The following is a 72,089-nucleotide window of genomic DNA, read 5'->3' on the forward strand; positions in this document are numbered from 1 at the left end:
TAAGAGCATGGCAAGTGCTCTGCAAACAAATGTGGATAGGGAAATAACTTAAAACAACAAAAAAAAACAGAAAAATAAAACAATGTTCTTCATCTCTGAAGGACGAGGCCCATAAGGAGTAGGAGGGAGGTTGAGGTGGTGGTGGATGTGGCGGTGTCATAGGCGTGCGCACAGGGTGTGCCTGGTGTACCTGGGCACACCCTAATCACCTAGGGCACATAGCATTATTGCTCTGTTTGCCAGTGAGGAGATGGGAAAGATCTCCCTCGCACCTGCTCTGCTCTATTTCTCTTTGCCAGCAGGGAGAGTAATGTATCGGGGCCATGTACATGTAGGCAAACACATGCATGTGTATTTCAACTTTGGGGTGCACACCCTAATGCAATAGGCTGCGCACACCTATGGGCGGTGTAGGTGGAAGCGGCGGTGGAGGAGGACCAGGGCCGGATTAAGAGCATCATGGTCTTGGTGCTGAGGATTTTGAAGGGCCTTAAGGGCCGTGCCTTGGCATGCACCCAGAGGAGGAAGGGTGCAGCCATGCATGCCTAATTCAACATGGGATGCTGTCTCTGAAGCCCATAAACACATCCATGCATCGGCAACTGTCCCTCCTTGTCCGGCCTTCGCGCTGTGTGGGGAGGTTCTGAGGGTGCTGCCTGGGGAAGCGAGCATAGAAGCCAGACTTCTGTGTTTACAAGTGACAGAAGAGCGGTCACAGTGAATATGGCCAACCCGGGGCCTATATAAAAGGTAGGGGCCTGCATGGAGCTGCAGCTCCAATAGCCCCTACGTTAATCTGGCCCTGAGGAGGAGGACGAGGTAGCCAACACTGCTTCATTTCACAAATTTTAAATGAGGGTACACCCCAAAAGAGTGAGAAAGAGCAAACATGGAACAATGGCTGGGTAAGGTCGGTATCCATTGCTATTCTGCACAAGGTACGGAAAAGTCCCGTGGGATCCATGCCTGGTTCATTTTAATGAACGTGAGCTTGTCCACATTGTCTCTGGACAGGCGGCTGCGCTTGTCTGTTATAACACCCCCAGCCGTGCTAAATACCCGTTCAGATAATACACTGGCTGCAGGGCACGCCAGCACCTCCAAGGCGTAAAGGGCAAGCTCAGGCCATGTGCCCAATTTGGAGACCCAGAAGTTGAAGGGGGCAGACCCCTCATTCACTACATGTAGGCGTGTGCACACATACTGCTCCACCATGTTGGTAAAATGCTGCCTCCTGCTAAGACGTTCCATCTGAGCTGCTGGTGCTGCTGTTTGTTGTGGCGTGCTGACAAAGCTTTTCCACATTTCGGCCATGCTAACCCTGCCTTCTGAGGTGCTGGCGGTGCCCTGGTTGAGTTGGCGACCTCCTCCTCCTCCTCCTCTGCCTTGTGCTTCCACTGTGGCCCCGCTGTCAGATGGGAATGCCAGCAGCATCGCATCTACCAGCGTGCGCTTGTACTCGCGCATCTTGCGATCGCGCTCCAGTGAGTGAATTAAGGACGGTACGTTGTCCTTGTAACGGGGATCCAGCAGCGTGGCCACCCAGTAATCAGCACAAGTTAGAATGTGGGCAACTCGGCGGTCGTTGTGGAGACACTGCAGCATGTAATCGCTCATGTGTGCCAGGCTGCCCAGAGGCGACGAAAGGCTGTCCTCTGTGGGAGGTGTATCGTCCGTGTCCTCTGTATCCCCCCAGCCACGCACCAGTGATGGCCATGAGCTGGCCTGGGTGCCACCCTGCTGTGAACATGGTTCCATCTCCTCCTCCAGCTCCTCCTCCTCCTCCTCCTCCTCATCCTCCAGAACTGTGCCCCTGCTGGACAATTGTGTCCCTGGCGTTTGTGTGTGCAGGAACCCACCCTCGGAGCCCCTTGCGAATGACTGCCCTGAAAGCCTTTGAAATGTTACCTCTTCATCCTCCTCCTCCTCCTCCTCATCCTGTGCCACATCCTCTTCCATCATCGCCCGAATTGTTTTTTCAAGGAGGCATAGAAGTGGGATAGTTAACCGCTTGCCGACTGCTCACAGTATATTTACTGCGGCAGTCGGCCCCTCACAGGCAGAGTGACGTAGGTCTACGTCGCTCGCCTGTGAGGCTCTGGGGAGCGAGCGCGCGCCCGCGGAGGCGCGCTCCCGCTCCCGCGCGGTCACGGACCCCCCGCGCGTGTGACCAGCGGACCCGATGTCCGCCGGTCACTCGGCGATCGGCGGGGGAGAAGGAGAATGTCAGGCAGCTTGTGTAAACAAGCCACCTGTCATTCTCCTCGCTGTAAAAACACTGATCACTCGGATCTAGTATGTAGATCCGTTGATCAGTGTCCTTACAGCTAGAGCCACAGCCAATCACAGTAAGAATCACGCCCCTAGGGACACACACAGCCCCTCCCTCCCAAATAAAGTTAACCCCTTCACTACCAGTGTATTTTTACAGTAACAGTGCATATATATAGCACTGATTACTGTAGAAATGTCACTGGTAACCCCAAAAGTGTCAAAAATGTCAGTCAAGGGTCCGATCTGTCCGCCCCAATGTCGCAGTACCGCAAAAAAAATCGCAGATCGCCGCCATTACACGTTAAAAAAAAAACACCAAAAATGACAGAAATCTTTCCCTTTGTTAGTGAACGCAATAACTTTTGCGCAAACCAATCAAAATACGCTTTTTGCGATTTTTTTTACCAAACATAGGTAGCATAAAACAAATTGGCCGAAAATTTTAAAAAATTTTGATTTTTACATTTTTTTTTTGGGGAATTTCATATAAAAAAATGTGAAAAATATTGTTGTTTTTGCAAAATGTACGCTCTTTTTTTGTTTATAGCGCAAAAAGTAAAAATCGCACGGGTGATCAAATACCACCAAAAGAAAGCTCTGTTTGTGGGAAAAAAAGGACGCCAAATTTGTTTAGATACAGTGTCGCACGACCGCGCAATTGTCTGTTAAAGTCACGCAGTGCCGAATCGCAAAATACCCCCTGGTCGTTTAGCAGGAAAATCCTCCGGGGCTTAAGTGGTTAAGCTGAGAACGGCGTCATTGCCACTGGCCATGTTGGTGGAGTACTCAAAACAGCGCAACAAGGCACACAGGTCTCGCATGGAGGCCCAGTTATTGGTGGTGAAGTGGTGCTGTTCCGCAGAGCGACTCACGCGTGCGTGCTGCAGCTGAAACTCCACTATGGCCTGCTGCTGCTCGCACAGTCTTTCCAGCATGTGCAAGGTGGAGTTCCACCTTGTGGGCACGTCACATATGAGGCGGTGAGCGGGAAGGCCGAAGTTACGCTGCAGCGCTGCCAGGCGAGCAGCAGCAGGGTGAGAACGCCGAAAGTGCGCACAACCGGCCCGCACTTTCTGCAGCAGCTCTGACATATCGGGGTAGTTTTTAAGGAACCTCTGCACCACCAAATTCAGCACATGCGCCAGGCAAGGGATGTGCGTCAAACCGGCTAGGCCCAGAGCTGCTATGAGATTTCTCCCGTTATCGCACACCACCAGGCCGGGCTTGAGGCTCGCTGGCAGCAACCACTCATTTGTTTGCTGTTCCATGCTCCTCCACAACTCCTGCGCGGTGTGTGGTTTGTCCCCCAAACAGGCAAGTTGTAAAACTGCCTGCTGTCGTTTACCCCTGGCCGTGCTGAAGTTGGTGGTGAAGGTGTTACGCTGTCCGGATGAGGAGGCGGTAGAGGATGAGGAAGCGGAGTAGGAGGAGTTAGGAACAGGAGGCAAACGGAAGCGCCCTGCAATCCTCGGTGGTGGAAGGACATGCGCCAAATTGCTATCCGCCTCAGGCCCATCCGCCACTGCATTTACCCAGTGTGCCGTTAGGGAGATATAACGCCCCTGACCGAGCTTACTGGTCCACGTATCGGTAGTTAGGTGGACCTTGGCACAGATGGCGTTGCGCAGTGCACATCTGATTTTTTCCCCCACTTGGTTGTGTAGGGAAGGGATGGCTTGCCTGGAAAAGTAGTGGCGGCTGGGCACGACGTACTGTGGGACAGCCACCGACATAAGGTTTTTAAAACTGTGCGTCTCCACCAGACGGAATGACAGCATTTCAAAGGCCAATAATTTTGAAATGCTGGCATTCAGGGCCAGGGATCGCGGGTGGGTAGGGGGGTACTTCCTCTTCCTCTCAAGTGTTTGGGAGATGGAAATCTGAACGCTTCCACGGGACATTGTGGAGATGGTTGTTGGTGACCCAGGTGGTGGTGTTGCTGACAGATCGTCTGTTTGCGGGGTGGCAGGTGCCGGTATCACTACAGATGTGGCTGGAGCGGCCGAGACTGCAGCAGAAGAGGAAGCAGGATGAGCCAGAGACGTTTCTTGGTTTTGAAGGTGTGTACTCCACTGCAGCTCGTGCTTTGCACTTAGATGCCTGATCATGCAGGTTGTGCTCAGGTTGAGAAGGTTTATGCCTCGCTTCAAGCTCTGATTGCACAGGGTGCAAACCACTCGTGTCCTGTCATCAGCACATTTTCTAAAGAACTTCCACGCTAGAGAACTCCTTTGAGCTGACTTTGGTGCGCTCGTTCCCTTGCTGCGTTGGGCAGTAGCGGGCGTAGTGTCTAGGGCACGGCCGCTCCGCTTCTGCACCCTGCTCCCTCTTCTGCTGTGCTGGTGGCTCTGTGCGACCACCGCCTCTTCCTCCAAACTACTCAGGTCACCTGCATGACGTTCATTCCATGTGGGGTCGAGGACCTCATCGTCCTCCACATCATCTTCCACCCAGTCTTCACCCCTGCCCTCCTTGTCGGTCTCCACAATGCTGAACGCCGCAGCAGTTGGCACCTGCGTTTCGTCATCATCGGAGACGTGCTGCGATGATCCTTGCATGTACTCATCTTGAGAAATAAGTGGTTGGGCATCGCTGCACTCAATCTCTTCCACTTCTGGGGCAGGGCTAGGTGGATGGCCCTGGGAAACCCTGCTGACAGAGTCATCAAAAAGAAGAAGAGACTGCTGTATGGCTTGGGGCTCAGACTGCTTGCCTGATTTGCAAGGGGGTGAGGTGAAAGACGGTTGGACATCGGCTGCAGGTGCCAACTGTGACCTTTCTGCAGTAGACTGGGTGGGAGACAATGTGAAGGAACTGGAGGCACTGTCAGCAGCAAACCAATCTACTATCGCCTCCACTTGTTCTGGCCTCATCACTTCTAGGGAGGCGTATGATGCCCTACCAAATACTGATGCAGGTTCTGTCGCCTACTCACACTTGAGGAAGGTGTTTCACTTGTGCGTGTAGCTGGCACAGATCGACCACGTCCTCTCCTTGCAACAGGAGCTCTAGCAGCAGCACCACCACGACCCAGGCCACGGCCCCTATTTGATGCTCTCCTCATATTTCTGAAATTTAAGATCTTGCCCTAGAAAGGTCTTTATTGAATAGCGGAACAAAAGAACAACAGTATCGCACGGGTGTATCTCACAGTCAAATATGCAAACTATGCCGCAATTTAATGTTTTTTATACCAAAAGGGTGTGTATTGAATAGCGGAATAGGATAAAAAACTGTGTATCTCACACGTACAAACACAGACTAGGCCCGATTAAATTTTTTCCTACCCTAAAGGGAGGATGAGGAAGAGGAGTATGGAACAGGCAGCACCCTCAAATCTTCAGAAGTATGAGATGAACCCCAAAAACTTGGAAAGGTGGATCTCACACGTACCGACACAGACTATTCCGCAATTTAATTGAGCCCCAAAGGTTTTTATTGAATAGCGGAATAGGAAATATGATCAAAAAAAAGTGTATGTTTTTCACACGTACAGAAGCACGCTAGGCCCCAATTACTATTGTTTGTACACCTAAAAGGATGGATGAGGAAGAGGAGGAGGAGGAGTATAGAACAGGCAGCACCCTCAAAGCTTCAGAAGTATGAGATGAACCCCAAAAACGTGGAAAGGTGGATCTCACACGTACCGACACAGACTATTCCGCAATTTAATTGAGCCCCAAAGGTTTTTATTGAATAGCGGAATAGGAAATATGATCAAAAAAAAGTGTATGTTTTTCACACGTACAGAAGCACACTAGGCCCCAATTACTATTGTTTGTACACCTAAAAGGATGGATGAGGAGGAGGAGGAGGAGGAGTATAGAACAGGCAGCACCCTCAAAGCTTCAGAAGTATGAGATGAACCCCAAAAACTTGGAAAGGTGGATCTCACACGTACCGACACAGACTATTCCGCAATTTAATTGAGCCCCAAAGGTTTTTATAGAATAGCGGAATAGGAAATATGATCAAAAAAAAAGTGTATGTTTTTCACACGTACAGAAGCACACTAGGCCCCAATTACTATTGTTTGTACACCTAAAAGGATGGATGAGGAGGAGGAGTATAGAACAGGCAGCACCCTCAAAGCTTCAGAAGTATGAGATGAACCCCAAAAACTTGGAAAGGTGGATCTCACACGTACCGACACAGACTATTCCGCAATTTAATTGAGCCCCAAAGGTTTTTATAGAATAGCGGAAAAGGAAATATGATCAAAAAAAAGTGTATGTTTTTCACACGTACAGAAGCACACTAGGCCCCAATTACTATTGTTTGTACACCTAAAAGGATGGATGAGGAGGAGGAGGAGGAGGAGTATAGAACAGGCAGCACCCTCAAAGCTTCAGAAGTATGAGATTGTATTCACTGTACCCCACAAAGATTGTGTTCACTGTACCCCACAAAGGTTTTGTTCACTGCACCCCACAAAGATTGTGTTCACTGCACTCCAAAAGGATTGTCTTCACTGCACCCCACAAAGATTGTGTTCACTGTACCCCACAAAGGTTTTGTTCACTGCACCCCACAAAGATTGTGTTCACTGTACCCCACAAAGGTTTTGTTCACTGCACCCCACAAAGATTGTGTTCACTGTACCCCCCAAAGATTTTGTTCACTGCACCCCACAAGGATTGTCTTCACTGCACCCCACAAGGATTGTCTTCACTGCACCCCACAAAGATTGTGTTCACTGTACCCCACAAAGATTTTGTTCACTGCACTCCAAAAGGATTGTCTTCACTGCACCCCACAAAGATTGTGTTCACTGTACCCCACAAAGGTTTTGTTCACTGCACCCCACAAAGATTGTGTTCACTGTACCCCACAAAGGTTTTGTTCACTGCACCCCACAAAAATTGTGTTCACTGTACCCCCCAAAGATTTTGTTCACTGCACCCCACAAGGATTGTCTTCACTGCACCCCACAAGGATTGTCTTCACTGCACCTCACAAAGATTGTGTTCACTGTACCCCACAAAAGTTGTGTTCACTGCACCCCACAAAGGTTTTGTTCACTGCACCCCACAAAGATTGTGTTCACTGCACCCCACAAAGGTTTTGTTCACTGCACCCCACAAAGATTGTGTTCACTGTACCCCACAAAGATTGTGTTCACTGTACCCCACAAAGGTTTTGTTCACTGCACCCCACAAAGATTGTGTTCACTGTACCCCACAAAGGTTGTGTTCACTGCACCCCACAAAGGTTTTGTTCACTGCACCCCACAAAGATTGTGTTCACTGCACCCCACAAAGATTGTGTTCACTGTACCCCACAAAGGTTTTGTTCACTGCACCCCACAAAGATTGTGTTCACTGTACCCCACAAAGATTTTGTTCACTGCACTCCAAAAGGATTGTCTTCACTGCACCCCACAAAGATTGTGTTCACTGTACCCCACAAAGGTTTTGTTCACTGCACCCCACAAAGATTGTGTTCACTGTACCCCACAAAGGTTTTGTTCACTGCACCCCACAAAGATTGTGTTCACTGTACCCCACAAAGATTGTGTTCACTGTAGCCCACAAAGGTTTTGTTCACTGCACCCCACAAAGATTGTGTTCACTGTACCCCACAAAGGTTGTGTTCACTGCACCCCACAAAGGTTTTGTTCACTGCACCCCACAAAGGTTTTGTTCACTGTACCCCACAAAGGTTTTGTTCACTGCACCCCACAAAGATTTTGTTCACTGTACCCCACAAAGGTTTTGTTCACTTCACCCCACAAAGATTGTGTTCACTGTACCCCCCAAAGATTTTGTTCACTGCACCCCACAAGGATTGTCTTCACTGCACCCCACAAGGATTGTCTTCACTGCACCCCACAAAGATTGTGTTCACTGTACCCCACAAAGATTTTGTTCACTGCACCCCACAAAGATTGTGTTCACTGTACCACACAAAGATTTTGTTCACTGCACTCCAAAAGGATTGTCTTCACTGCACCCCACAAAGATTGTCTTCACTGTACCACATAAAGGTTTTGTTCACTGCACCCCACAAAGATTGTGTTCACTGTACCCCACAAAGGTTTTGTTCACTGCACCCCACAAAGATTGTGTTCACTGTACCCCACAAAGGTTGTGTTCACTGCACCCCACAAAGGTTTTGTTCACTGCACCCCACAAAGGTTTTGTTCACTGTACCCCACAAAGGTTTTGTTCACTGCACCCCACAAAGATTGTGTTCACTGTACCCCACAAAGGTTTTGTTCACTGCACCCCACAAAGATTGTGTTCACTGTACCCCCCAAAGATTTTGTTCACTGCACCCCACAAGGATTGTCTTCACTGCACCCCACAAAGATTGTGTTCACTGTACCCCACAAAGATTTTGTCCACTGCACCCCACAAAGATTGTGTTCACTGTACCCCACAAAGATTTTGTTCACTGCACTCCAAAAGGATTGTCTTCACTGCACCCCACAAAGATTGTCTTCACTGTACCCCATAAAGGTTTTGTTCACTGCACCCCACAAAGATTGTGTTCACTGTACCCCACAAAGGTTTTGTTCACTGCACCCCACAAAGATTGTGTTCACTGTACCCCACAAAGATTGTGTTCACTGTACCCCACAAAGGTTTTGTTCACTGCACCCCACAAGGATTGTCTTCACTGCACCCCACAAGGATTGTCTTCACTGCACCCCACAAAGATTGTGTTCACTGTACCCCACAAAGATTTTGTTCACTGCACCCCACAAAGATTGTGTTCACTGTACCCCACAAAGATTTTGTTCACTGCACTCCAAAAGGATTGTCTTCACTGCACCCCACAAAGATTGTGTTCACTGTACCCCACAAAGGTTTTGTTCACTGCACACCACAAAGATTGTGTTCACTGTACCCCACAAAGGTTTTGTTCACTGCACCCCACAAAGATTGTGTTCACTGTACCCCACAAAGGTTTTGTTCACTGCACCCCACAAAGATTGTGTTCACTGTACCCCACAAAGATTGTGTTCACTGTACCCCACAAAGGTTTTGTTCACTGCACCCCACAAAGATTGTGTTCACTGTACCCCACAAAGGTTGTGTTCACTGCACCCCACAAAGGTTTTTATCACTGCACCCCACAAAGATTGTGTTCACTGCACCCCACAAAGATTGTGTTCACTGTACCCCACAAAGGTTTTGTTCACTGCACCCCACAAAGATTGTGTTTACTGCACCCCACAAAGATTGTGTTCACTGTACCCCACAAAGGTTTTGTTCACTGCACCCCACAAAGATTGTGTTCACTGTACCCCCCAAAGATTTTGTTCACTGCACCCCACAAGGATTGTCTTCACTGCACCCCACAAAGATTGTGTTCACTGTACCCCACAAAGATTTTGTCCACTGCACCCCACAAAGATTGTGTTCACTGTACCCCACAAAGATTTTGTTCACTGCACTCCAAAAGGATTGTCTTCACTGCACCCCACAAAGATTGTCTTCACTGTACCCCATAAAGGTTTTGTTCACTGCACCCCACAAAGATTGTGTTCACTGTACCCCACAAAGGTTTTGTTCACTGCACCCCACAAAGATTGTGTTCACTGTACCCCACAAAGATTGTGTTCACTGTACCCCACAAAGGTTTTGTTCACTGCACCCCACAAGGATTGTCTTCACTGCACCCCACAAGGATTGTCTTCACTGCACCCCACAAAGATTGTGTTCACTGTACCCCACAAAGATTTTGTTCACTGCACCCCACAAAGATTGTGTTCACTGTACCCCACAAAGATTTTGTTCACTGCACTCCAAAAGGATTGTCTTCACTGCACCCCACAAAGATTGTGTTCACTGTACCCCACAAAGGTTTTGTTCACTGCACCCCACAAAGATTGTGTTCACTGTACCCCACAAAGGTTTTGTTCACTGCACCCCACAAAGATTGTGTTCACTGTACCCCACAAAGGTTTTGTTCACTGCACCCCACAAAGATTGTGTTCACTGTACCCCACAAAGATTGTGTTCACTGTACCCCACAAAGGTTTTGTTCACTGCACCCCACAAAGATTGTGTTCACTGTACCCCACAAAGGTTGTGTTCACTGCACCCCACAAAGGTTTTGTTCACTGCACCCCACAAAGGTTTTGTTCACTGTACCCCACAAAGGTTTTGTTCACTGCACCCCACAAAGATTGTGTTCACTGTACCCCACAAAGGTTGTGTTCACTGCACCCCACAAAGGTTTTGTTCACTGCACCCCACAAAGATTGTGTTCACTGCACCCCACAAAGATTGTGTTCACTGTACCCCACAAAGGTTTTGTTCACTGCACCCCACAAAGATTGTGTTCACTGTACCCCACAAAGATTGTGTTCACTGTACCCCACAAAGGTTTTGTTCACTGCACCCCACAAAGATTGTGTTCACTGTACCCCACAAAGGTTGTGTTCACTGCACCCCACAAAGGTTTTGTTCACTGCACCCCACAAAGATTGTGTTCACTGCACCCCACAAAGATTGTGTTCACTGTACCCCACAAAGGTTTTGTTCACTGCACCCCACAAAGATTGTGTTCACTGTACCCCACAAAGATTGTGTTCACTGCACTCCAAAAGGATTGTCTTCACTGCACCCCACAAAGATTGTGTTCACTGTACCCCACAAAGGTTTTGTTCACTGCACCCCACAAAGATTGTGTTCACTGTACCCCACAAAGGTTTTGTTCACTGCACCCCACAAAGATTGTGTTCACTGTACCCCCCAAAGATTTTGTTCACTGCACCCCACAAGGATTGTCTTCACTGCACCCCACAAAGATTGTGTTCACTGCACCCCACAAAGGTTTTGTTCACTGCACCCCACAAAGATTGTGTTCACTGTACCCCCCCAAAGATTTTGTTCACTGCACCCCACAAGGATTGTCTTCTCTGCACCCCACAAAGATTGTGTTCACTGTACCCCCCAAAGATTTTGTTCACTGCACCCCACAAGGATTGTCTTCACTGCACCCCACAAGGATTGTCTTCACTGCACCCCACAAAGATTGTGTTCACTGTACCACCACAAAGGTTTTGTTCACTGCACCCCACAAAGATTTTGTTCACTGCACTCCAAAAGGATTGTGTTCACTGCACCCCAAAAAGATTGTGTTCACTGCAGCCCACACACAGAAAAATGGATGTGGATCACTGACACCTGCCTATCTCCTATCCCACACCACACAGCAATATCGATTGTAGTTTGTAGAACACAGTTTACCTAAAATTCAGCAGACTCTGTCCCTAACAGGATTGAGAAGAGATCGTAGATCAGGAGAACTAAGTGCAGACCCCACCCCACACAGCAATATCGATTGTAGTTTGTAGAACACTCTGACCCTAAAATTCAGCAGCAGCCTCTCCCTAACAGGATTGAGAAGAGATCGTAGATCAGGATTGAGTGTAGACCCCACCCCCCACACAGCAATATCGATTGTAGTTTGCAGAAGACACTGACCCTATAATTCAGCAGACTCTATCCCTAAAATGCCTACAACTCACCCTGCCTAAACACTCCGACCTGTCCCTCAATTCTATCCGGACACAAATGGTTTTTTCCTGACTATCTTTCCCTAATCAGCAGCCAGCACGTTGATGTGTGCTCTGTCCCTGATCTAAGCAGCATAATGACGCCGCTGCGGCTGCCTCGAACTTATAAAGACTTGGTCACATGCTTCAGACGGCCAATCACAGCTACTGAGACATTTGCAGGCATGGCTGGGATGGCTTAAGGCACACCAGTTAAACGATTGTTAATTGGCTGTTGAAAGCCCGCCATGAAAAGAGCGCCAAAGCATGCAAAACCCGGAAATAAAACGACCGAACACGGATTTTTACCCGAATATACAGTAAAGTGTCCGTGTTCGTGTTCGGGTAACAAAAATCCAATTATTCGGTACGAACACGAATAATACAGTCCGTGTTCGCTCAACACTACTTATGACCCAAAAGTTTGTACAAAAAGGATACCCCCAAAAGCTAGTCAGGAAGGCCTTTGATCAGCAAATAATTTCTAGCTGCTCAGACAGACCTACAGCGTCACGCAAGATCACTAATGCTGTTAGGTTTGTCACGACTTTCAATGATCAGTTTATATCCATTGGCAAAATCGTACGCAAGCATTTCAATATTTTAAAATCAGACCAGAGACTAGCACCTCTCTTGCCCCCTGCACCACAGATTACTTTCCGCAGGGTGAGAACTGTTAAAAACATTCTCGCACCAAGTAAATTGAAACCACCACTGTTGGTCCCTGGTCGGACATCAGAAATTATTTTGGATGACAGGACAGGGGTGTTTCAGTGCAGAAAGAGGGGCTGTTTGATGTTCCAATACATCAAGCACGGACGGTCCACAATCCAGGAGTTTCAGATCAAACAATTAATTACATGCTCAACTGAGTATGTGGTTTATGTCTTGAAATGTCCTTGCAATTTATTGTATGTGGGGAGCGCAATAAGAACTATTCGAACACGGATTGGTGAACACCGTAGATTGATCAAAAAGGGTTGTGACAAACATAGTGTCCCCCGCCATTTCTTACAAGTGCATCAGAAGGACCTCAAGGGGTTAGAGGTCATGGTGATAGAAACTGTCCCCAAGGGTACTCTGACTGTTAATGAGAGGTTTTCTCTCCCATGTAAGAGAAACTGGATTTTTAAATTTGGGTCTTTGACTCCTGGCGGCTTAAACGAAGAACGTTAAGTGCATAACATTGTATAATTCAGAATGTACCGAGTTTTTGTTCTTTCTCAAGTATGTTTTTCTAATTTTTGTTCCATATATTTTTTTTTCTTTTTTGTATCTGTATAATTTGACAATTTTTTATGTATATATTTTTTGTTTTTTATTTTTTTATTTTTTTTATTTTATATTTATTTATTTTTGTATATTTGTTTGTTGTTTGTTTTATGCATTTTTGGCATCCAGCAATAGTCATATTTATTTATTTATTTATTTATTTATTTTGGTTATTATGTGCAATTGTTACTTTTAAATTTATTATGGATTCACGTTTATATTTTATGATTAGGATTTATAGTTTTTTTCTACATTGCTAAAGTCTTTTAAGTCTTTTAAATTTGTATTTCATTTTTACGCCTATTATGTAATGTACATATCCGGGTGGTGAGGGGTTAACAATTGTGTAGAGGCTCTGGGTGGCCCTCCCCTCGGTTTTAAAAGAATCCGTTGCCTGCCCTTCCGTGACTTTGACAAAGCACAACTGTGCAAAACATGTCGTCACAGCAACTGGTTTTTGTTTGTGTTCCAAGCTGGCCCTGACTTCCAGTTCATCACTTCCGGTTTTGACGTCTTCCAGTTTAGACGATTCCACTCCGCTTGGCTGGCCGGCACTTCTCAGCACCCCAGGTGATGACATCTAGCTAGGTCTCTCCCCACAACATCGTGGATTCCGGACCTCCTACCCAGCGGCTTTGCCAATTGTGCCCTCTTCACCACCAGCGGCTTCAGCCAGGACAGGTTATCGATTTGGAACTTCTTTTACACATTTCTTAATAAACATGATTTTCTTATATGGGCTGCTTTCCTAGTCTCTATGATATTAACTGTGGTTAGCGCTGCTTTCTCCCTCTTTTTTTGCTAAAATGAGGACCGGCACATGAGGAGATGACTCCATTCTTTAAGAGCTAAAATGATAGCTAGCAATTCTCTGTCCACAATTTCGTAATTTGCATTCCTTAGGAATAAATTTCTTAGAAAAGTAGCCATAAGGATGCATAGCACTCTCAGAGGTAGAATGTTGAGACAGAAGGGCGCCTAGTTTCAGGCACATGAATCTCAAGAATGAAAGGTAACGTAGGATCAGGATGTGCCAGCACAGGAGCTGAAATGAAGGCAGCCTTGAGAGACTCAAAGGCTTTAATGGAATCCAGAGACCAATTCTGTGGGTTGCCACCCTGCCTGGTCATATCAGTCAGGGGTTTGGCCAGAGAAGAGAAGTTACGAAAAAACTTCCGATAATATTTGCAGGAGCCAAGAAAACATTGTAGCGAATGTAAACCTATGGGTCGAGGCCACTGTAGAACTGCAGATAGTTTCTCTGAGTCCATCGAAAAACCATCAGTAGAAAAGACATAACCCAGAAATTTAACCACGATGGAACTCACACTTCTCCAACTGATAAATAAAGTGCATAAATTGCATAAATAATCCAAAACATCCAACTAAGCAAGAACAGAGTCCTTCAAAAGTCTTTGTTTATGTAGTGCCAGAGCAATACACAGTGCCTTTAATGCAGGGTCATTGGTGTCAGTTATAGGAACCACCGTACAATGTCACCACCACCAGCTCTGGCACTACATAAACAAAGACTTTTGAAGGACTCTGTTCTTGCTTAGTTGGATGTTTTTATGCAATTTTTGCACTTTATTTATTTGCACTTTATGAAAGGAGGGTAACACCATCCCCTCGCTACTGAAATTCTAAGAAAAATAATCTGTTTTTTTTGTGATGAATTTTAATTTATGTATAGTTGTCACTGAGGCTTTATCAACTGTGCGATGTGAAAATCACCTGCAAGACGCACACTGCTATACGACACAAAGTTGTCGCTAAATAAAGCAGATGTGTGTGACGCAGAGTAGCAAAGCCTTTTGCAGTGGACTTAAAGCCTCAGTGACAAGTTAACGCCTGTTCTTGTTGTAAGCGTTAAGTCCATTGCAAAAGGCGTCACACACATCTGCTTTATTAGGAGCAAAAGAAAGGCGCGGTTAAGCAAAAAAGTCATTTTTGAAGGTTTGGCATGCTATAATTCTGGTTCTGGACATGCTACAGAGCTGAAACTTCACAGGTACATTTTTTTGACCCCCCCAGACACTAAATCCAAAGAAATCTCATTTTTTTTTTCAATAATTTTTTCAATAATTGGCTCTCTATCAAAAACGACAATTTTTAAGAACTTTTATTGCCTGATTCATAGTCCCTGGGGCATGACCAAGAACCATAGGCACTTTTTAGGGGCATTTATTAGGTTTTAGGGCTTCAAAATTGTGTTTTTTGATTCCCGAAGTTCGGGTCCCATTGATTTCAATGGGGTTTGGGAATCCAAACCGAACTTTCGGGAAATTCGGGTGTTCTGGTCGAACCAAACTTTTCAAAAGTTTGATCATCCCTACCTGTCTATCGATGGATGACTCAGACCAAGAAAGGGTAACTTGAACTAGAGGCTTATCCTTCAGGATAACTGGGGATGCAAAGACGCCACCTAAGGTCTGCTGCCACGGTACGGAATTCAATGGCGTAATTGGGAACAGTTCTCATACTTTGATGAAAATGAGGCTCTTGGCGTCAGGTCCCCTGTGGGACCAAGTGACAGGGAGCGCACCACAGAGGTTGTGGACCCAATGGCTGACTGCTGAGGGTGGATGGCTCTGAGAAGCAGCCACGGTCCTGGACAGGGAGCTAGAGCATAAGATTCCCCAGGGCGCATGGTCTAAGAGCCAGCAGGTTTTCACTAGAGCCCCTGGTGGTGAGGATGTACTTGGCTGCAGCTGACTCCAGATTGCCACCCCCAGGGTCTCCCAGTTCACGATCACGGCTGGCTCCGGTGGATGGAGAGGAAGCAGCGGTCCAGGGCCACGAGGGAGAGTCGGGAGAACAAGTCAAACGTCTGCGCAACAAACAGACAGGGATGGTCAGGTGAACAAGCCAAAGTCGGTACATGGGAATCAGATGTAGAGCACACTGCAAGAATCACCCAGGGAAGCCTTCACACAATTGTTGCTCGGGCAAGACTGGCTTGCAGTGCACGAGTTAACATAGTGTTTCCTATTAGAGGCTAGGGTGGAGCCATGCTGAGAGATTACTTAAACACACAGGTGTAAGCTCGGTTCCTAAAGCTGATACACAGTCCAGAGAGGTAAGCAGATAGTCAGGGCATTAAATATTACTGCATATTCATTAAACTTTGCAGCAGAAGTGGAGCGAGTGGGAACGTCAAATAGTCTTTTAAAGAAAGCCATAAACTCAGGGTAACTCAAGACAATGGATTTTTGCATCTCCCATAAAGGGTTTGCCTAGGCCAATGCTCTATCAGAAAGCAAATACATAATGAAGCCTTCTTTGCTCCTGTCTGTGTGGAACGCCTGCGGCAGCATCTCTAAGTTTATCCCAACCTGGTTGAGAAACCCTCTGCATTGTACTGGATTGCCACAAAAGCGCTGAGAAAGCTGAGCAGAATCACACATACCTCTAACAGAGGTAATGTTTGAGGCAGGTGCCTGCACAGAGACTGGAGCAGCAGCAGGGATGGCCTGCAACATTGGTTGTACCAGAACAGTCACAGTGGGAGGATCCAGGTGAGCAGTACAAATCAGGAGCATCTCTAATGCTATGGTAAACTGATCCATGCGGTGATCCTGGTCATTCAATCTGGAAAAAATATTACCACTGGGTGGATTGCCTGCATCTTCTATAAAATATAAAATAGTATAGATCAGGAACGTAGTTAAACATAAGCCAGGGTTCGGAAGCCAAAACAAGGAATCAGACAAGCCAGTGATTAGGGAGCCATAAATCAGCATAGTCGGAAGTAGAAGGTCGGGATCAGGAACCAAAAGGGATGTCAGCCGGGCAAAGTTTTAACAGTAACACAGCAGAGAATATCTTGACCAGGCGAAGGCAGCAAAAGAATGAATAAGGCAGTTTAAATAGCTGTAAGGGGCTGGGTGAAGGCAGGACTGACAATCAGATAATGAGAACCAAGTGAGCCACTGAAGAAACAATGAGTGCTGACAATTATATGACAGCTGAGCAGCCAGAGCACAGCGAAAAGAGCTGCTGTGAGCCCAGCCCGGTCAACAATGCAATTTATTTAAATCACATGCTCCTTGGTCTACACAAGGCCTTCTGATTCTCTGAATATTTCTGAGCTGAATGAGTTCCTGGTCTCCACTTTGGTTGTTATTAGTAAGAACAGGAAATATCCTTCCTCTAATAAAACTTCTAAAAGTCCTACCTAACAGTTTGCATCCATCAGACAGTTTATAGGTGTAAGGTCTTCACTGAGTTGTCACTAATATGAAGAGGCTGAAAGCAAATTTCTCTCACACCACGTTTCCAACCAGTGTGTATTTGTCTGCATTTGTGTGCATGTGTTAGAGGGGACGTTTGTTTAGCTGCATGTCTGTTTGCACTGTAGATATGTGAGAACTCTGTACTAAAATCTTTCCAAGAGTTTCCCTGTAAGATTTGCTATTTAAAGAGCATATTTTGGCTCCTTTTACATCTCTCAATCTCTCCATTTGCTTGGGGTAATAAACTGCTGGTTTATTAAGAAAAACATTAATTTCCCTCAAGAAGGATCCAAACTTAGATGAAACAAATTGCGGTCCATTGTCAGAAATTATTTATTTGAGTTACCTTTCATGCTAAAGACTATGAAGAGAAATGTACTTACAGATGTTATATTTGAGAAAAATGCAATTTCTGACAACCTGCTGTAATAATCAGTTTTTATTATAGCAAATCAGCAGTCAGCAGGTGCCTCAGTGAAAAAAATATCTGCAATATCAAGTGTAAGCTTCTCCCAAGTAGAATCAGGAAATTGCCCTGGCTGGAGTGTGTGTGGAAGCGGATTTGTCATTACATGACAAGTAAGATTTAGTAAGATTTAATGGCAGTTAGTACTTGGGCACCAGTAAAGTTCATATGGGCTTTGCTTTGCTTTTACAAATCCTTGGTAACTCTAATGCTAAAGTTGAAAAAGGAGCCATCCCAAGGTCTCTGGTACTAGTAAGGGATGAGAGCCATGGATACTATAGCCATCAACTAAGAACAGTTTGTTCCTAATCCTGTAGTAAGGTCATACACCAGACCTCTATTTATTTTCTGAGTTTGGCTATTTGCTTTGTGGAGTATCCCATAATTGTACTTGTACTGGGGATGCAAGACAAGCTTGTTTGAACTCAGATTCTGTAATTATATCAGTAAATCAGGACCAGGACAAGGGGTGGTCAGGAGAGGCAGCTGCCCTGAGTGCAATGGTTTACTGTAGGGATGGGGCGACCTTTCTTCGGTTACAAGGCTAGCAACAGTAGTGACAGTGGAAGTGATTTTGACAAGCAAGTGGTCGATGCATGCAAGATCCCCTAAGCTTGAACATCATGACCGGGCCGGGGGGTCATGCAGAGCTGAGAGTTGTGGAAGAAGCTTGGGGTTCAGAGGTGAAAGATGGGGGTTGGCAAAGGTGAGAGCTGTGGATTTGGGTGAGCTTTAGATGGGGATGCAGAAGTGAAATGTGGAAGAAGTGAGAAATAAGCTATTGATGGGGATGCAAAGGGGAGCTGTGAACTGGGGTGTAAGCTGTGGATTGAGAGGTGCAGAGGCGAGATGTTGACAGGGGGTGCAAAGTGAAGTTATGGATGGGGGTGCAGAATTGAGCTGTGAGCAGGGGTTGCAGAGGTGAGCTGCGGACTAGGTTGCAGAGGTTAGCTGTGGTTGGGAGGTGCAAAGGTAAGCAAAGAGGTGTGCAGAGGTGAGCATTTGATGGTTAATTTTAAGGGGGGTTCTTGGGGGAAGGAGGATTTTTGTGTGTTGTGCACTCCTGAGTTCGGTACTTTGTGTATTACACATTCCTGGCCCTTGTGCCTTGTACAATGTGCAGTTCTGAGCTTCAACTTATTATCATTATTGAGCACTACTTTACTCCCCCCCCTCCCCACCCCCAAGAGTTGCCAGTCAGAGTGAGTTCCTGCACCAATTCTGTAAGAAAAAAAAAAAAAGCTCTGAGTAGAAGTTTAGCAGATTTCTTTTTCCAGCTTCCCATTTTCCTGAATTTTAAAGCACTGTACATCTTTTTGCAAGGATCACACAGCATAATTTTCAATGTGCTGTGTAGAATCAATACTTTTGTGGGCTGAGTTTGTTTTTCTACTAGTTGTTTTCTTATCATTTCATTTGTTAGAGCACCAAACTCTTTTATAGCTGCTTGCAATTAGGCTGTCCATGTTGCCAGAATTTATATCATTCTGTACCATGTTTACTTTAGGCACAAATAAGTTCTTTAATGCTGTGAGAGCTGTATCATAAGTGTCATCTGTTGCTGACAGGGTATAGAAAATACGCTGACTTTCTGTTCTCAGGCAATGAATAAGTAATGCGTGCTTTCTAGTAGTAGCTGAGTCCTCCTGATTATCAGCAAATATGTAATTCTCAAACATACAAATCAAAGCAATAAAAGATACTGGAGGCTCAACAGGGTGTAAAAAAAGGTGCAGTCTGCTGTGGAGATAGAACATACATCCTCATCACATCACATCACATCCTCATTTTTTTTGTGTCTTGCAGTCTGGGAAGCAGAGTAGTTAAGGTAGTGTTGTGTGTAGTGCTTTGGCATAGTTGTTTGCCAAAAATTACAAAAACATTTCCAGGGACACTTTTTTTTTAATGCTGTGTTCAGCAAGCCATTGTAGGTGTAGAATGTACTTTATTTAGGGGTGGGGCTTTCATAAAGGGGACATGGTTTACTCAGAGGTGTATTGTTAACTTATTATACAATTTAATTTTAAAATATTTTACATACAGGAATACTTATTATAATAAGGACAGAAACACAGGCAAGAAAGTGATGTTCATTAGTAAAATGATTGATGTATTTATTTAGCTAGTTACAACTTTATTTATTGTGCAGCCACCCAACAGCTCTTTTGAAGAATAAGGTGATATTAATAACACTGCAAGCCCAATGAGCATAAAATATAAAAAAATGGGAAGTGTGGTTTGAACGGGATCCAAGATGGCCACTTAAGACAAGAGCTCTTGCACACCGAGGATCCAATTTTGCCTGTTTGGGTGCCCTGCACTACAAACACCCATGGGTAAGGTGGGCCAGAGTGCCTCAGCACCATGGACACTGAGGGAGACTGTAACGCAGCTCAGCCATATTATCCCAGACCTGTTCCGAACTCAATGCTCTGACAGCCATAGGGCCTCACAGGTCTCAGCTCATCGCTGTTCTCCCCTCCCCTCTTCTTTCTCCATCTACCATCCTCTCATTCGCTAACCGCACTCACCCTCCTACCCCCTCCCTTTTTTCTCACCTCTACCTTTTTTTCCCTATCCCTTCTCTAAACTGATCCTCCTCTTTACCAGCTTCATGTGCTCTTGGAGACCCTCAATTCAGTCTATGTGACAGATACACGCGCTGCTCTCTGACTCTTTCCTCAGTTGTCCGCTCCCTGCAGCAGTTATGTTGAGTCATGCAGACAGGTAAGAAACCTAACTCCACCTAATAGCAAGGGTTTGAATATCCCGTAACAGAGAATGCAGGTCTTGTACACTCTTGCCAAACATAAAGCTCATTTTGTATTACTCCAAGAGACCCACTTCTGACCTGACTCAATTCCAAAACTCACCAACCACTTGTTTCCTTAGGTGGTTCACTCCACAAATCCTCAGTCCAAAAACAAAGCGGTAGCAATATTGGTTTCTAAACATGAGATGTTCCAGATGTCTGACTCCCTTGTAGACCCTAATGGTCGATATCTATTCATTAAAGGTTTAGTAGCTTCCAAAACAGATGTTTTTAGCCAATACTTATTGTCCAAATGAGCATCAAGTGTCCTTTTTTAGAACAGAGTGTGATCTTCTATCTTCCGTTCAAGAGGAAATTTTTTTTCTGGGCTGCGATTTCAACATCCCCTTAAACCACAGTACTAATACTGTTTCGGACACGTCCACATTACTATTTTGTGCCCTTCGTCAAATTAAATTGCAACTTTATAGCTTATCCCTTCATGACACTTGGTGCACCCTATTCCCAACTGACACAGACTATTCATTCTAATCTGCCCCACACCAAAAAATACTCCAGGATAGATTATTTCTTTCTCACCTAGGTCAATCTAGCATGTCTCATGCCATGATAGAACTGACGTTCTTTTTGGACTACCATCCCATTACGGTCACATTGACCTTTTCTGACTTGAACTATAAGATGAAAACCTGGTGGTTAAACCGCTCACTATTGAAAGACACTAAATTTGTCCACCAGCTGTTGTGCGGGCTTCAGACTTATTTTTGGGAAAACACCACCCTGGACGTCTCTCCTGTCTCTCCATGGAAAGCACATAAAAATATGATTTGTGGAGAATTCTTGTCACTGGCCGCAAAGTCTTAGGCCCCATTCACACTGTAGTGTCCGTTGGCAGACTCAGTTTTTCCCAGCGGGAGATCGATCCACCCGCTGAGCAGGCAGATGGCAGCTCTATCTCCGTGCTGTGTGTGTAGACAGAGCTGTCAGGTTCCCGCTGTTCTCTATGGGGGAATCGGATGAGAACGGACCATCTGTCCGTTCTCATCTGACCCCATCGATCCGATCCACTGGACGGATGGAAAATAGGGTTTCCAGCCATCCAGATTTGACGGATCGGATGTCAGCAGACATGTCTCTGCTGACATCCGATGCCCCATAGAGATGCATGGGGCATCCGTTCAGATCCGCCAAAAAAACGGACAGGCAGATCTGAACAGTCCGCCTGTGTGAAAGGGGCCTAAGAGGGAACACGACAAGACGATCAAACCCTTAACTGAAATAAATAAAACACCTGGAAACACTACACAAACACTCTCATGCACAAAACACCTTGCGGGATTTATTATATGCACTCCCTCTTGTTTAAGGAACTCAGTAAAAGTATACAGAGATGTTGTGTGCTTCACCAAAAAGTGTTCTATGAACATGGTAAACTTGAACATGGTAACAAAAGTGGTAGGCTTCTAGGACCTCTCTTACGATTCACCATATTTGTATTTATCAAACTCTTTTCTAGAAATGACAATCTGGGGTCAGGCTCAGAGACCAGTAGCTTTAGCAGTAGGGGGACTTACATGGACCAGCAGCATAGATATACAAGCAGGTCACCCTGGTGAATGACAGAGGCTCACCCGAGGTGTGGAGTCTAAGTACTAACGAGTGTTCACCAGAACTCCTGACAGTGGAGATGGTTTTTGCTGTGCGTTAGTACCAGGTCACGGTCCTCAGGATCGCCCCCACAAGGAGGTGACCCCGGTTTAATAGTGGATATAGCAGGTAAGGATCACACAGAAACATCGTCAGTAAACAAGCCAAGGGTCAGTAACAAGTGGTTGCAGGTAGGAATCAGGCAGAAGCATAGTCAAGGAACAAGCCAAAGGTTGGTAACGAGTTGTAGCAAAAATATGGATTGCAGCAGGGAAGACAAAGCGAGATATTGGCTAGAGAGAGCACAATAATCTGGCAAACAGGAAGTGCAGAGGAATGGCTTAAATCAGGAAGTTCATTGGGGGAGAAAAGAGTTCAAGGTTCAGCAGAAGTCAAGGCACAAGGCAGGGATATCCAATGGATCAGACAGGGTGCTGTCCAGCATTGCAGATAGCTCAGCAAGGAAAAGTGATTGCCAGACACAGCAAAGGTCACAGGTTCCATTCCAGGCCCTGATAGGGAAAATAGCAAAGCAATTTGAACTCTGTTATTCAAAACTATGGAATCTGATCTCTGAATGCCATGACCCTTGCCGGGGCTCTCTATTGATCTGATCTAGTAAATTCTGTCTAAATTTGGCCTGACTGCCATTTCTGACCAACAAGCTTAAGAACTGGAACACCCCCTCTACCCAGAGTAATCGTTTGTGCCTTGAAACACATGAAAACGGGCAAAATCCCTGAGCCCGACGGGTTGATACTTCAGTACTACAAGTGCTTTTTTGAGGTATTATCCCCTAGACTTCGCTCAACTTTCAATGCTTTATCTGAGCCTACCCCTTCTATAGGGCGCATGTTGGAAGCCCACATAACAGAAATCCTGAAAGTTGGTAAAGATCCCTTACAGGTTTCAAATTATAGGCCCATATCCCATTTAATGTGGACATTAAGGATATCCCCTCATTAATCCGTCTTTGGCATGCTTCAGGAAAGCAGCAAAATCGGTCGCCTTTTCCTCCGTTCCAGGACCCCTAACCACAGTAAGGGGAAACCCTGATTTTCCTTCGGACGTGGTAAAGACTTTCAAGTGTGGCCTCATAGAGATGCACTTGTGCATCAATTCTTCATGAAAAATAAAGCTATCTCATATGAGAATCTAGTGTCTATGTCCTTCACTAAGTCCTTTCCCTTTGGACATAGATAACTTCAACACTTGGTTCAAGATTGGACAACCTGGGTGAGGCACCTTACGCTGTTCAAATTTTTGTATATATGGAAACCACCACACCGACATTTATCTCTTACATCTACATCCTGCTGTTGGGGGACCCCCCTTATTTCTCCATATACATCACATTTGGCATGGGGAAGAGATCTTCAGACTTCACTTCAGACAAATGAGATACCATTCATGAACATCATTCATGAATACACACATAAGGGCTCCCTGAATGTAGCCAGGAAAATGTACTATAAGATTTAAACCAGATGCCCATTACCAACAACTGTCACCTTGCTCATCACTACCATTAACGAGCATTACCACATGGAATATCTCTTTTCCAAATCTCACCTGACGGGAGATAAATTCCACAAACACTGGTCCCCATGGTTAGCTCAACCCCAAAGTGTTAAACCCACATAACTAGTGCAACGTCCCATACCGATTAACTCTGTTAAAAGGAATCATCTACCTCCCCTACTCAGACCAAACAGAGCCAGAGTGGAACACCTGTTTTTCCTACATATAATTCTGTGCATATCAGTATAAAGGACTGAGAGTCAGGAGTAGTGTTGAGCGAACACGGACTGTATTATTTGTGTTCGTACCGAATAATTGGATTTTTGTTACCCGAACACGGACACTTTACTGTATATTCGGGTAAAAATCCGTGTTCGGTCGTTTTATTTCCAGGTTTTGCATGCTTTGGCGCGCTTTTCATGGCAGGCTTTCAACAGCCAATCAACAAGCATTTAACTGGTGTGCCTAAGCCATCCCAGCCATGCCTGCAAATGTATCAGTAGCTGTGATTGGCCGTCTGAAGCATGTGACCAAGTCTTTATAAGTTCGAGGCAGCGCCGCAGCGGCGTCATTCTACTGCTTAGATCAGGGAGAGAGCACACATCAACGTGCTGGCTGCTGATTAGGGACAGACAGGCAGGAAAAAAACATTTGTGTCCGGATAGAATTGAGGGACAGGTCGGAGTGTTTTAGGCAGGGCGAGTTGTAGGCATTTTAGGAAGAGGCTACTGATGATTTTTAGTGAAATTGTGTTCTACAAACTACAATCGATATTGCTGTGTGGGGTGGGGTCTGCACTCAGTCCCGATCTACGATCTTATCAATCCTGTTAGGGATAGAGTCTGCTGATTTTTAGGGAAAGTTTGTCTTACAAACTACAATCGATATTGCTGTGTGGGGTGGGGTCTGCACTCTGCACTCAGTCCCGATCTACAATCTCTTATCAATCCTGTTAGCGATAGAGTTTGCTGAATTTTAGGGAAAGTGTGTTCTACAAACTACAATCAATATTGCTGTGTGGTGTGGGATAGGAGATAGGCAGGTGTCAGTGATCCACATCCATTTTGCTGTGTGTGGGCTGCAGTGAACACAATCTTTTTGGGGTGCAGTGAACACAATCTTTTTGGGGTGCAGTGAACACAATCTTGGTGCAGTGAACACAATCTTTTTGGGGTACAGTGAATACAATCGTTGTGGGGTGCAGTGAACACAATCCTTTTGGGGTGCAGTGAACACAATCTTTTTGGGGTGCAGTGAACAAAATCCTTTTGGGGTGCAGTGAACACAATCTTTGTGGGGTGCAGTGAACACAATCTTTTTGGGGTGCAGTGAACACAATCTTTGTGGGGTACAGTGAACACAATCTTTGTGGGGTGCAGTGAACACAATCTTTTTGGGGTGCAGTGAACGAAATCCTTTTGGGGTGCAGTGAACACAATCTTTGTGGGGTGCAGTGAACACAATCTTTTTGGGGTGCAGTGAACAAAATCCGTTTGGGGTGCAGTGAACACAATCTTTGTGGGGTACAGTGAACACAATCTCATACTTCTGAAGATTTGAGGGTGCTGCCTGTTCCATACTCCTACTCCTCATCCATCCTTTTAGGGGTACAAACAATAGTAATTGGGGCCTAGTGTGGTTGTGTACGTGTGAGATACATACACTTTTTTTGATCATATTTCCTATTCCGCTATTCAATAAAAACCTTTGGGGATCAATTAAATTGTGGGATAGTCTGTGTCGGTACGTGTGAGATCAACCTTTCCAAGTTTTTGGGGTTCATCTCATACTTCTGAAGATTTGAGGGTGCTGCCTGTTCCATACTCCTCCTACTCCTCATCCATCCTTTTAAGGGTACAAACAATAGTAATTGGGGCCTAGTGTGGTTGTATACGTGTGAGATACATACACTTTTTTTGATCATATTTCCTATTCCGCTATTCAATAAAAACCTTTGGGGATCAATTAAATTGCGAGATAGTCTGTGTCGGTACGTGTGAGATACACCTTTCCAATTTTTGAGGCGCATCTCATACTGCCGAGGTTTTGAGGGTGCTTCAGTCTGCCTCCTGCCTGCTCCTCCTACTCCTCTTCCTCATCCTGCCTTTAGGGTACAAAAAATTGTAATCGGCAGGGCCTAGTCTGTGTTTGTACGTGTGAGATACACCGTATTATAAAATTTTTCCTATTCCGCTATTCAATAGACACCCTTTTGGAGTGTAAAAAATTAAATTACGGCATAGTCTGTATCGGTGCGTTTGAGATACACCTTTTAAATTAGTTTGGCGCATCTCCTTCCCCCCGCCAAGGATTGCAGGGCGCTTCAATTTGCCTCCTGTTCCCAACTCCTCCTACTCCTCTTCCTCATCCTCCCTTTAGGGTAGAAAAAAATTTAATCGGGCCTAGTCTGTGTTTGTACGTGTGAGATACACAGTTTTTTATCCTATTCCGCTATTCAATATACACCCTTTTGGGGTAAAAAACATTAAATTACGGCATAGTTTGCATATTTGACTGTGAGATACACCCGTGCGATACTGTTGTTGTTTTGTTATTCAATAAACACCTTTCTAGGGCAAGATCTTAAATTACAGAAATATGAGGAGACCGTCAAATAAGGGCCGTGGCCTGGGTCGTGGTGCTGCTGGTAGAGCTCCTGTTGCAAGGAGAGGACGTGGTCGATCTGTGCCAGCTACACGCACAAGTGAAACACCTTCCTCAAGTGTGAGTAGGCGACAGAACCTGCATCAGTATTTGGTAGGGCATCATACGCCTCTAGAAGTGATGAGGCCAGAACACAGAGAGGCGATAGTATTTTGGTTTGCTGCTGACAGTGCCTCCAGTTCCTTCACATTGTCTCCCACCCAGTCTACTGCAGAAAGGTCAGAGTTGGCACCTGCAGCCGATGTCCAACCGTCTTTCACCTCACCCCCTTGCAAATCAGGCAAGCAGCCTGAGCCCCAAGCCATACAGCAGTCTCTTCTTCTTTTTGAGGACTCTGTCAGCAGGGTTTCCCAGGGCCATCCACCTAGCCCTGCCCCAGAAGTGGAAGAGATTGAGTGCAGCGATGCCCAACCACTTATTTCTCAAGATGAGTACATGCAAGGACCATCGCAGCACGTCTCCGATGATGACGAAACGCAGGTGCCAACTGCTGCGGCGTTCAGCATTGTGGAGACCGACAAGGAGGGCAGGGGTGAAGACTGGGTGGAAGATGATGTGGAGGACGATGAGGTCCTCGACCCCACATGGAATGAACGTCATGCAGGTGACCTGAGTAGTTTGGAGGAAGAGGCGGTGGTCGCACAGAGCCACCAGCACAGCAGAAGAGGGAGCAGGGTGCAGAAGCGGAGCGGCCGTGCCCTAGACACTACGCCTGCTACTGCCCAACGCAGCAAGGGAACGAGCGCACCAAAGTCAGCTCAAAGGAGTTCTCTAGCGTGGAAGTTTTTTAGAAAATGTGCTGATGACAGGACACAAGTGGTTTGCACCCTGTGCAATCAGAGCCTGAAGCGAGGCATAAACCTTCACAACCTGCATGATCAGGCATCTAAGTGCAAAGCACGAGCTGCAGTGGAGTACACACCTTCAAAACCAAGAAACGTCTCTGGCTCATCCTGCTTCCTCTTCTGCTGCAGTCTCGGCCGCTCCAGCCACATCTGTAGTGATACCGGCATCTGCCACCCCGCAAACAGACGATCTGTCAGCAACACCACCACCTGGGTCACCAACAACCATCTCCACAATGTCCCGTGGAAGCGTTCAGCTTTCCATCTCCCAAACACTTGAGAGGAAGAGGAAGTACCCCCCTACCCACCCGCGATCCCTGGCCCTGAATGCCAGCATTTCAAAATTATTGGCCTTTGAAATGCTGTCATTCCGTCTGGTGGAGACGCACAGTTTTAAAAACCTTATGTCGGTGGCTGTCCCACAGTACGTCGTGCCCAGCCGCCACTACTTTTCCAGGCAAGCCATCCCTTCCCTGCACAACCAAGTGGGGGAAAAAATCAGGTGTGCACTGCGCAACGCCATCTGTGCCAAGGTCCACCTAACTACCGATACGTGAACCAGTAAGCACGGTCAGGGGCGTTATATCTCCCTAACGGCACACTGGGTAAATGCAGTGGCGGATGGGCCTGAGGCGGATAGCAATTTGGCGCATGTCCTTCCACCACCGAGGATTGCAGGGCGCTTCAGTTTGCCTCCTGTTCCTAACTCCTCCTACTCCGCTTCCTCATCCTCTACCGCCTCCTCATCCGGACAGCGTAACACCTTCACCACCAACTTCAGCACGGCCAGGGGTAAACGACAGCAGGCAGTTTTACAACTTGCCTGTTTGGGGGACAAACCACACACCGCGCAGGAGTTGTGGAGGAGCATGGAACAGCAGACAAATGAGTGGTTGCTGCCAGCGAGCCTCAAGTCCGGCCTGGTGGTGTGCGATAACGGGCGAAATCTCATAGCAGCTCTGGGCCTAGCCAGTTTGCCGCACATCCCTTGCCTGGCGCATGTGCTGAATTTGGTGGTGCAGAGGTTCCTTAAAAACTACCCCGATATGTCAGAGCTGCTGCAGAAAGTGCGGGCCCACAAGGTGGAACTCCACCTTGCACATGCTGGAAAGACTGTGCGAGCAGCAGCAGGCCATAGTGGAGTTTCAGCTGCAGCACGCACGCGTGAGTCGTTCTGCGGAACAGCACCACTTCACCACCAATAACTGGGCCTCCATGCGAGACCTGTGTGCCTTGTTGCGCTGTTTTGAGTACTCCACCAACATGGCCAGTGGCGATGACGCCGTTCTCAGCTTAACTATCCCACTTCTATGCCTCCTTGAAAAAACAATTCGGGCGATGATGGAAGAGGATGTGGCACAGGATGAGGAGGAGGAGGAGGATGAAGAGGTAACATTTCCAAGGCTTTCAGGGCAGTCATTCGCAAGGGGCTCCGAGGGTGGGTTCCTGCACACACAAACGCCAGGGACACAATTGTCCAGCAGGGGCACAGTTCTGGAGGATGAGGAGGAGGAGGAGGAGGAGATGGAACCATGTTCACAGCAGGGTGGCACCCAGGCCAGCTCATGGCCATCACTGGTGCGTGGCTGGGGGGATACAGAGGACACGGATGATACACCTCCCACAGAGGACAGCCTTTCGTTGCCTCTGGGCAGCCTGGCACACATGCTGCAGTGTCTCCACAACGACCGCCGAGTTGCCCACATTCTAACTTGTGCTGATTACTGGGTGGCCACGCTGCTGGATCCCCGTTACAAGGACAACGTACCGTCCTTAATTCACTCACTGGAGCGCGATCGAAGATGCGCGAGTACAAGCGCACGCTGGTAGACGCGATGCTGCTGCCATTCCCATCTGACAGTGGGGCCACAGTGGAAGCACAAGGCAGAGGAGGAGGAGGAGGTCGCCAACACAACCAGGGCACCGCCAGCACCTCAGAAGGCAGGGTTAGCATGGCCGAAATGTGGAAAAGCTTTGTCAGCACGCCACAACAAACAGCAGCACCAGCAGCTCAGATGGAACGTCTTAGCAGGAGGCAGCATTTTACCAACATGGTGGAGCAGTATGTGTGCACACGCCTACATGTAGTGAATGACGGGTCTGCCCCCTTCAACTTCTGGGTCTCCAAATTGGGCACATGGCCTGAGCTTGCCCTTTACGCCTTGCAGGTGCTGGCGTGCCCTGCAGCCAGTGTATTATCTGAACGGGTATTTAGCACGGCTGGGGGCGTTATAACAGACAAGCGCAGCCGCCTGTCCAGAGACAATGTGGACTAGCTCACGTTCATTAAAATGAACCAGGCATGGATCCCACGGGACTTTTCCGTACATTGTGCAGAATAGCAATGGATACCAACCTTACCCACCCATTGTTCCATTTTTGCTCTTTCTCACTCTTTTGGGGTGTACCCTCATTTAAAATTTGTGAAAAGAAGCAGTGTTGGCTACCTCGTCCTCCTCCTCAGGGCCAGATTAACGTAGGGGCTATTGGAGCTGCAGCTCCAGGCCCCTACCTTTTATATAGGCCCCGGGTTGGCCATATTCACTGTTACCGCTCTTCTGTCACTTGTAAACACAGAAGTCTGCCTTCTATGCTCGCTTCCCCAGGCAGCACCCTCAGAACCTCCCCACACAGCGTGAAGGCCGGACAAGGAGGGACAGTTGCCGATGCATGGATGTGTTTATGGGCTTCAGAGACAGCATCCCATGTTGAATTAGGCATGCATGGCTGCACCCTTCCTCCTCTGGGTGCATGCCAAGGCACGGCCCTTAAGGCCCTTCAAAATCCTCAGCACCAAGCCCATGATGCTCTTAATCCGGCCCTGGTCCTCCTCCACCGCCGCTTCCACCTACACCGCCCATAGGTGTGCGCAGCCTATTGCATTAGGGTGTGCACCCCAAAGTTGAAATACACATGCATGTGTTTGCCTACATGTACATGGCCCCGATACATTACTCTCCCTGCTGGCAAAGAGAAATAGAGCAGAGCAGGTCCGAGGGAGATCTTTCCCATCTCCTCACTGGCAAACAGAGTGATAATGCTATGTGCCCTAGGTGATTAGGGTGTGCCCAGGCACACCCGGCACACCCTGTGCGCACGCCTATGACACCGCTACATCCACCACCACCTCAACCTCCCTCCTACTCCATATGGGCCTCGTGCTTCATCCATATGGGCCTCGTCCTTCAGAGATGAAGAACATTGTTTTATTTTTCTGTTTTTTTTTTGTTGTTTTAAGTTATTTCCCTATCCACATTTGTTTGCAGAGCACTTGCCATGCTCTTAATTACATTTTGCTGCCATTTGCAGCACTCTAGCCCTTTCCTTTGGTGTTTTAGAGCCATTTTAGTGCCTGAAAGTTCGGGTCCCCATTGACTTTAATGGGGTTCGGTGTCCGGGAAAAGTTCGGCAAAAGTCCGGGACACGGACCCGGACTTTTTTTTAAAGTTCGGCCGAACCCGTCGAACACGGACATCCAGGTGTCCGCTCAACTCTAGTCAGGAGTTTCACCGCCATTAATCTCAATTACCCAGCGCTTAGGAGAAACCAAATGTTAAAATAATCAAAACAATTAAAAATAAATAGCCTAAAGTGGTGCATAAAAAAACATCAAACTATGCAGCAGCTGCCTTATGAAAATCCAATATAAAACGATGTGTATAATTCCTCCTATTAAGCGCTAATACAGTCTTATACTCCCAAAAGGGATATATATTAGGTGGGTGTACAGTCTCTAGATAATATCCCGAGGTAAGGGTAACCGTTCACCCGGAGGTGTAGCCAATTCATGCGCCTTCCTCACACCTCATGCCCCCACCCTTAGCTATGCTCACTCACCAAATAGCTTATAGTACTGTGCCTTTAAGGTCATCCAACCGCTCTCCACCAGAGTCTCCACAGGGATATGCTGATGCACCACACTACTCCGCCCATGTGTCCAATTGCACATACAGTATATGGCTCAAGCAGGGGATGAATAGTGTAAAAATAGAAAGAGAGGGGCTCATAGGACAGTATGTAAGAACACAAATGCTTTATTGAAACCCCCTTCCCGCTCACATTACACTTACAACAACATAAAGATAATTGCACAGTATGAATCTCCAATGTATAGTGACTCTACAGGTGCCTGACTCAAACCCACTGGGGTTAGGTGCCGAGACCCTTAACTACCGTATAGTTTGTACTTTCCAGTTTGATACATTTTCGGTTTGTAAGTTTCAAACATATTAATGTATTGCTGTTTCTGAAACCTTAAACTTGGGAGAGGATATCCCTCTCTTCAATATTATTTACGCATTTTGTCTTGCATGCTATTGCTTTAAAATAATAAAACAAATTTAAAACTAAAAAAAAAAAGATTTAAACCAGATGGTATAGAGCCTCCCCTCGCTTACATACATTTTCTCCTTCTATACTGCATATCTGTTGCAGATTTGAAAGAGCTTAAGGCACCACGCTCCACATTTGGAAGACCTGTGAGATGCTTCACCCTTTCTGGAAGAAGGTCCACAATACTTTTGCCAAAGGGACTACATTCATTCTTGGCTTTACCCCAGCACAGTTTCTCTTGCACCTCACGTCTTTATCCAAAAAAGACTACCAAAAATCATTGGCTATGCACATGGTAAATGTGGCAAGACTCTGTATCCCTCTACACAGGCGTTCCACTTGCGTACCAACAGTTAAAGAATGGTTTACTAGAAAATAAAGGAGATGGAAGAACTTTAAAAAACACGAATACCTGGTTCTGCTGGGCTCACTTTAAAATTACTGAGCACTATAAGACATACTAAAGCCTGGACGATCTTATGGAACACATGCTTTTAAAGTAAATCATTGCTCTGAGGGTGGACAAAAGGAAGAAGGGGAGCGGGAAGGTTCCCAAACGTATCATAGCCCTGGCTCTATTGCTCCCTTCACACTTTTTTCCCCTTCCCCTCCTCCTCCTTTTTTTTTCATTTTACAGCTTTCCTGTTTTTTTTATATCTCTCGACCCCATTAGTGGGCTTTCTTGGGCTTCACAAGATACACAATGAGGGACAGAAATATTCTTATGCTGTGATACAGATTTGTTATCAGGTTAACCCTCTTCTGATGTACAACTTCTTAGTACTGTTTTTCTTAATGACTTTGCAGGTGTTTGTCATTATGATTGCTCATAGCTGTAATGGATTTCTTTCTACCGTTCCTGTCTTCTGCATTGTGCAGACTTTTTGGCTCTCAATAAAATGTTTTTTTTTTTTGTCAAAAAAATGTAAAAATATATTTCTATTTTTTCATTCTTTATGGCTCATTCATAGGCCCATACAGCGTGAAAAGCCCTTCATGTTTTGGTAGGCTGGTTGCACATCGCTTTACACTCTAAATGACTTCTGTACAACCACTTTGTAGAGCTTTTCCCCATCGATCAGTGCCACTAGCTATGTATATACAGCATCTCACAAAAGTTAGTACACCTCTCACATTTTTGCAAATATTTTATTATATCTTTTCATGTGACAACACTGAAGAAATGACACTTTGCTACAATGTAAGTGAGTGTACAGCTTGTATAACAGTGTAAATTTGCTGTCCCCTCGAAAAAAACTCAACACGCAGCCAATCATGTCTAAACCTCTGGCAACAAAAGTGAGTACACCCCTAAGTGAAAATGTCCAAATTGGACCCAAAGTGTCAATATTTTGTGTGGCCACTAATATTTTCTAGCACTGCCTTAACCATCTTGGGCATGGAGTTCCCCAGAGTTTTACAGGTTTGCCACTGCAGTCTCTTCCACTTCTCCATGACGACATCATGGAGCTGGTGGATGTTAGAGACCTTGCTCTTCTCCAGCTTCCGTTTGAGGATGCCCCACAGATGCTCAACTTCTTTAGCAAGGCAGTGGTCATCTTGGAGGTGTGTTTGGGGTCGTTATCATGTTGGAATACCCAGTGTCTGAAGGGAGGGGAATCATGCTCTGCTTCAGTATGTCACAGTACATGTTGGCATTCATGGTTTCCTCAATGAACTGTAGCTCCCCAGTGCCAGCAGCACTCATGCAGCCCCAGACCATAACACTCCCACCACAATTCTTGACAGTAGGCAAGACACAGTTGTCTTTGTACTCCTCACCTGGTGGCCGCCACATAGCGCACACGCTTGACACCATCTGAACCAAATACATTTATTTTGGACTCATCAAACCACAGGACATGTTCCAGTAATCCATGTCCTTAGTCTGCTTGTCTTCAGCAAACTGTTTATGGGCTGTCTTGTGCATCATCTATAGAAGAGGCTTCCTTCTGGGACGACAGCCATGCAGACCCATTTGATGCAGTGTGCAATGTATGGTCTGAGCACTGACAGCCTGATCCCCCACCACTTCAATCTGCAGCAATGTTGGCAGCACTTATATGTCTATTTCCCAAAGACATCCTCTGGATATGACGCTTTGCACGTGCACTCAACTTCTTTGGTCGACCATGGCGAGGCCTGTTCTGAGTGGAACCTGTCCTGTTAAACCGTTGCATGGTCTTGGCCACTGTGCTGCAGCTCAGTTTCAGAATCTTCTTAAAGCCTAGGCATGTTTAGGTAGAGCAACAATTCTTTTTTTCAGATCCTCAGAGAGTTCTTTGCCATGAGGTGCCATGTTAAACTTCCAGTGACCAGTATTCACACCTGAGACCTTGTAACACTAACGAGTCACATGACACGGGGGGGGGGGGGATTGGCTAATTGGGCTAATTGGGCCAAATGTGGACATTTTCACTTAGGGGTGTACTCACTTTTGTTGGCTGTGTGTTGTTATTTTGAGGGGACAGCAAATTTACGCTGTTATACAAGCTTTGCACTTACTACTTTACATTGTAGCAAAGTGTAATTTCTTCAGTGTTGTCACATGCAAAGATATAATAAAATATTTACAAAAATGTGGGGGGGTGTACTCACTTCTGTGAGATACTGTATATGTATAGCGCTGATCAATGTATTCTGAAGTCTCCCCACTATCAGAGTACAATAACACATCAGGAGTGGATGGGGGGAATCAGGTCTTTTTTTTTTTTTCAATCTGCTGGTTGAACGAAAAAAAGAATGAATAATGTATGGACTGCCTCAGCGTTCTTCTATGTTTCTGTTACAAAGTATGTTGAAGTTATTTAAAATGATAAAAAAAGTTTTTTTTTTTAAATTGTGCTACAAAAAATAACAAAATCAGCAAAAACATAGTGAAGGGGAAAAAGGGGAAGAAGCAGTTAAAAAAATTAATTAGGGTTACTAGCATTATGTAAGGATTAAATAATATTTTTTTTGCAATTAATCCCTTCATATGATTGAGCACTTCAACCTCAACCTTCATTTATACAGAGGCAACTGTCAGCACTCTAACTAAACAGGGTGGGATATATCTGTCAAACTGACAGCCCAGCCCACAGATTACTGGGAGGGCAGTGTTCTAGGGGCCTCAGATGTCAGTTTGAAAGCTTATCCTGCTTTACACTGTGTGTGAGATTTAATCCTAATTGATAGCTTCTACTTTATGCATATTTTAACCCTTTTGCTGGAAAGGATGTGTGCCACATGATATGGCAAAGAAAAGACTAAATCAAAATCACATCTGCAATAGCAGCCTCAAACTTGAAGATTTTATCAGCAGGTTCATCGTTGTAATGTAAATGTGATCTAGGCGGCTTTATAGCCCCTTCTGTTGACTCCTAGTCTGTGCTTGAATGGCTGAACTAGAGAACAGAGGAGTCTATTAGACCCCTAATGTGTCCATAAACAGTTCCTGTCACCAGTCCAATGCTGGCACTTAAGGAGTTTTTTCTTTGGGTTTAAGACATTATGCATATGTCCTATTTTTATGCAAGTAAGAATGATATTTAATATTAATAGTTAATATTAATAGTTTTCAATAAATGGTATACATTTGAATAGGTTTATGTGGCTTTTGGTCTGCTTAGGGTACCTTAATACTACCAATATAAGTACAGCCATAGTATAGTGAATGTCTAATAGATGATGGCACCCACCCACAATAAATTGGGATTGCCATGAAATAGTAGTAACAGATGGCTTAGTAAAAGCATCTTGGATCTAGCCTCCTAAGCCAGCCATAGATGATGCAATTTCCTTTCCTGCAACTATTGGTGGCAGGTAGTCAGTGTTCATAGGAGAATCCCTCTTGCAGAGCTATTGTGTCCAACATGCTGGTTGTACCCAAGTCCGTAGATGGATCGCATTGGGTACATTCAGCCTGCTCATAGATGATTCAAAACTTGGCTGGTCCCTGCAGAACCAGCCAAGATTTGAACAGTCTATGGCCAGCTTTACTGCTTTTGTTTCTTGTAATGCTTACAGGCCCCCACAATATACTCTGTTTACTCAGTAGCAAACATATTCTTGTATTTTATTATCAGGAGTTTACATCTCCACCACACATTGTTCCATTCACATACTTTCTACACACCTATTTTTAACCTCTAATCTAATGTATGAATGGGAAATTCCCTGTGCTGAGCGGCTTCCTGTTCACTTACAAACTGACGAACAGTAAACACAGTTTACTATGCTTCAGTTCTGAATTAGCCCAGTGAGTCATTGGCACTGATCACTCACTGTGTTCATTCAGGAAAAGAAGGGGCTGGTAAATGACATATTTACTGGCCCCTCCCCCTGCTCGCCATCCTGAAACCTGCAGCAGTCAGTGGGAGATGAGAAAATCTGTCAGCATTGCAGGGAGTGGGGCGATCAGCAGGGGAATCTAACACACAGGGTGACATCCGGCATATCCTGTGTGCACACATATGGTCCACTATGTTTTCCAACAGCACCCAGCCCATCTATACTATACCCTCCTCAATCCTGCACATACTGCCCACTGTCTTACTCTTCTCAATGTTCCTCTGCACATATTGGCAACTATAACAACCTTTACCATGCAACCCTATGCCATGATAAAAATATTGCCACCTATATGTCAATACAGTTGGGGGCCACAGTAAGTTAGCTAAGTTGTACTTCTGAATTCCAAGCTGGAGTTGCAAAAGCAAGTCAAATCTTGGGATGCTAAACACGTGATGCAAGATAAGGATCATCCATTTCACTTTGTAAGACCACATCTTGGAATAAGAAGAACAGATTAAGCATCATCCTGTAGGAAAAACCGTTATAAATACAATATAGAAACATAGAAACATAGAATGTGTCGGCAGATAAGAACCATTTGGCCCATCTAGTCTGCCCAATATATCTGAATCCTATGAATAGTCCATGGCCCTATCTTATATGAAGGATAGCCTTATGCCTATCCCATGCATGCTTAAACTCCTTCACTGTATTTGCAGCTACCACTTCTGCAGGAAGGTTATTCCATGCATCCACTACTCTCTCAGTAAAGTAATACTTCCTCATATTACTTTTAAACCTTTGCCCCTCTAATTTAAAACTGTGTCCTCTTGTGGTAGTTTTTCTTCTTTTAAATATGCTCTCCTCCTTTACCGAGTTGATTCCCTTTATGTATTTAAAAGTTTCTATCATATCCCCTCTGTCTCTTCTTTCTTCCAAGCTATACATGTTAATGTATAATATAACAACAGTTATAAATTGGAAGTTTTAAATACAGGCAACTTAAATCATAAAATGCATGGGAGGAAAGAGGGAATCTGCCTGTTTTTGATTCTCAAATATTTTTTCATATCTTGCTCAAAGTTTACAAACTTTGCAGCAAACCCAATTGAAGTTTATGTGGGGGGCAAATGTTATTCATTCCTAGACATTTAATAAAATTAGTAAGCTAATGTCAAACAAAAGGCATGCAAAGGCAGGCACAGGAGTAAGCCACAGAGGACATGTAAATTGTATGAAATTGGACAGGAAGCCGAACATACTAAATAATAGAGTTAGATTTTACATACACCTAACCCTTCCCTACACTATCCAAAACTTTGAAGTGTATATATTGTAAACTAGTGAGTTTTAGGCCAGCCATACTTGGTTCTAATCTCTGTCTATTCAGCAGGAACTGGCCGAGAATAAAACCCTGTATGGGCAGGCTGCATGTACCAAGTTGATCAGTCGATCAACTTGGTTACAACCAGCATGACGGGTTTTAACTGTGATTATCGCTAGTGGCTGTTATAGCCGCTAGCAATAATCACTGTCTTCTACCAGCAGGATTGTGGTTGCAGGTGTAGCACGACCCCCTGCTGCTGAGTATGTTCACTTCCTCTGCACTCCCTGGACCCTGAGGTAGCTCCGACCTGCTAGGCACTATTGGTTCTGACATTTTAGTTCAAAGGCACCAATGACACTTAAGTTTCAGTATATTAGTTTACTGAATGCAAATAGAAAATGAACAGATATTCTTTCAACACAACTGGAAAAGCAATGAAAAGATACAGTGAGGTTTTGAATCTCTAAGTCCCAAATACAGATATGAGACCTAGGGCCCAAAATCTAGCAACAACAATAAGACAGAAAAATAAATAGATATGGAAATATCTATTTAAGTGCACATGCAAATAGGTCATATACCTTACTCAAAGACTTGTGAGAATGACTATCAGACAAACTTGTCTACACTAACTGTTTGCAGAATAGATGGATCTAATAAACTCACATGAATATGTGTATATGTTTATATATATTTGATTGAATTGCCTCTTAACCTTTAACTTGTCATCTAAAAGAATGCACACTAACACCTATAGGGGGCCCCCTTTAGCAGTGAATTACTAGAGTCTCTTTCATAGCAAGGCCTTGCAATTCTTCACCGGCAGCTGGAGCTCTGGTCATTTAAATAAATGACATTTGTAATCCACAGGGAAGGGGATATCAGTAAATCTAGAGTATGCTTGAAATATGATCAGTGTGTGGGTGTATATCACTTTTAATATACTTGCGGTTCTCTGGTTCACCATGCACTGCAGAGTTTCAGGAGTGTCCAATGGCGACCGTCTCAGCTATTCAGGATTCTTTCCTTTTCTGTGCTGTGCTGTCACAGGCTCTCCCTCGATCTTCCACTCAGAACAGTTAGGCCTCTCCCACCCGACTCTCCATCACTTCTGTCAGCAGGCCTCCGCACAGGGCTAGTCACCTCACCGCAACTTCCGGTGTCTCTACGATGCGCCCTCCTGGCTCAGACCCCAGCCTCTAATCGCTCCAATCTCAGTAGTGGCTCTGCTCTCCTCTCTGACCCTCCACTCTCCACAAGGTCCCTGAAGCAAGACAGAGCACATCCGACTCCGCCCCCTATTTATCTTCTCTCCCACAATCCTCTGCGGATCCCTCGGCTCCCTGGGACTGTAGTTCAGTAAAGTCCATCCTGCACAGTCTTTTATTCTTCCTCCAACTACATCTCCCATAATCCAATTCACCGCTCTTGCAGAAGAACCCATACTGATCGCCAGTCTTAAAGGAACAATACATCAACCTAAATTATACCGTATACCATTTCTTCACTGGGCTACACAGGAAGGTCTAAGGATTGGAACCTTTAAAAGGCATGAATAGCTATATGTGTTCCTGTTTAAGAAATGTAGCCTACCTATTTATCATACTGATTATTTTCATTTTAATGGAAAGTGATGGGAAACCCAACATTGTACAGCTGTTACTGGAACAGGTGCGATAAAATCTTCCACTGCAGACCCCTGTTTTGGTGAAAAATGTCTATAAGCAGATTTTCCTTCACTTTGGGGGTGATTTCCTCTCACTTCCTGTGGTGTCTCCAGCACAGGAAGAGAACAGAAACCTGTTTACTTATCTAAAATGGCTTTAGATACACTTTAAAAGATATTGTTCTTTTTTTAGCCCAAATAACAAATGTCACTGTCACTGAGTATACTGCAGTAAATTGTTTAATATGAGACTCTTTACACAGTAACACTTGACCTACAAGCAATGGGGATCTTCACTAGCTATTAACTGCCTGTCAGTCACAAGATATTTACAGCTCTGCCAAGTATTTTACAGATAAGATACACCATACAATGCAGGAATGTTGCAGGCATTAGATTTTTTTACAGCTTCTTACTTATAGGAATATGTGGGTGAAAGGATGAAATAAAATTGTTATCAACAAAATACCTTTTTTACCATCATCATGAGGGCATTAGATGGAAAATTATATTACCAGCGCTTGCCCTCACAATCTGATATAGAATGCAACAATAACAATCATAAATAGATTATTCAATAAAGTGTTCATGTGCAATAAAGAATATTCACTAAAGTGTTCATGTGCAAAAATATACATAACATCAATAAAGTGCTAAACTGTTAATGTGTAGGGTTGAGCGAAAACGGACTGTATTGTTCGGGATCGTACCGGACTTTTTGGTGTTTGGTACCCGGGCACGGACCCAAACATTTTACTGTATGTTCGGGATACAGTCCGTTGATCGGTAATTTATTTCATGTTTTGGCGCGGTTTTAATGGCGCAGTTTCAACAGCTGCAGGGTAGCCAATCAACAAGCGTTTAACTAGTGTGCCCTTAGAAGCCATCACAGCCATGCCTACTAATGGCATGGCTGTGATTGGCCAGTGCAGCATGTGACCCAGCCTCTATATAAACTGGAGTCACATAACGCTTCACGTCACTGTGCTCTAACTACTGTAGGGAGAGGTTCCTGATGCTGCTGAGGGAGAGATAGGAGATTATTGTAGGGGCAGGCTGGAGATTGCTTTCAGGGAAAGAATAGGAAGAATCTTCTTTAATCAGACAGCGATCTACATTGATTTTATTGTGTGGGGGTGCAGTGCACAATCTTTTTGCCCTGACCTGAGCCCAGTGAGGAGGAGGGAGAGAAAAAAAAAACTTTTATCAGTCTGTTAGGTGTGCGGCATGTAGCAGCCATGTAATGCAAGCTCAGTGCATATGTGTCTGCCTAATCTGGATAGAAAAAAAAAAAATGTTTTTTCCTTCATATTTTACTGTGACTTACAGCGTTTAGACACTGCTGTTCTAATCTGCTATACAAAAAGCACAAATTAAAGGGGAAAATTATTTTTCAGTTTTTCATTCATACTTTACTGTGACATAAAGCCTTTAGACACTGCTGTTCTAATCTGCTATTCAAAAAGCACCAATTTAAGGGGACAATTTTTTTTCAGTTTTTCATTCATACTTTACTGTGACACTGACATACAGCATTTAAACACTGCTGTTCTAATCTGCTATTCAAAAAGCACCAATTTAAGGAGACAATTATTTTTCAGTTTTTCATTCATACTTTACTGTGACACTGACATACAGCGTTTAGACACTGCTGTTCTAATCTACTCTTCAAAAATCACCAATTAAAGGGAAACATAAAAATGTTTCATTCATTCGTTACTGTGAGATACACCCGTTGGATACTGTTGTTCTATTCCGCTTTTCAATAAAAACCCATTTAGGGAAAAAAAAAAAATCGCGGCCTAGTCTGCATATGTTACTGTGAGATACACCCGTTGGATACTGTTGTTCTATTCCGCTTTTCAATAAAAACCCATTTAGGGAAAAAAAATTAAATTGCGGCCTAGTCTGCATATGTTACTGTGAGATACACCCATTGAATACTGTTGTTCTATTCCGCTATTCAATAAACACCCATTTAGGGGAAGATCCTAAATTAGAGAAATATGAGGAGAAGGTCAAATAAGGGACGTGGCCTGGGTCGTGGTGCTGCTGGTGGAGCTCCTGTTGCAAGGAGAGGACGTGGGTGATCTGTGCCAACTACATGCACAAGTGAAACACCTTCCTCAGGTGTGAGTAGGCGACAGAACCTGCAGCAGTATTTGGCAGGGCCTAATGTGCCTCTACAAATGTTGAGGCCAGAACAAGTACAGGCGATAGTATATTGGGTTGCTGACAGTGCCTCCAGTTCCTTCACATTGTCTCCCACCCAGTCTACTTCTGAAAGGTCAGAGTTGGCACCTGCAGCCGATGTCCATCAATCTTTCACCTCACCCCCTTGCAAATCAGCCAAGCAGTCTGAGCCCCAAGTCATGCAGCAGTCTCTTTTTAATGATTCTGTTAGCATGGTTTCCCAGGGCCATCCACCTAGCCCTGCCCCAGAAGTGGAAGAGATTGAGTACACAGATGCCCAACCACTTATGTCTCAAGATGAGTACATGGGAGGACCATCGCAGCATGTCTCGGATGATGATGAAACACAGGTGCCAACTGCTGCGGAATTCCGAATTGTGGAGACCGACAAGGAGGGCAGGGGCGAAGACTGGGTGGAAGATGATGTGGAGGATGATGAGGTCCTCGACCCCACATGGAATGAACGTCATGCAGGTGACCTGAGTAGTTTGGAGGAAGAGGCGGTGGTCGCACAGAGCCACCAGCACAGAAGAAGAGGGAGCAGGGTGCAAAAGCAGAGCGGCCGTGCCCTAGACAGTACACCTGCTACTGCCCATCGCAGCAAGGGACCGAGCACACCAAAGCCAGCTCAAAGGAGTTCCCTAGCGTGGCAGTTCTTCAGACAATGTGCTGATGACAGGACACGAGTGGTTTGCACGCTGTGCAATCAGAGCCTGAAGCGAGGCATAAACCTTCTCAACCTGAGCACAACCTGCATGACCAGGCATCTAAGTGCAAAGCACGAGCTGCAGTGGAGTAGACACCTCAAAAACCAAGAAAAGTCTCTGGCTCCTTCTGCTTCCTCTTCTGCTGCAGTCTCAGCCTCTTCATCCACCTCTGTAGTGACAGTGGCACCTGCCACCCTGCAAACAGAGGATCTGCCAGCAACACCACCACCTGGGTCACCAACAACCATCTCCACAATGTCCCGTGGAAGCGTTCAGCTTTCTATCTCCCAAACACTGGAGCGGAAGAGGAAGTACCCCCCTACCCACCCGCGATCCCTGGCCCTGAATGCCAGCATTTCCAGATTCCTGGACTTTGAAATGCTGTCATTCCATCTGGTGGAGATGCAGAGTTTTAAAAGCCTTATGGCGGTGGCTGTTCCACAGTACGTCATGCCCAGCCGCCACTACTTTTCCAGGCAAGCAATCCCTTCCCTGCACAACCAAGTGGGTGACAAAATCAGGTGTGCACTGCGCAACACCATCTGTGGCAAGGTCCACCTAACTAAGGATACGTGGACCAGTAAGCACGGTCAGGGACGTTATATCTCCCTAACAGCACACTGGGTAAATGCAGTGGCGGCTGGGCCTGAGGCGGATAGCAGTTTGGCGCATGTCCTTCCACCACCGAGGATTGCAGGGCGCTTCAGTTTGCCTCCTGTTCCTAACTCCTCCTACTCCGCTTCCTCATCCTCTACCGCCTCCTCATCTGGTCAGCGTAACACCTTCACCACCAACTTCAGCACAGCCAGGGGTAAACGACAGCAGGCAGTTCTAACACTTGCCTGTTTGGGGGAAAAACCCCACACCACGCAGGAGTTGTGGAGGGGCATTGAACAGCAGACCGATGAGTGGTTGGTGCCAGGGAGCCTCAAGCCCGGCCTGGTGGTGTGCGATAACGGGCGAAATCTCATAGCAGCTCTGGGCCTAGCCGGTTTGACACACATCCCTTGCCTGGCGCATGTGCTGAATTTGGTGGTGCAGAGGTTCTTTAGAAATTACCCTGATATGTCAGAGCTGCTGCAGAAAGTGCGGGCCGCCTGTGCGCTCTTTCGGCGTTGTCACCCTTCTGCTGCTCTCCTGTCAGCGCACAACGTAACTTCGGCCTTCCCACTTACCGCCTCATATGGGACGTGCCCACAAGGTGGAACTCCACCTTGCACATGCTGGCCAGACTGTGCGAGCAGCAGCAGGCCATAGTGGAGTCTCAGCTGCAGCATGCATGCGTGGGTCGCTCTGCAGAACAGCACCACTTCACCACCAATAACAGGGCCTCCATGCGAGACCTGTGTGCCTTGTTGTGCAGTTTAGAGTACTCCACCAACATGGCCAGTGCTGATGACGCCATTCTCAGCTTAACTATCCCACTTCTATGCCTCCTAAAAAAAACAGTGGGGGCACAGTGTAAGCACAAGGCCAAGGCAGAGTAGGAGGAAGAGGTCGCCAACGCAGCCAGGGCACCGCCAGCACCTCAGAAGGCAGGGTTAGCATGGCCGAAATGTGGAAACTCTTTGTCAGCACGCCCCACCAAGCAGCAGCACCACCAGCTAATATGGAACGTCTTAGCAGGAGGCAGCATTTCACCAACATTGTGGAGCAGTATGTGTGCACATGCCTGGACGTACTGAATGACGGGTTTGCCCCCCTTCAACTTCTGGGTCTCCAAATTGGGCACATGGCCTGAGCTTGCCCTTTACGCCTTGGAGGTGTTGGCCTGCCCTGCAGCCAGTGTATTATCTGAGCGTGTATTTAGCACGGCTGGGGGCTTTTTCACAGACAAGCGTAGCCGCCTGTCCAGAGCCAATGTGGACAAGCTCACGTTCATTAAAATGAACCAGGCATGGATCCCAAAGGATTTGTCCGTACCTTGTGCAGAATAGACATGTATACCGACCTTACCCAGCCATTGTTGTATTTTTGATCGTTCTCACTCTTTTGGGGTGTACCCTAATTTAAAAAGAAATTTTAAATTAAAAACAAAAACCAGTGTTGGCTACCTTGTCCTCCTCCACCGCCACTTCCACCTACACCGCCACCTCAACCTCCTACTCCATATGGGCCTCGTCCTCCTATATCAAGATGATTATTTTTTATTTTTATGTTTTTTTATGTTATATTAAGTTATTTCCCTATCCACATTTGTTTGCAGAGCACTTGCCATGCTCTTAAGAAGATTTTGCTGCCATTTGCAGCCCTCTAGCCATTTCTATGTTTTTTTTAGAGCCATTTTAGTGCTCCAAAGTTCGAGTCCCCATTGACTTCAATGGGGTTTGGGATTGGGGTAAAGTTCCAGTTAAGTACGGGTCACAAACCAGGACTTTTTTTTCAAGTTCGGCCGAACCCACCAAACCCGGACATCCAGGTGTTCGCTCAACTCTATTAATGTGTATAAAATTCATAACATCAATAAAAACTTGTGTTCAAAAAAATTCTTATAAAGTTGCTGATCAATGTGCTAAGGTGCTAGAAAGTGTGCACAAAGTATACTAAAGTGCTTCAAAGTGAAAAAAAAGTGCTGTAGTGCTTCAAGGTAGAACATGCGGTGTGGGGTGCTACACTCCCCTCCTTTGTCCCCACTCACCAGAAGTAATGGACCGTCAGCTATTTCAGTCTGGGGGTCAGCAGAGCTTCAAACTGGTGAGATGGACGCCAGAGGAATATCTGGATATTGCCACACCACCGCTGTACAACGGCTTGTTAAAATCTTTAGGGCTCAAATAAGGATGACAGATATGATAGTGAAGCCCATTTAATAAAATTTATTGCGCAATATAAAAAATAACTTACAAGAAATGTATACGTTTTTGGCCTGTAGGACAAAGACACTTTTGGGAAAGTCCACGGGGGACAGGAAGTGACGTCAGTGGTTCAGCGTAACTGGAAATACGTCAGCAAGTTTTGCCATGCCTTCCAGGGCATCATCAAAGGATATCAAAGGCATCATCATGAGGGCATCGGTCATCTGGTTATTCACCACTGGTCTACCAAGGAACACTGAGGAAGAGGGCTCAGAATAATTCTAAGACTACCAATTTCCAAGAACTTTAAACTATACACCTTACATATTGTACTTTTTCTGAGTCATTTTGGTTATGGTTCAATGCAATTAGTCAATTTTTTGTTATCAATCTTAACATATAATAGTCTGGGTTATGCTATGAATTTAGGCATCTGTCTAGCTGAAGAAACCGGCATAGCTTCTGAAGCACTCCTTTTGGAATGATGCAGAATGACCCCATAAGCAATAGGGTAGGTGTAACGCCGAGTGCTCCGGGTCCCGCGGCTTCCCCGGAGCACTCGAGGCGTCCTCTGGGCAGCAGCGCTCCAGTCTTCCTCCCCGACCGTGAGCGCTGTTCCCCGGCATCCCCTCCTACTCACGCGCCGGGTCCCGCCACCTCTTCCTCCCGGCGCACGCCGAGTTCCTTCTCGTTCTCCTCCCTGCTTCACTGGCACCAGTTCCTCCAGGGAAAACATTTCTTCCTCCACGTCTTCGCCTCCGGACTCTCAAATGAGGTCACTTCTCTCACCTGGCGGGTCACGCTGGAATTAAAAAGACGACTCAGCTAATTGCCAGACACTATTGGTGGCCTTCCTTTGAGAAAGATGTAACGGAGTTCGTTCGGGCCTGTACTGTCTGCGCACGTGACAAGACTCCCCGCCAGAAGCCTGCTGGTCTTCTCCTCCCTTTGCCAGTGCCTGAACAGCCTTGGTCCCACATAGCAATGGACTTCATCACTGACCTTCCTGTATCCCATGGCAACACAGTCATATGGGTGGTTGTTGACAGGTTTTCCAAAATGGCACATTTTGTCCCGCTTCCTGGTCTCCCTTCTGCGCCACAGCTGGTGAAGCAATTCTTTTTACACATTTTTCGTCTCCATGGTCTTCCAACACATATCGTCTCCGATAGAGGCGTTAAGTTTATCTCAAAATTTTGGAGAGCTCTCTGCACCCAATTAAAAATCAAATTGAATTTTTCTTCCGCCTACCACCCTCAGTCCAATGGACAAGTGGAGAGGGTTAACCAGATCCTTGGTGACTATCTACGACACTTCATCTCCTCCCGTCAGGATGATTGGGTCGACCTGTTGCCCTGGGCCGAATTCTCTTATAACTTTAGAGACTCCGAGTCATCCGCCAAATCTCAGTTTTTTGTGGTGTACGGCCGTCACCCGCTACCCCCCCTTCCCATTCCCACTTCTTCTGGAGTTCCTGCCGTTGATGATCTGACCCTGGACTTCTCCTCCATCTGGAAAGAGACTCAAAAGTCGCTCACCCTGGCCTCTTCTCACATGAAGAGACATGCGGATAGGAAAAGAAGAACTCCTCCTGTCTTTGCCCCTGGGGACAGAGTGTGGCTCTCTGCCAAATACATCCGGTTTCGGGTCCCCAGCTACAAACTGGGTCCGCGTTATCTCGGGCCTTTTAAAATCAAAAGCCAAATTAATGCTGTCTCTTACAAACTCTATCTTCCTCCCTCTCTCCGTATTCCTAATTCCTTTCATGTATCCCTTCTCAAACCCCTCATTCTTAACCGATTTTCCCCCAAGGTCACCGTTCCTGCTCCTGTCTCTGGGTCCTCTGACGTCTTCTCAGTGAAAGAGATCCTCGCTTCCAAGCTCGTCAGAGGTAAAAAAAATGTTCTTGTTGACTGGGAGAATTGTGGTCCTTAAGAGAGGTCATGGGAGCCCGAGTCCAATATTCTCGACAAGGAGCTCATCCACAGGTATTTGGGCTCCAAAAAGAGGGGGAGACCTAAGGGGGGGGGTACTGTAACACCGAGTGCTCCGGGTCCCGCGGCTTCCCCGGAGCACTCGAGGCGTCCTCTGGGCAGCAGCGCTCCGGTCTTCCTCCCCGACCGTGAGCGCTGTTCCCCAGCATCTCCTCCTACTCACCCGCCGGGTCCCGCCACCTCTTCCTCCCGGCGCACGCCGGGTTCCTTCCCGTTCTCCTCCCGGCGCGCGCGGCCCCGATCCCTAGGGCGCGCGCGCGCCGCTGCTTTGAAATTTAAAGGGCCAGTGCACCACTAATTGGTGCCTGGTCCAATCAGTACAAAACTTATAAAAACCCACTTCCCCTTCCTGTCCTCGCCGGATCTTGTTGCCTTTGTGCCTGGAGAAAGCGTTTTGGTGTGTTTCCCTGCCTGTGTATCGACCTTCTGCCGTTGCCCCTGACTACGAACCATTGCCGCCTGCCTTGACCTTCTGCTTCGTCTGACCCTGCCTTTGCCTTATCCTTCTGTACCACGCCTGAATCAGCTGTCTGTGAGGTTGAGCCGTTACCGGAGGATACGACCTGGTCGCTACCGCCGCAGCAAGTCCATCCCGCCTTGCGGCGGGCTCTGGTGAAAACCGGTAGTAACTTAGAACCGGTCCTCTGGTACGGTCCACGCCATTCCCTCACTGACACAGAGGATCCACTCCTAGTGTCTTCTTTGACCGCCAGTCCGGACCCTGACAGTAGATCCGGCCATGGATCCCGCTGATGTGCCCCTGCCTAGTCTCGCTGACATCACTACCGTGGTTGCCCAGCAGCCCCAACGGATTGCTCAGCAAGGTCAACAATTGGCACAGTTGACCGCCATGCTGCAGCAGCTTCTTCCATCACGGCAGCAGCCGCCTCCACTGCCTGCTTCTGCTTCTGCTCCACCTCCGCAGCCGGTGGCCGCCGCCACCGCTAGAATCCGTTTGTCTCTTCCGGACAAGTTTGATGGGGATTCTAAGATGTGTTGGGGATTCCTGTCCCAATGCTCCCTGCACTTGGAGATGTTGGCCGACCAATTTCCTACGGAATGGTCTAAGGTGGCCTTCATGGTCAGCTTACTGTCTGGGAAGGCCTTGGCCTGGGCCACGCCGCTCTGGGACCGCAACGATCCTGCCACTGCCTCCGTCCAGTCTTTTGTTTCTGAAGTTCGCAGTGTCTTCGAGGAACTTGCCCGTGCCTCATCAGCAGAAACAGCCTTGCTAAACCTCGTCCAAGGAGACGCTACAGTAGGCGAATATGCTATACAGTTTTGCACTCTGGCCTCCAAACTATCCTGGAACAACGACGCTCTCTGCGCAACCTTTAAAAAGGGTTTATCCAGCCATATCAAGGATGCTCTGGCTGCACGAGAGATACCTGCCTCCCTGACGGAACTCATCCAGTTGGCTACTCGCATAGATTTCATTCATTGAAAGACGTCAGGAACTTCGCCAGGAAAAGAATCCTGTTCGCAACAGGCGATATCCACGCCTGGCACCTCTCTTCCAACAACCTTTTCAGCCGGTTACTGTGCCTTCCGCCGAGGAGGCCATGCAGGTGGATTGGGCTCGCCTGACCCAGCAAGAAAGATCTCGCCGGAGGAACGAGAATTTATGCTTATACTGTGCGAGCTCCGAACACTTCTTAAAGGACTGCCCAGTATGTCCTCAGCGTCAGGGAAACGCTTGTACCTAGTGAACATAGGAGAGGCGTCGCTGGGTATAAATTCTTCCTCTCCACGCTTGATTGTTCCGGTACGGATTTCTTCTGCCGCTAAAGTCTCCTTCCCTGCGGAGGCCTTCTTAGACTCTGGTTCTGCAGGAAACTTCATTAAAGCCTCCTTCATCAACCGCTTTAGCATTCCTGTGACCCGTCTCGTTAAACCCTTCTTCATTACTACAGTTAACGGAGAAAATCTGAACTGTACCTTGCGTTATCGCACAGAACCCGTGCTCATGACCATAGGGGTCCTCCACCAAGAGACGATTGAATTTTTTGTTTTACCGAACTGCACTTCTGACGTCCTTCTTGGCTTGCCCTGGCTCCAGCGCCACTCTCCTACCCTCGACTGGTCCTCTGGGGACATTAAATCATGGGGGCCTACCTGCCACACTCGTTGCCTCAAGCCGGTACCTACTAGACAAGTCTCCGTCTCCTCTCCATTGCTCGGCCTTCCTAAGGCCTATCAAGACTTTACTGACGTCTTTTGCAAAAAACAGGCGGAGGTCTTACCACCACATAGACCCTATGATTGTCCCATTGATTTGCTCCCCGGTACCACACCACCTCGTGGCAGGATTTACCCTCTCTCCATTCCTGAAACCAAGGCCATGTCGGAGTACGTTCAGGAGAACCTCAAGAAAGGTTTCATCAGGAAGTCTTCTTCTCCGGCCGGAGTAGGTTTTTTCTTTGTTGCCAAGAAGGATGGCTCACTACGCCTATGTATTGACTACCGCGGTCTTAACAAAATCACAGTAAAGAATCGCTACCCTTTGCCTCTCATCTCGGAGCTCTTTGACCGTCTGTGCGGAGCAAAGGTCTTCACTAAGCTTGATCTCAGGGGCGCTTATAATCTCATCAGAATCCGTGAAGGAGATGAGTGGAAAACCGCCTTTAATACCAGAGATATCCACTTTGAATATCTCGTCATGCCCTTTGGGCTGTGCAACGCTCCTGCAGTCTTTCAAGACTTCGTCAACGAGATCTTCCGGGACATGTTGTATACCTGCGTAGTGGTCTATCTTGACGACATTCTAATCTTCTCCTCCACTCTGGAGGAACACCGTCGCCATGTTCGTCAAGTGCTCCAGCGTCTCCGCGTTAACCATCTCTACGCCAAAATAGAAAAGTGTCTTTTTGAACGTATCTGTCTTCCGTTTCTGGGATACCTAGTTTCTGGACAGGGTCTACAAATGGACCCCGACAAACTCTCAGCAGTCTTGGATTGGCCACGTCCCTCGGGACTTCGTTCTATTCAGCGCTTCCTTGGATTCGCCAATTACTACCGCCAGTTTATTCCCCACTTCTCCACTATCGTGGCGCCTATCGTGGCACTAACCAAGAAGGAAGCGAATCCAAAATCATGGCCTCCCCAAGCAGAAGAAGCCTTTACTCGCCTTAAAGCCGCCTTCGCCTCCGCTCCAGTCTTGAATAGACCCGATCCTCTGAAGCCATTCTTCCTGGAGGTGGATGCCTCCTCTGTTGGAGCCAGAGCGGTCCTTCTTCAAAAGTCTGCTAAAGGAAAAAACGTCACCTGCGGTTTCTTCTCAAAAACTTTCTCCCCTCCGGAAAAAAACGATGCCATTGGAGACCGTGAACTACTAGCCATTAAGTTGGCACTAGAAGAATGGAGACATCTCCTGGAAGGATCCCTTCATCCTATCACCATCTACACTGACCACAAAAATCTCTCGTACCTTCAGTCTGCCCAGCGCCTTAATCCGCGACAGGCCAGGTGGTCATTATTCTTTGCCCGATTCACTTTCCAAATCCATTTTCGTCCTGCTGATAAGAACATTAGGGCAGATGCCCTATCACGCTCCACCGATGCCTCCGAAGATGAAACCGTTCCTCAACACATCATTCCTCCTGAATGTCTAATTTCAACTGCCCCTGCTTCACTGGCACCAGTTCCTCCAGGGAAAACATTTCTTCCTCCACGTCTTCGCCTCCGGACTCTCAAATGAGGTCACTTCTCTCACCTGGCGGGTCACGCTGGAATTAAAAAGACGACTCAGCTAATTGCCAGACACTATTGGTGGCCTTCCTTTGAGAAAGATGTAACGGAGTTCGTTCGGGCCTGTACTGTCTGCGCACGTGACAAGACTCCCCGCCAGAAGCCTGCTGGTCTTCTCCTCCCTTTGCCAGTGCCTGAACAGCCTTGGTCCCACATAGCAATGGACTTCATCACTGACCTTCCTGTATCCCATGGCAACACAGTCATATGGGTGGTTGTTGACAGGTTTTCCAAAATGGCACATTTTGTCCCGCTTCCTGGTCTCCCTTCTGCGCCACAGCTGGTGAAGCAATTCTTTTTACACATTTTTCGTCTCCATGGTCTTCCAACACATATCGTCTCCGATAGAGGCGTTAAGTTTATCTCAAAATTTTGGAGAGCTCTCTGCACCCAATTAAAAATCAAATTGAATTTTTCTTCCGCCTACCACCCTCAGTCCAATGGACAAGTGGAGAGGGTTAACCAGATCCTTGGTGACTATCTACGACACTTCATCTCCTCCCGTCAGGATGATTGGGTCGACCTGTTGCCCTGGGCCGAATTCTCTTATAACTTTAGAGACTCCGAGTCATCCGCCAAATCTCAGTTTTTTGTGGTGTACGGCCGTCACCCGCTACCCCCCCTTCCCATTCCCACTTCTTCTGGAGTTCCTGCCGTTGATGATCTGACCCTGGACTTCTCCTCCATCTGGAAAGAGACTCAAAAGTCGCTCACCCTGGCCTCTTCTCACATGAAGAGACATGCGGATAGGAAAAGAAGAACTCCTCCTGTCTTTGCCCCTGGGGACAGAGTGTGGCTCTCTGCCAAATACATCCGGTTTCGGGTCCCCAGCTACAAACTGGGTCCGCGTTATCTCGGGCCTTTTAAAATCAAAAGCCAAATTAATGCTGTCTCTTACAAACTCTATCTTCCTCCCTCTCTCCGTATTCCTAATTCCTTTCATGTATCCCTTCTCAAACCCCTCATTCTTAACCGATTTTCCCCCAAGGTCACCGTTCCTGCTCCTGTCTCTGGGTCCTCTGACGTCTTCTCAGTGAAAGAGATCCTCGCTTCCAAGCTCGTCAGAGGTAAAAAAAATGTTCTTGTTGACTGGGAGAATTGTGGTCCTGAAGAGAGGTCATGGGAGCCCGAGTCCAATATTCTCGACAAGGAGCTCATCCACAGGTATTTGGGCTCCAAAAAGAGGGGGAGACCTAAGGGGGGGGGTACTGTAACACCGAGTGCTCCGGGTCCCGCGGCTTCCCCGGAGCACTCGAGGCGTCCTCTGGGCAGCAGCGCTCCGGTCTTCCTCCCCGACCGTGAGCGCTGTTCCCCAGCATCTCCTCCTACTCACCCGCCGGGTCCCGCCACCTCTTCCTCCCGGCGCACGCCGGGTTCCTTCCCGTTCTCCTCCCGGCGCGCGCGGCCCCGATCCCTAGGGCGCGCGCGCGCCGCTGCTTTGAAATTTAAAGGGCCAGTGCACCACTAATTGGTGCCTGGTCCAATCAGTACAAAACTTATAAAAACCCACTTCCCCTTCCTGTCCTCGCTGGATCTTGTTGCCTTTATGCCTGGAGAAAGCGTTTTGGTGTGTTTCCCTGCCTGTGTATCGACCTTCTACCGTTGCCCCTGACTACGAACCATTGCCGCCTGCCTTGACCTTCTGCTTCATCTGACCCTGCCTTTGCCTTATCCTTCTGTACCACGCCTGAATCAGCTGTCCGTGAGGTTGAGCCGTTACCGGAGGATACGACCTGGTTGCTCCCGCCGCAGCAAGTCCATCCCGCCTTGCGGCGGGCTCTGGTGAAAACCGGTAGTAACTTGGAACCGGTCCTCTGGTACGGTCCACGCCATTCCCTCACTGACACAGAGGATCCACTCCTAGTGTCTTCTTTGACCGCCAGTCTGGACCCTGACAGTAGGCTAACACTTCAATTTCTGAATCTGGATCTTGGTTTATGAGGGGGAGAAAAGTATGTTGGCCACCAGTCATTTTAGAGTTTTTACTGTTTGTTGCTGAACTCAAATCTAGGAGAGAAGGTTTAGAGATGCAGGATACCCAAAAAGAGAACATAAATAGGACAGATATTCTGGTGGTAGTAGGCCTTTTAATAGCAGCCTCTTTAAAATAGTTGGACATATGATGGCAAAGTATAAACAGGACTAAAGTTCTATGGCATTCAGTAAGAAAACATTGATCCACACATACCCACAGCAAGGACTGCTGGACAACCAGGAGGCATTATAGTTCTATGAAACACCGCAAAAACTGGTGAAGTGGCATATCAGTTATTAAATGCATATTTGGTGTTACCAATAAATGTCTATTCATTACTTCTGATGACTTTCGACACTTTCATGATCAGCACGCCACCTTACCAAAGGCTTCTCTGCTGCGCAAACCCCTGGTGGGTTTTTTTCTTCACCCACAAGTTACATTTACCAACCTAACATCCCCCCTGAGTACCCGGGGCTGGACTTTCTGGAGACACCGAGCACGGCTGCCCACTTACTGGTCTATTGAGGAACACTGAGGAAGAGGGCTCAGAATAATTCTAAGACTATGGATTTCCAAGACCTGCACACTGAAAACTAAACCCCTTACATACTGTAGTTTTCCTGAGTCATTTTGGTTATGGTTCAATGCACTCAGTCAAGTTTCTGTTATCAATCTTAACATATAATAGTCTGGGCTATGCTATGAATTTAGGCATATGTCTAGCTGAAGAAACTAGCGTAGCTTCTGAAGTACTCCCCCGTTTAGGATAATGCAAATTGACTCCACAAGTAATTGGGTAGGCTAACACTTCTATTTCTGAATCTAGATCTTGGTTTATGGTGGGGAAAATAGTATGTTGGCTGCCAGTTTTTTTAGTCTTTTTACTGTTTGTTGCTGAACTCAAATCTAGGAGAGAAGGTTTAGAAATGCAGGCTACCCAAACAGGGCACACAAATAGGGAAGATATTCTGGTGGTAGTAGGCCTTTAATAGCAGCCTCTTTTAAATAGTTGGACATAAAATGGCAAAATATCTAATTTGCACGGTCACGGGAGCCCCACTGCCTCAAACCCCTCAATCAGCTTTCTTACATGAAAAACTACAAGGTACTCCCAAACACTCTTTATCTTTGATATTATTCATTTTGTTGGGAGCCAAACTCACGGTGGCCAAAGCGTGGAAGCAACCTTCCATTTTATTTAGCGCTGCCAAGCGCAAAATATCCTGGCTCAGGAAAAAATAGTGGCGATCCTGCAAGACAAAGTTTCTAAATTTGAATTGATATGGGAACTGTGGGCTAAACTAAATCATATATCGATCTCATAGCTGGTTTTTCCAGAACTTAATGTTCCCCTGGTGATCCTATCCCTCTTCCCTTCCTCCCTTTCCCCTTCTCTTCTTCTTCACTCTCCCTATCTCCTCTACTCCTCCTTTGTTGTCTCCCCAACTATGTTCCCTCAGGGCTGCTTCCTCTTTCTACAACTGTGCATCTTATCACGTTCTTTCTCTTGACCCCAGTAAAGAACATGGGCTTTTTCACTCTTGAAGAACTCCTATATGTTTTCTAAGTTGTTGCATGTCCTGGATCCCCAATGTTTCGCAACCTCTGTCGGGTGCTGGGGATGAGTCTCGTCAGCTGGGTTTATGACATTTTCAGGGGTCAGAGATTTGCGCTATATTTTCTCTTTATTAGCACTTATCCATAACTGAACAAATGCTTAGAGTCATATTCCTTTTTTTTTTATTTATTATTATTTTTTTTTTACTTTTATTTGTATACACGATACTTTAGTTCTAGAGATGTGCCTTGATTTTGTAGTGGGGGGAGGGTGCCTCACTTTCTTGTGACCGGCTTTACCTGGTCTGTTGTTGATATGGTTATTTGTCATGTGCCCCGCACTACATATTATGCACAAGATGTTATTTCTCCTGCAGTGAGGTAGTGTTGTTGTTTCACTACTTTACTTGTTATTATTATATTGTATTACCTCTTTTCTCAAAAAAAATTTATTGAAAATTAAATTTTGCAAAATATCAACAGGACTAAAATTCTATGGCATTCAGAAAACATTGACAAGGAACAGATTGTCAGTGGATTGGATGTAAAAGTCCTAAAACCTATTTCAGAACATAAAAGGTTTTACGTAAATGTATTCCTCTGTAGCCACAAAGAATGTAAACCCACTTTGTGCCCCAATTGCCCTTGCAAATCCAATTTTTACTTTGAAAAAGTAACAGTGATAACATCACTGTGCTGGGAGAAGAACTAGCAGGCCCTCACCCTACAATCTGCCTGCAGAAAACTACACAAGGGCCAGATACAAAAATAATCACTTCCTGCGGGGGCATTTTTAGGAGGGAGGGGCCAGGTGTGCCAGTGGAGGACCTGAGAAGAGGAGGATCTGGGCTGCCCTGTGCAAAACAACTGCACAGAGCAGGTGAGTATGACAGGTTTTTTTTTTTTTTTCTTTTAACAAAAAAACTTTATAGACTTTATTATCACTGTAATGCCTCCTAGACATTTATCCTGTATTTAGATATTCCTACTTTAGCTGCATTTACATGTGTTTATGTGTGTTCAGTTGCGTCTGGAGTTTCTAATCCTGGATGTGCAGAATTTCATTTTCTTTAAACATAGCTTTTTTTTTTTTTTTTTTAGAATACAGTTTATTAGGTTTTAATACACAGGACAGTTACAGATCTGTACCAAGAGTCAAAACAGGATAAAGGTTACAGCAATGCAGAAGTGGGCACTTCAAAGTGTTATGTTATCACTTAGTGATTGAACCTTAAAAACATTCAACCCACTCCAAGCACCCCAAAGCCTAGAGGCCACAGAGTGAAGCGCTGCTCAACAGCAACAGTAGAGTGCGGGCTAAGGGAGCAATGAGATTCACCACCAAATAGCCAGGATCCTACTGTGCATAGGTGCCATGACTGAAGAAAGAAAAAACAAGATCAAAGAAAAGATGGGCGAAATTGAGGGCAGAACGGTAGAAGAAGTCAAGAGGGGGGAAACTCATAAACGAGACCTCACCAGATTATGTGTTTGTATGTGTGTTAGAAATGTGTAAATATGTGGACATGTACATGAAAATGTGCCTTTTCTTTTATTTTATCACAAACCTAGAAATAATTATGTAATACACTCATTCCAGATCAAACACATGGTGTCATGGTCTTACCTTCTTGATGTTCTCCTTCGTTTGACATGTGCTGGCGGCCATCTTGGTTTCTGGGTTTCTTGTAGCCTCCCACTCTGCGGCTCCTCCTTCCCACTGGGAGGAGCTGGATGCCTAGCTCATATATATAGGAGGTCTGTGGCTTCAGTTCCTTGCTTGGTCCTCCTGTGTTCACATGCTTCTGAGACTGCTGCTGCTTCTGGTTCCTGATTCTGGCTTCGTCTGACTACCCTGCTGGTTCCTGATCCTGGCTTCGTCTGTCTACCCTGCTGGTTCCTGATCCCGGCTTCGTCTGACTACCCTCCTGGTTCCTGACCTCTGGCTTTGCAAGGACTCTGCCTCGGTTTCGCCATCCGTTTGGACTTTTGCTTTACAGCTTGATTTTCAATAAAGCCTTCTTATTTTCACTTATCTGTTGTTGTACGTTTGGTTCATGGTTCCGTGACATTAGGACCAAGCCATGAATTCTGACGGTACAGGGCCATCCTCGCTACCCACGCTGGTTGCCAGACTTGATCAGCAGGATCACCTGTTGGGTCGGTTCGCCGTGGCGTTGCAAACCCTGCTTGAACGCACGGCTCATTTCGCTCCCGTTGCCGATGGGTCGGTTGTCGCTCCTGGGCCCGCTCCTACTGCCGCTCCGGTTGTTGCGCCAGAGTCTACCCCGACACCTGTTGTTGCGCCTGCGGTGTTTCGGGGTATGACCGGTTCTGCCCCCCTTCCACAGCGCTTTGGGGGAGAGCCAACTCAGTGCCGAGGTTTCCAGGTGGGCATTTATTTCGAGTTGCTGCCACATGCCTTTCCTACTGAGAGATCAAAGGTGGGCTTCTTAATTTCGCTGCTCTCGGACAAGGCCTTGGCCTGGGCCAGCCCTTTATGGGAGAACAACAATCCGGTGGTTGCCGAGTTTTCCGGTTTTGTTGCTTCTCTTCGGAGGGTATTTGATGTTCCGGCTCGTGCTGCCTCTGCTGCAAAGCTCCTTATGTCCATCAGACAGGGTTCACGATCCGTAGCTGAATACGCCATTGAGTTTCGTACCCTGGCAGCAGAGGTGGGCTGGAATAATGAGGCTCTGGTCGCTGCTTTCTCTCATGGTCTCTCGGATGCCTTGAAGGATGAGGTTGCAGCTAAGGACCTACCAGTGGAGCTCGAGTCTCTTATTTCTTTCCTGATTTTGATTGACACCAGACTCAGGGAGAGACCTTCCTTTAAGGAGAGTCTGCGGAGGCCTCCTAACAGATTGGCGCCTACCTTTGCTGTCCCACCCGTGCCTCCCTCTCCTCCCACGCCTCCTGGGGATGACTTGGCTGGGGATGAACCCATGCAGCTGGGCTTTGCTCGCCTGTCCGAGGGGGAGAGGGTACTCCGGAGACGCGAGGGCCGATGCATGTACTGTGGTCTCGGTGGGCATTTTCGGTTGGCATGTCCGAACCGTCCGGGAAACGCTCGCACCTGAGATCCTGTCGGGGGCAGATCTTGGGTGGAGTCTCCTCGTCCCCGGTTTCCCATGTTGACAAACCACTGATCACTGTTGTCCTCTCCTGGGTCGGGGGCTCAGTGACGACCCAGGCGTTGGTGGACTCTGGTGCTGGTGGTTTGTTCATTGATAGTGTGTTGCTGCCGCCAATTCCATTCCTCTGCAGGCCCGAGGTTCTCCACTGGCTCTTGAGGCGATAGACGGCAGACCCCTTCTGCCGCCACACGTGACTCATGAGACCCTTCCAGTGGGGATAGCCATTGGTGCCGTTCACAGAGAGTCGGTCTGCTTCCAGGTTATTTCGTCTCCACACTACTCTGTGGTCTTGGGGTACCCCTGGCTCCAGAAGCATAATCCGACTTTCGATTGGAGATCGGCCGAGATCCTCTCGTGGTCACCACAGTGTGGGGCTAGTTGCATCCATGGGCCTGTCAAGTTGCTGTGTACTTCCTCGGACTCTCTGTTGCCTCCTGAATACGAGTAGTACCGGGATGTATTCGATAAGGTGCGCGCGGTTGCCCTACCTCCGCACCGCCCATACGATTGTGCCATCGAGTTACAACCTGGTGCCGTTCCTCCTCATGGCAAGGTCTATCCACTGTCGGTAGCGGAGAATGAGGCCATGGAGGAGTACGTGAAGGAGGCGCTTTCACGCGGACACATTCGCAAATCCTCGTCCCCGGCAGGGGCTGGATTTTTCTTTGTGAAAAAGAAGGGCAGTGAGTTGAGGCCTTGCATCGATTACAGGGGTCTCAATCGCATCACGATCAAGAACGCTTACCCGATACCCTTGATTTCCGAGCTGTTCGATCGCCTTAAAGGGGCCACGGTCTTTACCAAACTCGACCTGAGGGCGGCATATAACCTCGTAAGGATCAAGGCGGGCGATGAGTGGAAGACCGCGTTTAACACCAGGACCGGTCATTATGAATCCTTGGTTATGCCCTTTGGGTTGTGCAATGCGCCCGCAGTCTTTCAGGAATTCATCAACGATGTTTTCCGTGACCTGTTGCAGCAGTGTGTGGTGGTCTATTTGGATGACATCTTGGTATATTCTGAATCCATGGAGACCCACATTCTGGATGTCAGACGAGTGTTGCAACGGTTACGAGAGAACAAGCTGTTCGGTAAGCTTGAGAAATGCGAATTTCACCGATCCCAGGTAACCTTCTTAGGTTACATCATTTCCGCTGAGGGGTTCTCCATGGATCCTGAGAAGGTTTCGGCTGTCTTACAGTGGCCCCAGCCCAGTGGTCTTCGCTCCCTGCAGCGCTTTTTGGGCTTCGCCAATTATTATCGGAAGTTCATCAGGGACTTTTCCATGCTAGCCAAGCCTCTCACGGATCTGACCAGGAAGGGCAGTAATTCCCAGGTCTGGCCGCTCGAGGCCATCCAAGCTTTTGAGGCTCTAAAGTCCGCCTTTGTGTCGGCTCCGATTCTGTCGCATCCCAACCCTGGGTTGCCCTTTGTCCTCGAGGTGGACGCGTCTGAGACGGGAGTAGGCGCCCTTCTGTCTCAGCGTAGAACACCAGAGGGTCCTCTGCTTCCTTGTGGGTTTTACTCCCGGAAACTGTCTTCCGCGGAGTGCAACTATCAGATTGGTGACAAGGAGTTATTGGCCATCGTGCAGGCCCTTAAAGAATGGAGGCACTTGCTCGAGGGTTCGGTGGTTCCGGTCCTCATCCTGACGGACCACAAGAATCTGACCTACCTTTCTGAGGCCAAGAGATTGACACCACGTCAGGCCAGATGGGCTCTGTTCTTGTCACGTTTTAATTACGTGGTCTCCTACCTACCCGGTTCCAAGAACATCAGGGCGGATGCCTTATCACGGCAGTACTCCGACCTGTCCAGGGAGGAGTCGATTCCGACTTCGGTCATACCTCCGAATCAGATCCTGGCCGCCATTCGCACCAGCCTGACCTCTCCCCTGGGTGAGCAGATTTTGGCGGCTCAATCTGGTGCTCCCTCTGGGAGACCCAACGGCAGATGTTTTGTGCCTGAGGAGTTGCGCACTCGGTTGTTGCGAACCTACCATAACTCCAAGACCGCGGGGCATCCTGGAAAGAATCAGCTGTCCTGGGCTGTTTCACGTCTGTTCTGGTGGCCTTCCCTACGTTCCGACATCGCCGCATATGTAGCGGCATGCTCCGTTTGTGCCCAGAGTAAGTCCCCTCGGCACCTTCCGTTGGGCCTTCTGCAACCCATAGCCACCGGGGAGCGCCCATGGTCACACCTGGGGATGGATTTCATTGTGGACCTCCCTGCATCCCGAGGCCATACGGTCATTCTCATGATTGTGGATCGGTTTTCCAAAATGTGCCACTGTGTTCCTCTCAAGAAGTTACCCTCTGCACAGGAGTTGGCCACGATTTTTGCCAGGGAGGTCTTCCGGTTGCACGGTTTGCCCAAGGAGATTGTGTCGGAGCGGGGGAGTCAGTTTGTGTCCAGGTTCTGGCACGCCTTTTGCTCCCAGTTGGGGATTCATCTCTCCTTCTCCTCGGCCTACCACCCTCAGTCCAATGGGGCCGCAGAATGATCCAATCAGGCCTTGGAGCAATTCCTTCGTTGCTATGTCTCCGATCACCAAGACAATTGGGTTGACCTCCTGCCTTGGGCTGAGTTTGCCAGGAACACGGCGGTGAACTCTTCCTCTGGGACGTCTCCCTTCATGGCCAATTATGGGTTCCAACCTGCCGTGTTACCGGAGGTATTCTCTCCCCAGGATATTCCGGCTGTGGAGGATCACCTTTCCGTCCTACGTGCTTCTTGGGTACAGATCCAGAAGTCCCTTGAGGTCTCTGCGCAGCGCCAGAGACTCCAGGCTGATCGCAGACGAGCGCCTGCTCCTTCCTACCAGGCCAGAGACCGTGTATGGTTGTCCACCCGCAACCTCAACCTTCGAGTGCCCACTCCCAAGCTGGCGCCTCGCTTTGTTGGTCCCTTCCGAGTGCTTCGCAGGGTAAACCCGGTAGCCTATGCCCTTGCGCTTCCTCCTGGCATGCGGATCTCCAACGTGTTTCATGTCTCCCTGTTGAAGCCACTGGTGTGTAATCGTTTCACCTCCTCGGTTCCTCGGCCTCGTCCGGTCCAAGTGGGCAATCGTGAGGAGTATGAGGTGAGCAATATCCTGGACTCACGCCTGGTCCGCGGTCGGGTGCAGTTTTTGGTTCATTGGCGTGGTTATGGTCCAGAGGAGCGTTCCTGGGTTCCCTCCGCAGATGTCCATGCTCCTGCCTTGCTCCGTGCCTTCCACGCACGCTTCCCTCAGAAACCGTTCTTTACTCCGCGGAGGAGAGGCCCTTGAGGGGGAGGTACTGTCATGGTCTTACCTTCTTGCTGTTCTCCTTCGTTTGACATGTGCTGGCGGCCATCTTGGTTTCTGGGTTTCTTGTAGCCTCCCACTCTGCGGCTCCTCCTTCCCACTGGGAGGAGCTGGATGCCTAGCTCATAAATATAGGAGGTCTGTGGCTTCAGTTCCTTGCTTGGTCCTCCTGTGTTCACATGCTTCTGAGACTGCTGCTGCTTCTGGTTCCTGATTCTGGCTTCGTCTGACTACCCTGCTGGTTCCTGATCCTGGCTTCGTCTGTCTACCCTGCTGGTTCCTGATCCCGGCTTCGTCTGACTACCCTCCTGGTTCCTGACCTCTGGCTTCGCAAGGACTCTGCCTCGGTTTCGCCATCCGTTTGGACTTTTGCTTTACAGCTTGATTTTCAATAAAGCCTTCTTATTTTCACTTATCTGTTGTTGTACGTTTGGTTCATGGTTCCGTGACACATGGTCATTTACTGTGCAGTAAACAGAGGTAAAATTTATCTGACAGCGTTTCTAATTACGTCACATTCATGAAATTATTTTTTCCCTTAGCGATTACAAAGTAAAACTGTAAACCATTTCATAATTATCTCAGCAACAGATCTTTGAAGGATAAATGTACACACTCCAGAGCAGAAATATGAAAGTACTTTTACTTTAAAACTTTGGTATGTATAATTTATTGCCTGTCTGCTACATCTAAGTAAATTAATGCTTCAAGAAAAGCCTTTTCATTCATATCCACAGTAGATGTTGTGCATTTAAATTATTTACTATCTTCCAAAATTCATTAGACAACTCACACATAAAGCAGACATTCCATACACAGTTAAATAATACATCAAATGAAAAAACTTTGGAAGGCTACGTTGCTATTTTAAAACAAAATGAGAAATTTTGTGGATGCTGCTGGCATTTCAAGGCAATGGCTCAAGGTTGCTAACCTTTGGTTAAAACATTCTCCAAATTATAGTCCTTAAATTAAACTGTTAACCATCACTTAGGCTGTATTGATCGGTATCAGTCGTACCTAATGCTGTCTACGTGTTACCCATCTTTCTAGCAATTCCATTGTCACTTGTAGAACTAGTGGTATAGTAGTATAGATAGGAGCCCCAGTGTGGTCCACACCAAGTCTATATAGGATATGGATGGTATAGGTAAAGAGCACAGTGACTAAATGTGCCCCCTGTGCTTGATCATGTGCATCTGGGTATTGTGAATGGAGAGGAAAAATCCATCAGGGGACTGTGCGGCAGAGGCACCTTTGGTGGTATGGAGTGTCAGTCATGAAAGGATCCACACGGACACATGGCACGACTGCTAGACAACTAGGAGGCACTGAATTTCTGTGAAATACTGCACAACCTGTTGAAGTGGCATAATACCAGTCATAAAATGCATCTTTGGTGTTACCAATAGATATCTATTCATTACTTCTGATGACTTGGACCCTTCCATGACCACCACTCCACACTATCAAGGGCTCCTCTGCTGGGGGAGGGTTTCTTTCTTCACCCACAAGTTCCATATACCAGCCTAACATCCATTCTAAAAACCTGGGGTAGGGCTTTCTAGAGACACCGGGCACAGCTGCCTACTTCCTGATGGTAGGCAGGAGTATTTCCCACATGCCTAACTGGAAGATTGGAAAATACTGCGCTACCCTTTTCTAACTAAATGAACAGCTCATATAATGGGTTAATCAACGGTGTGAATATTATAAATATTGGTATACTGTAAGTGGAAATAAATGGGTGTGGATCACTCCAATAAACTCAAATATATGGTGCAACAATTACCCATACAAAATAATGCAAAAACAATATATACAAGTGGCAAAAATACGTGCAAAAATATTAATTCGATTAATATAAATTAATAAGTGACAGTCCATAGAAACGTGACTAAAGTGCAAAGGTGCTGTATAAAAAGTCTCTTTCGTGCAATTTGCGGTCGGTGGTGACTCCTGTGACCCTCTGTTTCACCCTTCAGTGCTCAAAGGTAAGGTAACCCACTTACCAGATGTAGTGGATTCTTATGGCATACGTCAAAAAGAATCTATATGCGCTTGTATGTATCTCCTGGTTTCAGATGATCCGGTTCCGTGTTGAGCCCATATACACTCGGGATAAACAAGAAAAGAAAATGCTCCTCATAGTGTAAAAAGGTAACGACCTTTATTTTCACTCGAACACATTGTAAAACACACTCTTCATATTAAAAACATCCGGTTAAAGTCCATAAAAACACTGTAGTAAAACCTCCAAATACAGTATGAACACTTGTGCAAACTCGCAAGAAAAAACAGTGTATTGCCTCGCGGCACGATATGACAGGACGCGGGGGAAGCCTCACCAGCGACCTGTCATATCGTGCCGCGAGGCAATACAGGAGCTCAGTAGCGGCAATCTACCTACTATTTGACCCTTAAACGGGCACCCCTTTTTTTGCTGTGACCCTTCACTGTTTTTTCTTGCGAGTTTGCACAAGTGTTCATACTGTATTTGGAGGTTTTACTACAGTGTTTTTATGGACTTTTACCGGATGTTTTTAATATGAAGAGTGTGTTTTACAATGTGTTCGAGTGAAAATGAAGGTCATTACCTTTTTACACTATGAGGAGCATTTTCTTTTCTTGTTTATCCCGAGTGTATATGGGTAGTGTTGAGCGAACACGGACTGTATTATTCGTGTTCGTACCGAATAATTGGATTTTTTTTACCCGAACACGGACACGGACACTTTACTGTATGTTCGGGTAAAAATCCGTGTTCGGTCGTTTTATTTCCGGGTTTTGCATGCTTTGGCGCTCTTTTCATGGCGGGCTTTCAACAGCCAATCAACAATCATTTAACTGGTGTGCCTTAAGCCATCCCAGCCATGCCTGCAAATGTCTTAGTAGCTGTGATTGGCCGTCTGAAGCATGTGACCAAGTCTTTATAAGTTCGAGGCAGCCGCCGCAGCAGCGTCATTCTGCTGCTTAGCTAAGGGATAGAGCACACATCAATGTGCTGGCTGCTGATTAGGGAAAGATAGGCAGGAAAAAACCATTTGTGTCCGGATAGAATTGAGGGACAGGTCGGAGTGTTTAGGCAGGGCGAGTTGTAGGCATTTTAGGGATAGAGTCTGCTGAATTATAGGGTCAGTGTCTTCTACAAACTACAATCGATATTGCTGTGTGGGGGGTGGGGTGAATCTGCACTCAATCCTGATCTACGATCTCTTCTCAATCCTGTTAGGGACAGAGTCTGCTGAATTTTAGGGAAACTGTGTTCTACAAACTACAATCGATATTGCTGTGTGGTGTGGGATTGGAGATAGGCAGGTGTCAGTGATCCACATCCATTTTTCTGTGTGTGAGCTGCAGTGAACACAATCTTTTTGGGCTGCAGTGAACACAATCTTTTTGGGCTGCAGTGAACACAATCTTTTTGGGCTGCAGTGAACACAATCTTTTTGGGCTGCAGTGAACACAATCTTTTTGGGGTGCAGTGAACAAAATCTTTTTGGGGTGCAGTGAACACAATCCTTTTTGGTGTGCAGTGAACACAATCTTTGTGGGGTGCAGTGAACAAAATCCTTTGTGGGGTGCAGTGAACACAATCTTTTTGGGGTGCAGTGAACAAAATCCTTTTTGGGGTGCAGTGAACAACATCCTTTTTGGGGTGCAGTGAACACAATCTTTTTGGGGTGCAGTGAACAAAATCCTTTGTGGGGTGCAGTGAACACAATCTTTTTGGGGTGCAGTGAACACAATCTTTTTGGGGTGGAGTGAACAACATCCTTTTTGGGGTGCAGTGAACAAAATCCTTTTTGGGGTGCAGTGAACAAAATCATTTTTGGGGTGCAGTGAACACAATCTTTTTGGGGTGCAGTGAACACAATCTTTGTGGGGTGCAGTGAACACAATCTTTTTGGGGTGGAGTGAACAACATCCTTTTTGGGGTGCAGTGAACACAATCTTTTTGGGGTGCAGTGAACACAATCTTTGTGGGGTACAGTGAACAGAATCTTTGTGGGGTGCAGTGAACACAATCTTTGGGGGGTACAGTGAACACAATCTTTTTGGGGTGCAGTGAACACAATCTTTGTGGGGTGCAGTGAACACAATCTTTTTGGGGTGGAGTGAACAAAATCATTTTTGGGGTGCAGTGAACAACATCCTTTTTGGGGTGCAGTGATCAAAATCCTTTTTGGGGTGCAGTGAACACAATCTTTTTGGGGTGCAGTGAACAAAATCCTTTGTGGGGTGCAGTGAACAGAATCTTTGTGGGGTGCAGTGAACACAATCTTTGGGGGGGTACAGTGAACACAATCTTTTTGGGGTGCAGTGAACACAATCTTTGTGGGGTACAGTGAACAGAATCTTTGTGGGGTGCAGTGAACACAATCTTTGGGGGGTACAGTGAACACAATCTTTTTGGGGTGCAGTGAACACAATCTTTGGGGGGTACAGTGAACACAATCTTTTTGGGGTGCAGTGAACACAATCTTTGTGGGGTGCAGTGAACACAATCTTTGGGGGGGGGTACAGTGAACACAATCTTTTTGGGGTGCAGTGAACAACATCCTTTTAGGGTGCAGTGAACACAATCTTTGTGGGGTGCAGTGAACAACATCCTTTTAGGGTGCAGTGAACACAATCTTTGTGGGGTACAGTGAACAGAATCTTTGTGGGGTGCAGTGAACACAATCTTTGGGGGGTACAGTGAACACAATCTTTGTGAGGTGCAGTGAACACAATCTTTGTGGGGTGCAGTGAACACAATCATTGTGGGGTGCAGTGAACTCAATCTTTGTGGGGTACAGTGAACACAATCTCATACTTCTGAAGATTTGAGGGTGCTGCCTGTTCCATACTCCCCCTACTCCTCATCTAGCCTTTTAGGGGTACAAACAATAGTAATTGGGGCCTAGTGTGGTTGTGTACGTGTGATATACATACACTTTTTTTGGATCATATTTTCTATTCCGCTATTTAATCAAAAACCTTTGGGGATCAGTTAAATTGGGGGATAGTCTGTGTTGGTACGTGTGAGAGAGATCCACCTTTCCAAGTTGTTGGGGTTCATCTCATACTTCTGAAGGTTTGAGGGTGCTGCCTGTTCCATACTCCCCCTACTCCTAGCCTTTTAGGGGTACAAACAATAGTAATTGGGGCCTAGTGTGGTTGTGTACGTGTGATATACATACACTTTTTTTGGATCATATTTTCTATTCCGCTATTTAATCAAAAACCTTTGGGGATCAGTTAAATTGGGGGATAGTCTGTGTTGGTACGTGTGAGAGAGATCCACCTTTCCAAGTTGTTGGGGTTCATCTCATACTTCTGAAGGTTTGAGGGTGCTGCCTGTTCCATACCCCCCCCACTCCTCATCTAGCCTTTTAGGGGTACAAACAATAGTAATTGGGGCCTAGTGTGGTTGTGTACGTGTGATATACATACACTTTTTTTGGATCATATTTTCTATTCCGCTATTTAATCAAAAACCTTTGGGGATCAGTTAAATTGGGGGATAGTCTGTGTTGGTACGTGTGAGAGAGATCCACCTTTCCAAGTTGTTGGGGTTCATCTCATACTTCTGAAGGTTTGAGGGTGCTGCCTGTTCCATACCCCCCCTACTCCTCATCTAGCCTTTTAGGGGTACAAACAATAGTAATTGGGGCCTAGTGTGGTTGTGTACGTGTGATATACATACACTTGTTTTGGATCATATTTTCTATTCCGCTATTTAATCAAAAACCTTTGGGGATCAGTTAAATTGGGGGATAGTCTGTGTTGGTACGTGTGAGAGAGATCCACCTTTCCAAGTTGTTGGGGTTCATCTCATACTTCTGAAGGTTTGAGGGTGCTGCCTGTTCCATACCCCCCCTACTCCTCATCTAGCCTTTTAGGGGTACAAACAATAGTCATTGGGGCCTAGTGTGGTTGTGTACGTGTGATATACATACACTTTTTTTGGATCATATTTTCTATTCCGCTATTTAATCAAAAACCTTTGGGGATCAGTTAAATTGGGGGATAGTCTGTGTTGGTACGTGTGAGAGAGATCCACCTTTCCAAGTTGTTGGGGTTCATCTCATACTTCTGAAGGTTTGAGGGTGCTGCCTGTTCCATACCCCCCCTACTCCTCATCTAGCCTTTTAGGGGTACAAACAATAGTAATTGGGGCCTAGTGTGGTTGTGTACGTGTGATATACATACACTTTTTTTGGATCATATTTTCTATTCCGCTATTTAATCAAAAACCTTTGGGGATCAGTTAAATTGGGGGATAGTCTGTGTTGGTACGTGTGAGAGAGATCCACCTTTCCAAGTTGTTGGGGTTCATCTCATACTTCTGAAGGTTTGAGGGTGCTGCCTGTTCCATACCCCCCCTACTCCTCATCTAGCCTTTTAGGGGTACAAACAATAGTAATTGGGGCCTAGTGTGGTTGTGTACGTGTGATATACATACACTTTTTTTGGATCATATTTTCTATTCCGCTATTTAATCAAAAACCTTTGGGGATCAGTTAAATTGGGGGATAGTCTGTGTTGGTACGTGTGAGAGAGATCCACCTTTCCAAGTTGTTGGGGTTCATCTCATACTTCTGAAGGTTTGAGGGTGCTGCCTGTTCCATACTCCCCCTACTCCTCATCTAGCCTTTTAGGGGTACAAACAATAGTAATTGGGGCCTAGTGTGGTTGTGTACGTGTGATATACATACACTTTTTTTGGATCATATTTTCTATTCCGCTATTTAATCAAAAACCTTTGGGGATCAGTTAAATTGGGGGATAGTCTGTGTTGGTACGTGTGAGAGAGATCCACCTTTCCAAGTTGTTGGGGTTCATCTCATACTTCTGAAGGTTTGAGGGTGCTGCCTGTTCCATACTCCCCCTACTCCTCATCTAGCCTTTTAGGGGTACAAACAATAGTAATTGGGGCCCAGTGTGGTTGTGTACGTGTGATATACATACACTTTTTTTGGATCATATTTTCTATTCCGCTATTTAATCAAAAACCTTTGGGGATCAGTTAAATTGGGGGATAGTCTGTGTTGGTACGTGTGAGAGAGATCCACCTTTCCAAGTTGTTGGGGTTCATCTCATACTTCTGAAGGTTTGAGGGTGCTGCCTGTTCCATACTCCCCCTACTCCTCATCTAGCCTTTTAGGGGTACAAACAATAGTAATTGGGGCCCAGTGTGGTTGTGTACGTGTGATATACATACACTTTTTTTGGATCATATTTTCTATTCCGCTATTTAATCAAAAACCTTTGGGGATCAGTTAAATTGGGGGATAGTCTGTGTTGGTACGTGTGAGAGAGATCCAACTTTTCCAAGTTGTTGGGGTTCATCTCATACTTCTGAAGGTTTGAGGGTGCTGCCTGTTCCATACTCCCCCTACTCCTCATCTAGCCTTTTAGGGATACAAACAATAGTAATTGGGGCCTAGTGTGGTTGTGTACGTGTGATATACATACACTTTTTTTGGATCATATTTTCTATTCCGCTATTTAATCAAAAACCTTTGGGGATCAGTTAAATTGGGGGATAGTCTGTGTTGGTACGTGTGAGAGAGATCCACCTTTCCAAGTTGTTGGGGTTCATCTCATACTTCTGAAGGTTTGAGGGTGCTGCCTGTTCCATACCCCCCCTACTCCTCATCTAGCCTTTTAGGGGTACAAACAATAGTAATTGGGGCCTAGTGTGGTTGTGTACGTGTGATATACATACACTTTTTTTGGATCATATTTTCTATTCCGCTATTTAATCAAAAACCTTTGGGGATCAGTTAAATTGGGGGATAGTCTGTGTTGGTACGTGTGAGAGAGATCCACCTTTCCAAGTTGTTGGGGTTCATCTCATACTTCTGAAGGTTTGAGGGTGCTGCCTGTTCCATACTCCCCCTACTCCTCATCTAGCCTTTTAGGGGTACAAACAATAGTAATTGGGGCCCAGTGTGGTTGTGTACGTGTGATATACATACACTTTTTTTGGATCATATTTTCTATTCCGCTATTTAATCAAAAACCTTTGGGGATCAGTTAAATTGGGGGATAGTCTGTGTTGGTACGTGTGAGAGAGATCCACCTTTCCAAGTTGTTGGGGTTCATCTCATACTTCTGAAGGTTTGAGGGTGCTGCCTGTTCCATACTCCCCCTACTCCTCATCTAGCCTTTTAGGGGTACAAACAATAGTAATTGGGGCCCAGTGTGGTTGTGTACGTGTGATATACATACACTTTTTTTGGATCATATTTTCTATTCCGCTATTTAATCAAAAACCTTTGGGGATCAGTTAAATTGGGGGATAGTCTGTGTTGGTACGTGTGAGAGAGATCCACCTTTCCAAGTTGTTGGGGTTCATCTCATACTTCTGAAGGTTTGAGGGTGCTGCCTGTTCCATACTCCCCCTACTCCTCATCTAGCCTTTTAGGGGTACAAACAATAGTAATTGGGGCCTAGTGTGGTTGTGTACGTGTGATATACATACACTTTTTTTGGATCATATTTTCTATTCCGCTATTTAATCAAAAACCTTTGGGGATCAGTTAAATTGGGGGATAGTCTGTGTTGGTACGTGTGAGAGAGATCCACCTTTCCAAGTTGTTGGGGTTCATCTCATACTTCTGAAGGTTTGAGGGTGCTGCCTGTTCCATACCCCCCCTACTCCTCATCTAGCCTTTTAGGGGTACAAACAATAGTCATTGGGGCCTAGTGTGGTTGTGTACGTGTGATATACATACACTTTTTTTGGATCATATTTTCTATTCCGCTATTTAATCAAAAACCTTTGGGGATCAGTTAAATTGGGGGATAGTCTGTGTTGGTACGTGTGAGAGAGATCCACCTTTCCAAGTTGTTGGGGTTCATCTCATACTTCTGAAGGTTTGAGGGTGCTGCCTGTTCCATACCCCCCCTACTCCTCATCTAGCCTTTTAGGGGTACAAACAATAGTCATTGGGGCCTAGTGTGGTTGTGTACGTGTGATATACATACACTTTTTTTGGATCATATTTTCTATTCCGCTATTTAATCAAAAACCTTTGGGGATCAGTTAAATTGGGGGATAGTCTGTGTTGGTACGTGTGAGAGAGATCCACCTTTCCAAGTTGTTGGGGTTCATCTCATACTTCTGAAGGTTTGAGGGTGCTGCCTGTTCCATACCCCCCCTACTCCTCATCTAGCCTTTTAGGGGTACAAACAATAGTAATTGGGGCCTAGTGTGGTTGTGTACGTGTGATATACATACACTTTTTTTGGATCATATTTTCTATTCCGCTATTTAATCAAAAACCTTTGGGGATCAGTTAAATTGGGGGATAGTCTGTGTTGGTACGTGTGAGAGAGATCCACCTTTCCAAGTTGTTGGGGTTCATCTCATACTTCTGAAGGTTTGAGGGTGCTGCCTGTTCCATACTCCCCCTACTCCTCATCTAGCCTTTTAGGGGTACAAACAATAGTAATTGGGGCTTAGTGTGGTTGTGTACGTGTGATATACATACACTTTTTTTGGATCATATTTTCTATTCCGCTATTTAATCAAAAACCTTTGGGGATCAGTTAAATTGGGGGATAGTCTGTGTTGGTACGTGTGAGAGAGATCCACCTTTCCAAGTTGTTGGGGTTCATCTCATACTTCTGAAGGTTTGAGGGTGCTGCCTGTTCCATACTCCCCCTACTCCTCATCTAGCCTTTTAGGGGTACAAACAATAGTAATTGGGGCCTAGTGTGGTTGTGTACGTGTGATATACATACACTTTTTTTGGATCATATTTTCTATTCCGCTATTTAATCAAAAACCTTTGGGGATCAGTTAAATTGGGGGATAGTCTGTGTTGGTACGTGTGAGAGAGATCCACCTTTCCAAGTTGTTGGGGTTCATCTCATACTTCTGAAGGTTTGAGGGTGCTGCCTGTTCCATACCCCCCCTACTCCTCATCTAGCCTTTTAGGGGTACAAACAATAGTAATTGGGGCCTAGTGTGGTTGTGTACGTGTGATATACATACACTTTTTTTGGATCATATTTTCTATTCCGCTATTTAATCAAAAACCTTTGGGGATCAGTTAAATTGGGGGATAGTCTGTGTTGGTACGTGTGAGAGAGATCCACCTTTCCAAGTTGTTGGGGTTCATCTCATACTTCTGAAGGTTTGAGGGTGCTGCCTGTTCCATACCCCCCCTACTCCTCATCTAGCCTTTTAGGGGTACAAACAATAGTAATTGGGGCCTAGTGTGGTTGTGTACGTGTGATATACATACACTTTTTTTGGATCATATTTTCTATTCCGCTATTTAATCAAAAACCTTTGGGGATCAGTTAAATTGGGGGATAGTCTGTGTTGGTACGTGTGAGAGAGATCCACCTTTCCAAGTTGTTGGGGTTCATCTCATACTTCTGAAGGTTTGAGGGTGCTGCCTGTTCCATACCCCCCCTACTCCTCATCTAGCCTTTTAGGGGTACAAACAATAGTCATTGGGGCCTAGTGTGGTTGTGTACGTGTGATATACATACACTTTTTTTGGATCATATTTTCTATTCCGCTATTTAATCAAAAACCTTTGGGGATCAGTTAAATTGGGGGATAGTCTGTGTTGGTACGTGTGAGAGAGATCCACCTTTCCAAGTTGTTGGGGTTCATCTCATACTTCTGAAGGTTTGAGGGTGCTGCCTGTTCCATACCCCCCCTACTCCTCATCTAGCCTTTTTGGGGTACAAACAATAGTAATTGGGGCCTAGTGTGGTTGTGTACGTGTGATATACATACACTTTTTTTGGATCATATTTTCTATTCCGCTATTTAATCAAAAACCTTTGGGGATCAGTTAAATTGGGGGATAGTCTGTGTTGGTACGTGTGAGAGAGATCCACCTTTCCAAGTTGTTGGGGTTCATCTCATACTTCTGAAGGTTTGAGGGTGCTGCCTGTTCCATACCCCCCCTACTCCTCATCTAGCCTTTTAGGGGTACAAACAATAGTAATTGGGGCCTAGTGTGGTTGTGTACGTGTGATATACATACACTTTTTTTGGATCATATTTTCTATTCCGCTATTTAATCAAAAACCTTTGGGGATCAGTTAAATTGGGGGATAGTCTGTGTTGGTACGTGTGAGAGAGATCCACCTTTCCAAGTTGTTGGGGTTCATCTCATACTTCTGAAGGTTTGAGGGTGCTGCCTGTTCCATACCCCCCCTACTCCTCATCTAGCCTTTTAGGGGTACAAACAATAGTCATTGGGGCCTAGTGTGGTTGTGTACGTGTGATATACATACACTTTTTTTGGATCATATTTTCTATTCCGCTATTTAATCAAAAACCTTTGGGGATCAGTTAAATTGGGGGATAGTCTGTGTTGGTACGTGTGAGAGAGATCCACCTTTCCAAGTTGTTGGGGTTCATCTCATACTTCTGAAGGTTTGAGGGTGCTGCCTGTTCCATACCCCCCCTACTCCTCATCTAGCCTTTTAGGGGTACAAACAATAGTAATTGGGGCCTAGTGTGGTTGTGTACGTGTGATATACATACACTTTTTTTGGATCATATTTTCTATTCCGCTATTTAATCAAAAACCTTTGGGGATCAGTTAAATTGGGGGATAGTCTGTGTTGGTACGTGTGAGAGAGATCCACCTTTCCAAGTTGTTGGGGTTCATCTCATACTTCTGAAGGTTTGAGGGTGCTGCCTGTTCCATACTCCCCCTACTCCTCATCTAGCCTTTTAGGGGTACAAACAATAGTAATTGGGGCCTAGTGTGGTTGTGTACGTGTGATATACATACACTTTTTTTGGATCATATTTTCTATTCCGCTATTTAATCAAAAACCTTTGGGGATCAGTTAAATTGGGGGATAGTCTGTGTTGGTACGTGTGAGAGAGATCCACCTTTCCAAGTTTTTG

Source organism: Pelophylax lessonae (genome assembly GCF_965119305.1).
Source record: "Pelophylax lessonae genome assembly, chromosome: 12".
Classification (NCBI taxonomy): Eukaryota; Metazoa; Chordata; class Amphibia; order Anura; family Ranidae; genus Pelophylax; species Pelophylax lessonae.